We start from the raw sequence: 72,089 nt of genomic DNA, 5'->3' as shown, positions 1-72,089 counted from the left end.
TATCAAACTTCACTTGTAAAACTGCATTTTCCTGGAATTAACAACTATACTGTATTAACAACTTTCCTTGAAATTCCCCTTTAAACCCAAATCGGTGCCAAAATCCCATTTCAGAGACACAGGGCCGAAGGAAACTGAGAGAGATCCAATACAGCCCCTTCCGACCTGGGGAAGTGTAATTCTAATATCCTTGTCCCTCAAGTAAATCAGGTAGGAGCAACTCCTCTCTGAAACATGCAACCAAAAATAGACCATGGTTTAAAAGTAGCATTGACAAGTTGCCGATGGGTGATGTCAGGGTTTATCATCTTGATCAATCTAAATAAAACCCAAAATCAAATGAGGTAACTGTGAGGTTGTACATGTGTATTTGAACAGGGGCCAGAATGTGAAATAAATTCCATAAAAAGTGTAGAATAATTGTAGCAAAGAATACCCTGCCAAGTTCCAACTATGACCAACATGCCATATTACACCATTTGCTATTTAAAAAACAAGAAATCAAACAGGCTGATGGCTTTATTTCCCCTCACCATAAAATAAACAAGGTGTTTGTACATGTACTCATTCTTTGCTTTGCAGAAATGAGGTGTTTATTTCCTTCCTCAGGGGATACCCCTTTTCAAGCCATATTTCATCATTTCATAAACAGGGTTATTAAAGTCTTAATGGCATACTGACTATTGTATTGAGATATGTGAACCATGCCTGGAATACTCTTCAAGGAGCTAATGTAAACTGATAATAAAATCCCAGTATGCTATAAAACTATAAATTTACTAGGTCAACACGCAAGCAGAGCTGAATTACCCCCCCCCCCCATATCTGTGGTTGACTATGTAGATTTTCAAGTCGGGGGGGGGGATAATGAGATGTGTTATTCAAGAAAATGGTAATTATATGCAATTGTCATTTCTATAAAACAGATTAGATTTTACGAATGCATGAAGAAAAATTTTGTGTTCTATCATGATAAATAATATTCTAAAATGATTTTGGACAATCAACAGCATTTGTTTGTTTGTTTAAACTTTTTGTAAGTAACTGTTTAAAAGTTTTAAACAGTTGTTTAATAAGTTTAAATAGTTGTTAGATTCAGAGTGATGGGCTTAAATTACGTGCTCAAAATTTTAAACAGCATTTTTACAGTGTAAATTCCCTGCTATAACTATTAAGAACAATAACAGTCAAAGATATTTCTTCTACGTACAGTATAGACAGTAGACACCAATTATAAACATGTCTATGCCACTTTTGAAGATCATGCATACCTCTTTTTTATTCAGAATACTAGTATGAATTCAATCCCTGTAATATTGGAAAGAATTATGGCAAATCATGACATCGCATCATGCAGGGAAATACTGTATCTTTCCATTATTAGTCTCCCCCACAGATACATGTACCTCTGTGATCTCCCTTGACCTACATCGTTCATTAATTACCATCAGATCCTATATACATCCAAGCCAACAATACATTTCCCTATCACAGTTCCCTAAATGTAATTAAATGTTCTTTCGATTCAAGCAAACATGAGCCAGATTTCAATCATCAAAACTTCCTGTGCACTTCAATCCAAGAGCAAGCCTTGGACAAAACTAAGGGCACGCATTGATGATCTCTCGATTGTAAATGTCCGAATTATAATTGAATTGGGGGTTGGGTTAATTAGCACCATGAGGTTTCAGCGTACTATTAACAGCGAACTGTCAGATTCACAATCAACAGATTTCCTTGTATCATTCTCTTTCCTTTAAACCAATTATTGGCAATGGGAAGTTGGTGGCTACTGTCACAGTATATATTTATGCATGAAGTCATGGACCTTACTACAAACATAGACGTACCATGCTACAAATAAAGGGGCTTTCACAATTGCTTGTGCGATCGTTTGCGATAAATTGGTCACGATATATGTTGCACAGAATCGCAACGGTTGTAAGCAGTCGCACCACCAATTGTGAAAGGGGCTTAAAGTGAAAGCAGGTTTGTGTGAGTCTTACTAGTTGGTGCATACAGTTATTCGCTCATGCCAGTTTCAATGGGGTGAATAAATGGGGTTTAATACTTTAATCGATAATTGCCAAATTTTGTCACATATTGCATGGAAGTGCATGATGTCGCAGAATACTTGTCTAGGTTCTTGTAGTACAGCTATAAAACAAATAATAAAAAGGACTGGAACAAGTGTATCTCCAAACCTAATCTAGATTCATAAAAGTCAAATTTTCAGAAAAGTGAAAGAATACTTATAGTGCTTAATTAATATTGTCTGCATTTAAATTATTTCTCAAGCATTGAGCAGGTTGAAAATTTCAGGTCATCTTCATTTTTGGAGCCTTCTAATTCTATACAATCGAAACATACTTATAAGCCGAGTATTCAAAGGGCCTAATACTAAACAGAGATTAAAAACAATACAGAGAGAGAGGAACAGTGCTTCAAAAGAAAGTTTAAAATTTTGATCATCAAAAAATAATCAACAGATGAAAAAGGATTTCACTGTCCGTACAATCTATGTCACATTTGACAAATGTAATAGAGGCCAATATTATTTACATTATTAAACTTTCAAAAAGCTTTTAAGGGATCATTTGAAAGCAACATATTTTAATGCAAATAAAATTCTCCAACTTTAAGTAACTTTAAAGTTTGAACTGATTTGAACTTTACAACACTCCTTTCTCCTCCTAATTTCTAATTTTAAACTTTGGGTGTTACATGATATCTGGGTCTTGAGATGAGAGCCAATGCTTATCTACTAGTGCAGAAAAGTAGTCTGGGAATGGCAGCATAAAAACATGGAGGTCAAAAGTAACCTGAGACAAAATTATTATTTTTAGCAACCAAATTTTGGAGGTGAAATGGATAAAAAACCATGCAAGTAGCAAATGGTTTCTTTAAAAAGGAACATTCCTTAAAAAAAACATAACTTACTTTTTAAGTTTTGGTAAATCCTAAAATTTTCCTAAGATTATAGATTATAAAGTTACAAGTTATTCAGATTCATTGTCAGATAACATGAAAGACTTGTTACAAGAAGAAGCTATCTAAAATTTTATATGGGTTAATTTACAGTTAAAATCTACTCTCAACTTCCTGTTTAGATATGATAAACAGTTGGGTGATTGCAGATTTTTCCCCCTTTTTTGGAAATGGTATAAAACTATTTAAACTAAATTTAAAAAAAAAATATTTCCCAAAGATGCAAAATGAGAATAATTCATCAAGTAACAGACAAATTTTAATAATGATTCAATATTGCAAAAATTGCAATATCTATAAAAGTCCCCATGCCTTTGTAGAGTTGGATGGGAAAAGTCATAAAGGGTAAAAATGCATTGAAATTCACATTATTGAAAATTCAACCAAAATTTTAGACAGGCAATATGCTAGCACACCAACACACATCAGAAAGTTCTTCATAATCAATTGCCACAAGGATGGGCTTATTTTTCTCTAAAATTTCTTTTCTGATAGAAATTAAGAAGAAACTTCAGAACCAAACACTGTCTGAAATCCAGACTACATGCCTTGATCATATATTACAATGAAAGCTCACTTTCTAAATTAAAATAAAGATCACTATACGCATTTATAAATTTGATAAAACGAGTCATTAGCTCCTTGCTGCAATGCCTGCAATTTTTTTTCTTCAAATCAATTGTATTTTTGTAATATATTTGCAAGTAAGGAATAAATGTGGGGAGAATTTTGCACTATTCTTAAGTGATCTTAAACTTTGCTAAAAGCATGTATTCTGAAGTCCATTTTAACTATGACCATTTTATCTACCCCAGTCAATACTAAATTATGAGAAGTTGAAAACTTTGTTTATAATAATAATACATTTCTGAAGTTTACTCTGTGCTTTATGAGGTTTTGTGATTAATAATATGGTGAAAAAAACTATTCAATAGGTGGTTTCAAACCGCCTCGATCACAAGAATCCCCGTTAAATTACGAGAACTTTTTTAGGCTGAAAAATACCCATTAATTATTCCTGCATTCACACCGCCCTGAAACATACCCTTCGGGATAAGTTCCTGAAGTTACGAGCATGCGCAGTATGGTCTGATAAGCAGCAAGGCGCGAAATTCAAAATCACTAGCCCAGCAGCAACCCATGCACGGCGCCGCACCCAACGACACGCTGGGCTAAAAGTTCCCGTAATTTGCTTTCAGACCGCCAAAATACCCACGACCTTGGAAAAATCCCCGCGAAAGTTCTCGTAATTTCGCCAAGTACCTACTATTTATCGGGTATTTTCTTTCGGGGATATTACGCGTAGTTTGCTTTCAGACCGCCAAAATACCTGGTATTTTCTGATCGGGGTAAATTTCCCGATCAGAGAATACCTGGAACTGGCGAACTTCGAGGCGGTCTGAAACCACCTAATTTGTCATTACCTGAAAGTTATAAATGAATAGAGCACTAAATGAGCTGACAAGTTGAAGGCAAGCATTAGGAATGTGGGCCTGAGGATGTGGTGTCAACATTTTCAGTTTAACATGTGCATGCATGACTTCGAAGTGGATTGTATATATATGTAGCTTGATCAACTAGCAGAATTCCAGGACCTACTACTCTGACAGAGTAGTAGGTCCATGCTTAGAATAAATATTCATAAACCCTAGATGATTTTCACATTATTAATGCTATAAAACAATCTATAATTGTGGGGTCTTCTATTGTTTACTTTTAAAAATACAAGGCGTGATGATAGAGTTGGCTAGCTAGTGGCTGAATGAAAGAGCATTTCATGGGAAAACTGGAAAATAAAACTTACTTGGAAAACCACATTACACATAAAACAGCCACTATGGATACAAAGCATTTCAATTACTGCAGCTATGAAGTTAAATTGTACATTGTAGGGTAATTTTAACATTATTGAAATGTTTTGAAATACTAAACGGTTAAAAGCAGGGGGAATTTACATAGTAGGAGCTGGGGTGAGTCACTTCAAACCCCAGCCCCCCCCCCTCCCCCTTCGATACAAATAGCGTCTTCAACGACAACAAACCAATTCAAACTGAAAGAAGATGAAAAAGGGGTGTCACATTTCCCTTTGTTTGCTACAGAGAATACCGTTTTCCCCTCTGGTTAATAGAGTCTTAACTGTACATTAAACATAAAATATCAAAATGCATGATCAACACCATTGCCACAATACATCTCTGGGGCCCTGTTCCAATTAGAGTTTAATTTTATCATTATGGCAACTACCATGGTATCAGGGCTCAGCAGCCAATCACAATCAAGATTTTCATGGAACTCATGGCAAAGCTTACAATAGTTGTTAATCTTTATAAATTAAAATGGTCATAGGACTTGCTTGGGAGGGGAACAAAAAAAAGATACTGGTATCATAAGAGTAGGGGCAAACTGGTATAGGGAACTAATGGATGGAGGGTTATAGTTGGCTCTGGCATTGCTATTACGGTGAGAAGTAAACCGATAAGGACCGGTGTGATGGGATAGAGGGTTTAGAGACCACATACATGTAGGAGAGGGGCACATATGTGTAGGAGTCACTCACATCATAGGAGGGGCACATACAATATTATTGAAGGCGGAGTTGGTATTATGGGATGAAGGCAATTAAAGCTGACAATACCTGGTATCATGTGAGGGGGGTTACTTCTAGAAGGCAATAGAGGACATATAGAGGAAGAATATCATCATTATAAATAATAACAACAATAATAATTATATTCCTCTTTATATAGCACTTGAGGACGTCTCTAATTGGGCTATACCTGGTTGTCAGATCCTGGCATGCCCGCACACAATGTATACACTTTCCCCACTCCCTGTGGATCATTCCAACAAGAGTTCTTTGACTCAATCGCTCAGTACATAGGCTTCTGCATACTACCGGGTACCCATGTAACACCTGGGTGGAGAGTGACAAATTGTCGATTGAATGGGGACCACATTTAGAACTATTATTGATCTGATGATTTTTATCACTTCATCACCATGATCATTTGTCAATGGTTACATATGAAAATCCTTTTTTCACCCAAACCAGCTTCTGTTGTACAAAAAGTCTCGATGCATTCTTTTAAAGTTTTGTTTTGACTCTAACTCTAACTTGTAATTTAGATCTACTTCTAGGAGTTTTGTGTTTTGTTTTATACCTTGAACCAAACAGCAGACTCCAGACCAGTAATGGCAGCTTCAACAACATCTTTAACCTTCCTCCCATTCCTGACAGTTGTACGTTCCATTTCGATTTGAGGCACGCTTCCCTCTCTGAGAACAATCTTTCCAAAAACCTTCCATCTTTCGCATCCACCTTGCCCGTCACTTATGCCCGACGAGCTGCGGGAACATGGCAGTTGCAGACCCAGAGCGCAGCCGGAGCCTCGGCCACGTATATACATATACATCGCTGGGTGTCAGCACTGCTGATCTCAATGACTTTTCGAACAAAATGTCAGACCTCTAGAAGAGATATTATATCCAGAATACATAGTCACCTCCTGATGAAGCACATTTGAAGCTCCCATCTTTCAAAGTAAAGTTCACTGCCTGTTTAAAGGTAATTCGCTGGGAACTTCGTAGTAGATTCATCTTGCAAAGTCATCGGGCCGGGTGAATAAATATGATCGAACCATATACACGTCTTGCATTATGTGCACGTCGCATATAGTGCATTTCTCTATCTACTTCCTCTTCCGCAAACTTTTTCCCATGCATTTTATTGGTCCTACAGAATGTATTGGCATGCATGGATTTGAACTTTTGGAAGAACCTTCAGGCCTTTAGCACATTCCTAAGTTCAGGATGAGCACTAAAAAAACAGGGGCGGCAGGGAGCGACCGCCCCTCCTTATGTTTTTTTATGGAGAGAAAGGGGGAGAGTAAGAAAAAAAATGAAGAGATGAGAAAAAATAAGTGCATAAAAAAATGGATACGGTATCCCCTCCCCTCTGGCAGCGTCCGTGTATAAACCATGGAGCTATATTCAGATGTAATGCATAACAAGGCCTTCATCCAAAATCCACCACAAGATTGATGGTTTCACAGGCATGCCCCCCCCCCCCAACAAAATATATATATATATATATTGTTGTTGTTGACAGTCATTTTTTTAAGAAAAGGGAATCTCATTGGCAGTTGATGTGTGCACACTAAGAAAAAGGGGTCAAAATTTGAACCCTATGGTCAGTACTAGCAGCACCCCAAGTGGTGCTAATGAGTGCAATTATGATCATTAATTTGTGCACCTTTAAGGGAAGTAGGCCTATACTTACATATTAAGCATCATAGGTCCATGGTTAGAGGGTGCAGAGTTGAATGACCTTTTGTATGTTAAGTATTATGCACCTTAAAAGGTGAAAAGTTGCATCTTTTATGGTGCAAACGAGTGGCATTTCTGGATGCAAATAATAATAACAAAAAGGTGCAATTTTGCACCTTTTCCCACTTAGGGTACAAGATTACACCCCAAAAGGTTGGTACAAGTGTTTCATTTATGGTCCGAATTTTTTCAATGTCTAAGTTTTTATCAGGTTTTACAAGTTATTCAATTAAAGCTTATGTGCTTTTTTTTAGTTCAAAATAAATCTCAATTTTTTGGGGGGCGATTTAATTATTATTGGTTTTAGGGTGGCAGGTGACAGGTGGCATAATGTTCAATATATATTGCAATACGTGCAATGAGACCATTTTATAAGAATTCGTAATTTTATAATTTTCTTTAATAATTATCATGAACATCTTAAATTCATCGTCTGCTATATATGTAAACAGTAAAACACTCATTACACTACATTTTCCTTTATCTGTTTTGGTGGGAATCTGTTTTTGCTGGTCGATAAAATCATGGCAAAATAGATTCATATAAGCCTAGAGTAGACTAATGTACTTTCAAAAGTTGATATGATCATGGACCTATTAGGTCCATGATATGATGAAGAAGAGTGACAGAATCATCAGTCTCTTTCGCTACATTTTCCTTTATCTGTTTTTGCTGGTCGATAAAATCATGGCAAAATAGATTCATATAAGCCTAGAGTAGACTAATGTACTTTCAAAAGTTGATATGATGAAGAAGAGTGAAGCAAAATCTATATTCAAAACCGAAACAACTGAATGCTCTTTAATTTGACAATCGTATAGAGACGTATGAACGAGTCTTGTAAGTATACAGTGTTTCTAATTCTGGAATGACCTTCCAAGATAATATGCGACTTTCTCCTTCTTTGGAAGTATTTAAGAAACATCTCAAAACTCTGCTCTTTAATCAATAATCTTTACATGTATTAATAATTATAATTTTCTATTCCATCATTGTGTAAAGCGCTGTGGAAACGATGATATATTGTAAAAACGCTTTATAAATTAATTATTATTATTATTCCAATTTCTTTGTTTATTCTCTGAATGACCAGAATACATACGCACTGGCCTAAATCTAATCGGCGGGGGGGGGGGGGGGGGTTCTTGGAAGCATCAAGGTCTAAAGCCGTTATAAAGGCTTGCTCTATAGGCATAAATATTATGCAGTATAGGTCGATATCTCTACATCATGGGCAGCGATCGGGGTGGGGGTGAGGGGAGTCCCTCCGTCGAATTTTGATTTTTTTTTTTCAACAGTCTATGGGTGAGAGGGTCGTCGTTTTCCCCTCCCCTTTCCCTTGCCATTCCCGCCCCCCCCCCCAAATAAAAATAATAATAATTGATGCTAACATTCAGTATTTTCAACATGTTTTTAGAAGGGTTATCAATTTTTCTGAAGGATTTAACTTTTCAAACGCAATGTCCATATAGCGAAATTATTCAGCATTTTGTAAATTATAGATTTTACACCTTCCTCGATTCGTTCTCTCCCCAAATAATCCAAAGTATTGCATCGCGTGCAGCACTCAAACATTATGCCTTCTTATACGCCACTCAGTGTTTATGGAGGAATAATGGGTCATTAACTTACAAAACAAGGAGGGCATAAATTAAATTGATAACATTTGCCCATTGAGAGTGAAAGAATATCGATACTTTCAAGAGCACACTCAGTCACTATAAACTGTAAATTTGGTGTATATATAATTGAAGTTGAGAAGAGCCAGACTTGGTTGAATACTTTTGCAATTATTATTGCACACTTTCAAATAGGTATATAGGCACAATTACATTTCCACAATATTATGATTTACAGCACTATACCTGCACTCTAAGAAAAGGTTGACTGCGATACTTGTTCAATTTCGTTATCATTTTGAAATGATTCATAGAGGCAAATTTATTATTAGGCTTACTATTATCATTGCTAATATGAAAACCACTGGCCGGTACTGAAGGGGGCTGGGGGCTCCCCCACCCAATTTTTCACGACCAAAAAAAAAGGCAAGAGAGAAGGGTGAATATTATGTCAAAATCTATAATGAAATTGGAGTTATGTAATAAATATGTCGACATTTTTTCTCGCTCGCTTCTTTCACTCGCAACTTTTTATACATTTTACGCGATACGTTATATCTAGCCCATGCACTCAATTTTTTGGCTCATTACGCCACTGATGACAACTATGATTGTATGGATATTTGGAGAAACCTTTTTCAGTTACGGTCCCATTTGCAAGCAAAATATGGACAGGCGTACTATGTCATGTATATACCAGGCAATGGCAATGGCAATGGTATACTCTAAACAAAGGGGCACTTTAGGACTATCTCATTGTTAAAAACCGGCGGTTGTTTTAAGTGCATTTCAGGCGCATAATATAGGATCACTTATCACGTTTCAATGATATAGAGCTTAAATGGCACTAATAAAAAGTAGAAATGGTATCATAAGAAAGTAATCACAATGTAAAATAATCCACTTATGGAATTAACTTATCATGGTTGAAATGGCTGCTTACCGGAAAGAACATTATTTTTGGTCTAGTCAAGATGAGCATAATAATAGGTGAAGGAGCCTTAAATATGTCAGATTTAAACAAAATAATATCAGAGCAACATGAAGGGATTTATAAGAAAGGGCAAGTGGTATATATATGACGATACTGAACATTTGTCAATAACAGTCAATGTTAAAAGGGACACTTATCAAAAGAGAAAAAAAATAAACAATTAAATTGAGAAATACAAACCAGGGACTTTTCAATTTTCAAAATGATAAAGATGCATTTCATTTTATCCCACATTATGGGAACACTCATTTCAAACATTTGAAAGATGAACAAAATCATACCAATAAATCCAGTAAATGAGGGGCACTTTTCACAAATGAAAAACGAGGCTTTTTAAAAGTAAAATCATGATGAAAACGTGATGCGATAACTCTACCACCCCCCCCCCTACCTCTTCCGTGTCCGTAAAGTGTTGTGTGATTGATTATTGTCTTTGTTTGGTTGTTGTGGAGGAGGGGTCATCACTTTTAATTCCCTATATCTCCATCCGTATTGTCTTATTATAATCTCTCTTCTCTGATAACAACGAAATCCTTCACACTCCCGACACAACGGACAGCTGTTTCGGTTAGCATCCTTCAAGTGGCAATAAAGCATTTAATAAACCGATCACGTGATTACTAGTCCATGATTTATAATCTCCCACATCCTGTCATATTTTATTCCTGAACCGTATCTTACATAATCGTTCCCTATAATTATCATTAAAAAATGTACTACACTATAAGCATATGAAACGGTAGTCTACATAAGCATAATTACATTAATGGAACTCTAACTATCAAATTCCCAGTTAAAAGTTCAATTAAATTCTGTATTTCATTTCCATTCAAACATAATGCAAAGTAATAAAAGGAAAAAGAAAAACTCCATATATCTTTGAAATTGAATCGATCTGAGTTCCATAGGAAAAAGTGTATTATTATTACTACTATGAAAGTATAAAGTGTAATGATCCGAGTTTTTGCTTGATATTTATCTCTAACGTGACATGTCACCTCAACCTATCGTGGTGTTTGCGGGGTTTCTTTTTATATAAAAAATGTATAAAATAGACATGCATTTCTTCTTGAGATTATCTTTTGTTAAAATGTGAATTGCACATAACACTCATTAAGGGTAGCAAAAAATAAAATGGGGAAGAAAATGTATGAAAAAAAGAAAGAAAGCAATGTCAGACAGAAAGGCCTAGTTTGCCTCGTATAACTCTTTATACCCCTATTATTAAAAAAAAAAATACCTTCTCTTCACGTCGTTTCATATGCCCTATATAAAATACCTTTTTTCAAACTCGGCTTGCCCTTGGCGAGTCTACGACCACGATGACGTAACTAGTTCCTAGGCCTGCTGCAAATATGAAATACTGCACAGAACATCATATAAATATATTTTTTGTGTTAATTCCATGTTGAATATGTTCTCCCGGTTATGAGTTCTCTTATCTTGTTGGGTCTAGAATGAATATACTGTACAATCACAAGATTAGCGTGTTTTCGCAATTGCAACGGGGACCGATTCTATACAGCGTTAGCAATATATCGAGAATGCCCGTCAAATCACAATGGACAGCTTAGAGGGCTTTGTCGAAATTTTGTGAACCAATACAGCAGATCGTCCTAAGATTTGGAGCTGACCAAAAAATGCAACTAAATTGATGTTGTTTGTCCAGAGTCCAGGGCGACATTCAGTGGTGTACCTAGGATTTTTCTCAGGGGGGGCAAAACCAATCGCCAAAAAATTTGACAAGCAAAAAAAAAAAAGAAAAAAAGAGCTTCAAGCTCGTCAGGGGGGCAATAAAGGTCTTCAAGCTCGTCCGGGGATGCAAAAAAGGTCTTTCAAGCTCGTCAGGGGGGGGGGGGGGCAGGGATACGTCCTTTGCATGGGTTGTGGCTCGTGAGGGGGGGCAGACTGCCCCCTCTGCCCCCCCCCGTAGGTACGCTAGTGGCGACATTGCTGTTTTGATTCACCGATTTGCGACAATAGATTCTCGACGATCCAGAAAGCGTCTGGGTAGAATATTGTTGCGAAAACTATCTATTATTATGTACAACACAATGAGAACAATTTCTGTTAACATTTTCATTGGAAGAAGCATTAAGGGCTTCCCTTTGGGTCTGATGCAGTCAAATCGACAGACATCATTTAATACATCATCCAAGGATATCACTCCACTAGACTTTGAGCAGGGATGTGGACCGGAAATGTAATTAATCGTCACTTTACGATAATCTCATTTCACACTCTTCCACTTTTTGCTAATAAATATTATTAAAAGTGATATTGTCGGAATAAATGTTGTTTGTTTGAAGAGAAATAAAAATCTCACTAACCAAACATTTCGAAAGGTGTTTCGTTAATATTCATTTGACCAAATAATCCAAATGTGCATATGCAGCTAAACGGGAAATAAATGCAGGAACTTTAGCAGAATCATGGAAATGATAACTCTGAGTAGAAGTATTGACCCTACTCCTAACTTCAGTACACATTATCCATGATTTAGGAAAAACATATAAAAAAAAAAAATTTTATATTTGCCCTTCAATTTGATTATATTTTTCTGAATCGAATTTCTGTGAATTAACTCTAATTGTTTGTAATCTTGAATGACATCGCAGTCACCATGTTCTCCCAAATTAACAGCTACAGGTATTTTATTAGACTTCGTCCCCTTTTGCAGTAACACATGTGACAGTACAACGTTCCGAAATCCTCCATGCTAACGTTATACAGAAAAAAATCAATAATAAAAAAAACAAGTGGAATTACTATACTTGATAAGAATTATGGAGAACAAAATGTCATGTTTAGTTATTTTTGTTTATCAATTATGGTTCATTTTATGCATCTATTCAAATCTATTATTGTTATTTTTCATTTTTATTTTTTGATTGAATGATTTACCTATTTAATAATTCAAAAATAATTTGTGAGGGCTGGGGGCTTCATATTGTGTTCATTTGTTTCCTATATACTCAAGATTAAATACATTAATATTCCCCTGGATACCACACCAACCTCATATAGTCAGGACTCAATTAGGGTTGGCAAAATTTTGGCGTGACCACATCTGCATTCCAAAAGAGAAGTATCTGCATATCCTTATGTCAGATCATAGTTAACCACTTGTCTGTACCACGGTTTGACTATTTTTGGAGAGTTGAAAACCACTGTGGGTTTGAAGCTTGCCAACTTGTACTACCATGCGGCCCCCAATGACGGGATGAGCTGAGCATGTGATTTATTTTTTTTCTCAGCGACAAGAAGAAGAGATAAAGAGCTAACTTAGTTTGATTACAGAATATTGGGTAAAAGTGCTCCATGAGGGTAATTATGTGTCCAAACAACAACGGGCATTTCTTTTGAGCTTTTTTATTTATCCAATGTGATGAAAATTTTGCCCATTCTTAAGTAATTGCTGCTTATTTTTTAACCTTACTGGACAATATGCTTTCCGCATTGGGTAAAATACTGCCCCAAATTGTGGTAAAAATTTTACCCAATATTTTTACAGTGTATTTTGATTATTGCATTTATTGAATTTCCAAAAGTTTAAAATTAGAGTTTTTTTGACAAGGATTAACTACATCCATGAGATAAACCGTTACAGGCAAATTCTGTACCCTTTTGGCCCGAAAGGTGCAAAGTTGCACCTATGAAGGTACTCCAGGACTTTCATCTTTTCATCTTTCAGCAAGTTTGAAATAGGGTTGTACTTTTTAAAGGTACAAAGTTTAAAGGAGAATGAAACCCTTGAAACCAGCTGGATCCATATCAAAGAGAAAATCAAAGAAACATATTGTTGAAAGTTTGAGGAAGATTGAATGAATAATAAGAAAGCTATGAGCATTTGAATATTGAGATCACTAATGCCATGTAGATCCTCCAATTGGCAATGCGACCAAGATCTGTGATGTCCACTGAACTAGAAATACGTGGAAGTCGTGTTCACCCAAGCAAAACATCGCCGGCGAACTCGATAAGTCACGTGACCGCCGCCATTTTGCTAGGTCAATTGTTCGAGAACGCGCCGTAGAAGGCAATTGAAAGTATGTGCAAGATGCAATATGTTTTCTCTATAAATATAAAATTAATACTGATGTACTTAGTGTGGCAAAGTGTATTTTAATGTCATTAAGCCAATCATGTACAAACATATCTCTATATGCACAATGTGCTGGGACCTGGTTATTCATGCAGTTAAAAACAAGGGTTTAAATCAGGGTGACCAGATTTCACAAAATGAAATACGGGACAATCGATAAAAAAAATATCATCAAAGAAGGCTACACAGTGTTATACTTGTGAAAAAAATATAAAGGAGGGTGAACGAAAGAATGAAGGAGAAAAAGAAAAGACAAAAGAAAAGAAATGAAATGAGAAAGAAGAAAGAAGAAATGAAGGGGAAAAAATGAAAGAAAGTTTGAATAATTAAAAGGACGATGAAAGAAAGAATGAAAGAGAAAAAAAGGTTTCCGTCATTCTTTGAATTCATCGAATATAGAAAGAAAGAAAGGGATGATGTGTGAAAGACAAAATAAAGGTGAGAAAGAAAAAGTAAGAAAAAGGAGGAGGAAACAAAGAATGAAATCTCTGCTTAAAACACATTTATTTGCTCATTGATTTTTTTTCCTCATATGATTTTTTTGGTTTAAATATTTACGTTAGTTCTCTTTCGTAAGTTAGTTTTTTGTTAGGGTTTAGCTTAGGCCTGGTGTTTTTAGAGCCCTTGTGAACCTGCCGGATTGCCTTCTGGGCAAGTTCCTTAAACTGTGGGTGAACATAGCATTAAGATCAGGCACCAGTCCCCGTAGATAGATAGTGCTGTTTAATGTAATTTCATTATTAGTATTATTAGTTATTCATTGTAAAGCGCTTTGATCATTATTTTTGGTAAAGCGCTATATAAGTACCTGTTATGTATGTAAGGAAAGAACAATGTTTTCATTCTTTGAAATAAAGAAACAAAGGGAGAAGAAAACAGGAAGGGGGAAGGAAGGAAGGAAGGGAGGGAGGGAAAGAAAGAAAGAAAGAATAAGGGGAAAGAATTAGAAGGAAAAACAAAATAAAGAATGAAAGAAAGAATGAAAGAGAGGGAGGAAAGATTGGAGGGAGAGAATGAAAAAATAATAATGGAAGGAGAGAAAAAACGAAAAGAAAAAGGTGAGGAAGGGAGAAGGAAGTAAATAAAAGTATAAAAAAAGAAAGAATGAAGGAAATAAAAAGGGCAGATAAGAGAAAGAAGGAAAGAAAGAAAATTAACACACAGAAAGGATCAGGAAAGAAAGGTAGGAAATTTTAAAAGATAGATGGAACAAAAAGCAGGAAGGGATAGAAGGATGAAGGATAAAAATGAAAAATAGAGGAAAAAGTTCAAACTTCAAGCAAACAAAAGCAATCCAATCATCTAACAGAAATGATAATGATATTTGGTGTTTTTTAGATCTTTAAAATTTGGAAAAACTAAGTGGTTTAGAAATGAATAAAATTTCAAAGTGAAACATTGTCAACTTACAAATTAGAGGAAACAGCGCCAGCATCCTACACAACAAGACTCAAAACGAAAGCTAAAACAACTACATGTAGATCCAGTTATGAAAACTAAAAAAAACTTGTTCTTCATATTAAATCAGTGATTTGAGAATCTAAAAATATGATCATAAGAATTTCCCGCCGATTTTGTGATTATTTTGGTGGAAAAACTGTTTATCATTTGAGATTGTTTGCACCATTGAGAATCTGCTCCGATCCTACATGCATAGAGCCTGCCACACACAGGCAGGAATCAGCTCGTTTGCAATGTATTGGGTTAGGATAAAAATCACCCGCAGAACTTGCAAAAGTTTAGTTATCGATTAATTGTTGCTCTGCTTCGTCATCTGTTTGGTTATTTGATGAAAATTCGTCACTTTAAAATGTATCAACTACTTGTTAGAGTTGACTTGGTTTTGTTTATCCATCACCCATTCCTTTATGTAAAGGTGTATTGATGTATAAGCACATGTCGTGCAACATCCATTCTCTTCCTAAATTCTTCTTAAATTTCATAAGAATTCAAATTCTATTGTGCCCATTTTTATATACACTGTACTTAGTAGATATTTCATGGCTGAGCACACGAAGGTCCAACTTTGAAGGCTCATTAAAAGTAACAACCTTCTTGTCCTCAAACTTCTATTCAATTTTTCACCCTGAATGTGTGATTGAACAGTATGAGAGGGAGGGAAGGGAATATTTACTCAAAATTTATATAGAGAAAGTTGAAATGAGAAAGGCAAAATGGTAAAGATGGAGAGAGAAAAAAAGAAACAGATGATCAACGAGAAGAAGATGGAAAGAAGAGGAAGATCAAAGAGAAAGAGGGAGAGAGGGGGAGAAAGGGGGAAATGACAAGGAATGAGAAAGAGGTGAGGAGAGAAAGACGAGACGAGAGGGAGATAAAAGAGGGCTCGATATAAGGGAGATGGGGAAATAAGAGAGATATAAGGGAAATAGATAGAAAGGGAAGGTAAGAGAGAGAGATGAGAAAGAAGAGGAAAATCAGAGAGAAAGAAGCCAAAGAGAAAGGAAAAATAATAAAGAGGGAGATCGAGATGATATAAAGGGGAGAAATAAGAGAGAGAGAGGGGCATGAGAGTAGAAATGGAAGAAATAGAAGGGGATGGAGAAAAGGGAGGATACGAGAGATGGACAGAAGAGGACAATCAGAGAAAATGAGATGAGATGAATAATTGAATGAGAAGGGAGGTTTAAAAAAAAGCTAGAGAAAAGGGACATCATTTCTAATCGTTAAAATATATTTTTTAATGCAACCAGCTAGTAGGCCTTTATTGTTCAGACAAATTGTAGGCCTAGGCCCTACTCAGAAAGCATATTTGTTGTGGGGCCTTTCTTTGTCACAGTGTGCGCGGGAAAAAGGTCGAGTTTTTTATGATTTCATGTCTGTATGTTTACTCCCCTTTAATACAAAAATGTGACTAAATCAACATTTTCAGTTATGAAAGTATTCAATAACATAAAGTTCATGATGTAACAAAGCAAACTAAAACTTTAAAGGACAAGTCCACCCCAACAAAAAGTTGATTTGAATTAAAAAAAAGAGAAAAATCCAACAAGCATAATACTGATGTAAAATAAGAAAGTTATGACATTTGAAAGTTTCGCTTAATTTCACAAAACAGTTCTATGCACATCCTGGCTGGTATGCAAATGAGGAGACTATGACGTCATTCACTCACTATTTCTTTTGTATTTTATTATATGAAATATGAAATTTTCAAATTTTCTCCTCATTGTCAAGTGATTAACGATTAATTCCTCCCTGAACAAGTGGAATTAGCACTGTTTAATACTATATGGTTCAGTCAAGTTGTTCCTTATTGTCAAATCAATAAAAAAAAATGAAATATTGTATAATTCAAACAATAAAAAACAAAAGAAATAGTGAGTGATGAACATCATCGACTGTCTCATTTGCATGTCACTGAGTTGTGCATATCACTAGCTGTTTTGTGAAAAATAAGTGAAACTTTAAAATGTCATAACTTTCTTATTTTACATCCGATTTTGATGAAATTTTCAGCACTATGCTAGTTTGATTTTTCTCTATTTATTCACATCATCATTTTCCTGGGGTGGACTTGACCTTTAAACAGCACAAGGAACACTTTATTTGCGTTCCTTTCTCCCATCTGCCTACACGCAGCATTTGTCGACCAGCCAGTATTGACCTAGCAAAATGGCGGCGCGCTCAGTCGAGCGTGAAGCCCGATGCTCTTCGTTGCCGCACGGCTTTGTGTACGTTGGGAATAGGGACACGTATTCCACGTATTTCTAGTTCAGTGGTGATGTCACACACGTACAACTCCCTCATTACTTTAGTACTAATTTTACTTATATTCTCACTTTTATAGAGTCTATCACAAGGTGAGGTGTTCTCTTTATGAGAGGACAAGTACAAAGGTTTCACAACATTATATCATTGATGAATCGTTTGTCATATGATTAGAATGAGCAAAAAGAGATGTTTTGGGGTATATTTTCAGCGTCCAAAAGGGGAGAGTTGTTCATCGGTGACATCATAGTTCTTGGTCGCATTGCCAATGGGCGGATCTCCATAGCATTAGTGATCTCGACATTCAAATGCTCATAACTCTTCTATTGCTAGTCCTATTTTACTCAAACTTTTGTTGATCTTATTCTTTGATTTTTCTGCTTTCACAAAAGCTAACTTGCTCCAAGAGTTTCATTCTCCTTTAACCTTTTTTCTTAGAGTCCGGATGTGTCATGTGTGTACGAAGGTGTTATATCTCCCGCTTGAAATGAATGTATCAAAGAAAGTGAAATATCAGAATATGGGTATACTGATGCTAAAAAGTTGAATAAAGATAACACTACAAATGTCCGGTGAGCCCAGAGAAACAAGCTTTGTTGAATGTAATATTTTGTCACCTGACTTCACAGTTACATATCTAAAACATGGCAGAACTTGAACGCTTTTAAATATTATGTTCATTTCAGTTCGGTGGGGTTCACTAACTTTTTTTAGCACCACTGTATCTTTAAGCAGGAGTAGATGTCCACAGCTGCTTTCGTGACTGTTTTTATGTTCTCATTGAAAAGAAAACATCGTTTGCTTATTAGAGTCGTCAGTATTTGACGTAAAGTTTTGACGAGAGTTGGAGGATTCGAAGAGGGCAAAACGCATCAGATGTTTTAACCACAACAGCGAGAAGGGGGCTGGGCGGGTATACTGCAATGTCAGATAAGAATCGAACTTGACTTATTCCGATCATGCAAGATAACAAGTGCTTGGATACATCTCTAAGGAGACCTTGTTAGTGCATGGAAACTGATGTTTGCGAAGAGGCACGTGGTTATTATTTGTTTCATGTGGATTTCTAAAGATGGAGTTTGGGTGCTGTCGGTCGGTGAGTGTAACCTGAAGGAGGGTTGCTCCTCGGGTTAACGGATGGTGAGTCAGTATGGGAAGCAGACAGAGGAAGAACAATACACCAAACACCCCGCCAAACACCCTCCCATTTACTCTTTTAAAGCTCTCCTTCTAGCTCAATCTCTATCTCCTCTCCTTCTTTTAATCTATCCATTCTCCTTCTTTTAAACTCTCTCCCTCCCCCGAGTCTTCTTTTAAATTCTCTCTCCCCCTCTCTCCCCCTCTGTCCAGCAACCCCCAAACACATACTTTCTCTCCTTTTTTCTCTCCCCCTCCCCCATTATCCGTCCCCTCTTTTTCCTCTCTCTCTTTCTCTCCCCTTTTCTCCCCCTCCCCCATGCCTCTCTCATCTGTCTCTCCCCCTTTTTTTAGATTTCATTATTACCAACAATAAAATAGATATTCATTTCACCATTGTGTATTGTATTATGGTGAGAACACTAAATATATACATATATACATGTATATATATATATATATATAACAATTCATGTGGATTTTCATAGAACAGTTCATTATTTAGGTCCCCATGGGCACCATGGGATTTAAATAATTGTAAAGAGGGTGTAAAATTATAGTACACCTAGCTCAACCACTTCGAAATTTTCTTGAGAAAAATCGACCCGTGCCTCGAGCCTCCTCCTAAATATTATACGAAAATGTATCTGAACTCATTTTACTTGAGATAATTACAAACCGTCTGCACAGGTGTCTGTTGATAACACAGTCTGGTGTACAAAACTCACGTACGAAGGGGTGCACCCTGACAGATGACATATCAAAAACCAACTAGAAAGCCCCATATTGGCTTCAGATAATACCTATTTATAGTATCAGTGAAATATCGAAGGTTATTGATGATTTCCTCTTCGCAACCATGGACCCTTTTTCTACCAAATAACCTGTATCTCTCTAAACATTTAGATTCACTTATTTTATAGGCTATCTCTCCTTGTGTTTATATCTGGAAAAGGGGTATAGGAACCATGACTGGGCTTGAGTGGTTTATACTGTAGCTGGAGTGTAGGGCTTTATGATAATTTGTCGGAATTAAATCAATGTTTATATTCAGTACATTCTTTCATTCTTTGAATTGTATATTCATTCAAGTATTCATATTTTGTTAATCTATCCATCCATTCATAACAATGAACTGCATGCTTCAATTAAATGCTGAATATTATTATTTATCTTATACCTGTACTTGTATTCAAGGATATTTTCTTACCGGATTGGATACCCATAAACTTCACCTGGGTGTAGAGTGGCAAACGTATAGAAGCGCCTTCCCAAAGAACGTGAGTGCCACTTTGGGCTTTGAATATCGCACTTCGTGGTTCAAATTCCATAGACTTATCCCTTTATTCGCGAACCCTCTATTTTATTTTTTTAATTTATAAATTCATATATTTCATTCATTAATCAATCATTTTTTAAATTAGCTATCAATGTCATTGATTCATTCATTTATTCGTTCATTGACTATTCACTTTTTGTTCATTAATGTGTTCCTTCATTAAAAATTTGTTCATTTCTTTATTCATTATTATCAGTCAGCTATTCAATATTATTAGTGTTTATTATTATCTATTTATTGTGTATACATTAACTTCTTTCTTTATGTATTCGTTTATCAATTCATCCATTGAATTGGAAAAGAGGGGGGGGGGGAGAGAAGAACGAACAGCCGCTGAACAGCATGTCAAAAGAGGTATAGGTTATGTGACTCTGTTACCCCTGTAATTCAATTGAGAAAATAGTCGTCTACCCCCTCTCCCCATCATATGACACTGGCGCTGCCAATGGCCATGATAACGAAAACAAAAATTCCCGGATACAGTCTTCAACCGAGATGGCAACGGGCTGTTTATAAGGCACACTATTAAATCAGACTCCCATTCACTCACGTGTTAAATCAGTACAACTCAAATCAAACCCCATAGATTTCAATTCAATTTGCTGAGAGGAATCACAATTTACAGGGTGGTACCTTAACCCGGTACTTGTCCAGCTAAAATAAATGCCAGACCTGAAAAAAATTGTCAGTTTGCAGCGAGAAAATTGAAATACATGGCAGACAACAATAATTATTAAAAATACTAATAAAAAAATACCCGCTTCTCCAAAAGGCCTAATCACGAAAGAGCATAAACAGACATTACAGATTATCATTTATATTTTTTATACGTACTTATTGCCTGATTTTTATGATATATTATTTTCAATAAAGTCATGTGATTAAAATGACCAATTTTATTCTGAGTATAGGCTTCGGAAAAAAAAAAAATTTGAGTCAGTTCGAGAGAAAAAAGACCCTACTCTACATTACAGTGACATCGACATTGGGCAGGCACGGATCGGCGGAGGGAATGGGGGTAGTGCGGAAGGTGCCCGTAAAAGAACAAAAACGCGTTCATTTTTTTTTTGGGGGGGGGGGGGTGGTTGTCAAGCTTCGTGGAAGAGAAAAAATATCCTTATGTAAAGGTGGTAAGAGTGAGCATCCCTTCAATTAATTTCATTTTTTTCAATCACATATCATTTAGTTTTATTCAAAGCTTTAATTCAACAATCATAAACATGAAAATTACGAGAATAAAAAATCGATTGTCATGATGCAATCTGATAAAATCATTACTATCATTATTACCATGATCATGATCTTCTACTCCCCTTATAATCATTAGCCCTTAGTGGTGTACAGACGGGGGCTGCCCCCCAAAAATTTTTAAAGACCAAGAAAAACAAAGAGGAGAAAAGGGAAGAAAAGGATAGATGGAAGGGTGAAATGTGATATTTTTTCTGAAATTTTGATTTTTTAATAAATAAAAAATGTCGAAATTTTATAACATTTACGCATTACGAATAATAGCCCCATCAAAACTTTTGGCTCGTTACGCCACTGTTAGCCCCCAGTTATCCGACCACGCCCATATCCAATTCGATAAGTTAAACGCGCGCTGAGCGAATCCACGGAAAGGGGATTTCCCTATTTTCCAAGATTGCCGTGTTTTTCAAAATATATATAGTGATGATGTATAAATTCAACTATGTTACTGATTAAAATAACTTAAAAATATAATTAAAATATTTTAAAATTTATAATGTATTACTTATTCATAATTATTGATTTGATGAAAACAAAATTGCTGTAAATATTTTTTAAAGAATTGAACAAGTCAATTGGTTAACTGCACGTACCGTAGTGGTAGTGTGGTACCGCAAAATCTCTAACGTGAATGTTCGGTAGCAATGTTGTTTAGGAAGTATTGGCAAAGATGGGTTTGTCAGAAACCATACAAGCTCTTAGAAAAGGAGAAGGATTTGGTGACATTGCATTTGTCAACGAGATTTTGAGCTACAATGAGTTTTTCCAGTCATTTTTGTTGCCGAACAGACCTTGTTTGCTTGACAAACACGCCACAGAAAATTGGCGAAGTGTCCGAGAATGGGTGCGAGAAGACGGTACACCAAACTTTGAATATATTGAGGCAACATTTGGTAAGCAAAAAAGTCATTCCTGTTTAGTGTTTGTGTGAATGTGGTAGAATGTTATCATGGCTATTATGGGGGTGGGTTGTCCGTCATGTGAGACCACCACATATCGACCACCTCTTTTGAAACCGACCACCTTGTGCGCATTAAAATTATTGCGTATTACAAACGATACGCGCGAGAGAGTAGGCACAGTGTCCATAGGAACGGCAAGAATCGATTTTACGAGAGAAATAGAAGGGGAAAAGGTAAAAATTTAGTAAAATTTATCAAAATTACTTTGACTAGACCTGAACCCCGCCGAAAAACAGTTGTTCATACCAAGAAATCTTTAGAACAAATATCCGTCGTCAATCGTCGAATCATGTGCCAGAGCTCGCAGTGGAAGTAGTGAGACGATCATTTAGCATGTTGACATCATAGCACTGATTTGGAAGAATCAAAATATTTCACCACTGCGGCAATAATCGGCCGTAAAATAGTGTATGGTGGGTGGTCGTTTTCAAAAGAAGGGTGCAAATGTAAAATCGTCGTATTCGTTGTTCGCCGATATATACACAAATTGAATCGGAGTCGCCGATCGAAACATGGGATTCTGATCTGCTCAATTTTCTGTACAAATGAGACGAAAACTAGGTAAAACTGATAAATAATTTAGCAGATCTATACAATGCTTAGAAAATTAGGTGGTCGATAAGGGGTAGTTCCAACCATACAGACTTACAGTAACTTAGTAAATGTGCCAAAATCTTACAAAAATTTGAAAGAAATATATGATTTTCCTGGAAAAAGCTCGGCCAGTCATGTTCTCAGATTGAACAAAAAATGATTGCTACCCATTCACTTTACACATGATTGTGGGATTTTGATGAGAAAGGCTGAATTTTGAGGCCGTCACATGAAATGCCGAAATTAATTTTTCTACCATTCATATGACTATGAGTCAGATTTTTTAATGAATATCTTTCTATAATTCTATATATTCCTTGTGAAAAATTTGTGGTCGTTATATGCATCTTTTTACTAGAATCATGCATGCAGATATGCATGTGTACAGACAAGGGGGACTGTGCAGACTTGGGGGACCTTACCATACTAAAAATTGATGAAACTTTGCTTGTTAACTTTTCCAAAATGTCTATCCGGGACACACAGTAACTGAGTAGCCTATACGTTGTATATGCCCGGTAATCCATAAATTGGCACAAATCCCATCTAGCATGGTTAGGCCTGGCCTTGGCTAGGGTTTATATCAAGCAGAGGTAAGCCTCGCCCTAGGCTTAGACAAAAACTCAAAAAGCTTCAGTCTGTGTACATTGGCTGTTATGCAGACGTTGGCTATAGTTGTTGTAGGTCCATGGCTATATACAGTCACCAATACACCAATCTGGGGATGATAGTGAAATGTCAGAAATTGTTAAATATATCCCCAGAAAAGACACCGCCTGTCCAGCCTAGGCTTTGCCTTTAATAGTTTTCATTTTAGAACAACTCGGCTATCAAAGGCAAATTGTTTGTTGACAGGTGACGGTGTGGTAAAAGCATTATAAATCCATCCTCTTCCTCCTCCTCAATTCATCACCAATTCACCCCCATCATCATCACAACCAATTTCTACATTTGTCACTCTCCCTTTTCTTTGCTAGGCAATGACACTGTTCCTGTTGCTAATTGTGGTAAAGAGAAATACTATGCCCAACCTAAGGAAGACTATAAGATGTCAGACTACATCAACTACTGGAGGAAGCATATTGAGATGGACTATAGGTCTTCAGAAGGATGCCTCTATCTCAAAGACTGGCATTTTACTAAGTATGTCTATTTTTTATTTAATTTATGCATTACTCACAAGATTCACAAAATCCATTAGAGACAAATACAGAGAGAATTAAAGAATTAAGATTGGCCCGAAGTGAAAGTAACAATGGATAACAATGACCTATCAAAGCTATTTGAAAAAAAGAAAAAGAAAAGTTTAAAGTTCTAAGTTAAAAGTGTAAAAATGCTTTCACTACACACACATTAGGACAAGGTAAAAGTATAATCCTGTACATTGGATGAGGTCATAACAATTATAACTTTGGGATACAAACAACACTACACACTTCGATATCTTATTAGAAGTATGTCATGTTATTTCACTTGACAATAAGCAGGTTCATAAAACAAACAGAAAAAAACCCTTAGAAAAATAATTGGTTTGGTTGTGATCTATCCACCTCATATTAGTGTCATGTCTTAATGAGGCCTTAAGTAAAGAGTAAACCATATGTTTTGACTCTATTCCTTCAGAGCATTTCCAGATTATGGTGCCTATTTCACACCCATTTACTTCAAATCTGACTGGCTGAACGAATTCTGGGATTACAGAGACGACCAACAAGGGGATGACTATCGTTTTGTCTACATGGGACCTAAAGGTTCATGGTAAGAAAACTATACTAATATTTATAGTAAGCACTGCAGAAGCTATTTACATAAAATGCTTTAACCTACTGGAGAGTGGAGACTGAATGATTTCACTACAGTGCGTCCCAGAAAAAAAGGAAACCGGGATTCCCATGTCTTTTTTCTTCAAAGGCAAATAATTTATGATATTTTATTTACATAATCATACAATTCAATTATTTCTCTTTATTTTGATACCTAACATGAGACAAATTCTTTACGCATTCATTAGCAAGACGAGTTTGAAAGTTTGATGTCAAAACCAGGTTGCGCAGAAAAATTGGACATTATTGGTTCGAGATGCGACAAGTTTCTCTCACTGATACCTAAAATGGGAGTGGATTCGGATTCACATGTGAGTTTCTGCGCAAATCTTTTCTGATATGCTTCAAAATTTATTGTTACTTGTAATCTGTCATGCGTGTTTGATTTGCTTAGCTGTTGGTTTCAAATTCGAGATGAGATTCCACTCTTGCCATGAGTATCAAATTCATAGTAAAAAAACATTTGATAATTGTGAAATCTATCTCTGAAAACGGGTGTCCTTTTTTGTGGGACGCACAGTATAACACATATTTTTCATGGACTCCTTCCCTTCACATATGCGGGCTCAGTCTGTCAGTCAACAGGTTGGGGGGGGGGGATTGTGGATGAACTTGATCTTGTATGCTGCTGCGCTGCATACAAATATCAGGGGGTGTTTCACAAAGATTTAAGTATGACTTAAGGTCGCACTTAAATGCCGATGCGTACATTGATTAATACGCCGTAGTACGCATCCTCGTGCCATGATCTGACTGATGCGGTCATGCCTTTTATACTGCACGCTACTAGGCATTTAACTGCAACTCTAAGTCATACTTAAATCTTGGTGAAAATCCCTGTTGATTAGGTTTATTTCCACAGATTCTTGATTTAGGTGAGTCTGACAGTGGCCTAAATTATTATTTTTTCTATTGATTTAAAAGATAGGGTCTTGGTATAGCTTATTTTGGATTGAATTTTATATTTTTACTTGTTCGGTAACATGATAGAAGTAGTATACATGTAATATACTTGGCCCTCTTTTTTTCAATAGGCCTACACTTATTTTTCCTTCCATTTACTCCTCTTTACTCCTCTTTTTCCCCTTCCTTCATCATTTGAAAATTCATAGCCTGCCCCCGCCATCATGTGATGCTACCCCTGATTTAATTAATGTATTTCAATTTTTTTTGTCTACTGGTATTTGAAAAATCAGAAGAGGAGGGCAGGGAGGGTTATGTGCCCCCCCCCCAGTGGTGCCTCCCCTGGTTTAAATGATGTTATCTCTCCTACACAGGACGCCATTCCACGCAGACGTGTTCCGCTCTTACAGCTGGTCAGCCAACATCTGTGGCAAGAAAAGATGGCTCTTCTATCCTCCTGGTGCTGAAGACAATCTCAGGGATACCTTGGGCAACCTTGCTTATGACCTCACCTCCCCAGAAATGGACGATCCCAAGAAATACCCCCACCGTCACAAGGTGGGGGAGCCCTTAGAGGTCATCCAGGAGGCGGGGCAGGTCATCTTTGTTCCTAGTGGCTGGCATCACCAAGTTTTTAATCTTGTGAGTACTTACCCATGCCTGAGACACTGCCGAAGAGAACTGACCAAAAGCCAGACCAAGTGTTTCCCAAGGGAATCCGACAAGCTTGTTGCTAATCTTCATTTGTCATTATAGGCAAAACAATGGGGCTGCAGGAAAGACATGGCAAAGGCCTTTTTAAGGAGTCCCACAATATAAAACAACATTTTGCGGATTTCTCAAAGCCCTGTTAGTCTCAACTATGATAGAAAAGAGGCTTGTAGGATTCCTGCAGGAAATACCTGTTTTGACTTTAGGTATTGATTGTGTTAACTGGAATTTTATTGGACCATAGGCTTAGGATTGGGGTTGAAAAAGAGTTCATCATGTGAGGATATGTTTCAGGGGTGATAATTGTAAGTTTTAGATGAAAATCCCTTTTCCTTTAATCAGATAGTCAATCCATCAATGTATACATCCATCCATCAATCATTCAGCCATATTTCCTTCTCTCATTCACTTCTTTTCCCAGGAGGATACTATTTCTATCAATCACAATTGGCTGAATGGTTGCAACCTTGACATCACATGGAGGTTCTTGCAGTCTGAACTCCAGGCTGTCAAGAAATCAATCGAAGACTGCAAAGACATGGAGGGATGGGCAGAACAATGTCAGGTATATTCAATGATTGACACAAGGGGATGCCTAATTAATGTTTTTTTTTGAAATTGTATACCTCCATGTGGATATACCAAGTGAGTTAGAAAATAACCTTTAAACCTAAAAAATCACCAATTTGATTGAAAAAAGTGTTCTGAAAAAAAAAAACTCTCATGTATTATCTCAAAGAGTATTTTCTCCAGAATAATTAGTTGCAATCTGTATGTAGATACCGTATATGTTTACGCTCAGATAACGAAGAAGTTTTCTTTGTTGCGATGTAAATTTTGATATGTGCCAAAGTAAGGCTTGAATGCAGTGAATGTGTAATTTATTGCAAAATGTTTTTGTTAAAAATTAACATGCTAGTTGTTTAATAAAGACCTTTAAGAATCTATTCCAATGTCAATTTAATTGAAAAAGGTATTTTGCAGTGACATTTAATGCAACTCATGCACATGTAGGATTATGACTTCATGTACAGCTTAATTCATCAAGTGCATTTATGCCTTACTTTGGCATAAATCAAATTTCATATTGAAATGAATACCTCTTAATTATCCAAGCCTATTATAAAACATTTACCACATAAAAATGGGAACAAATTAATATTCTGGAGAAGAAACTCAGGATATTGATGAGAGTTTGTGTTTTGGACATATTTTTCATTAAACTGCTGATATTTTATGTGTAAACTTTTTTTTTGGCTCACACAGTATACACTGGATGAACTATAAGACTGCCCCCAATAGATATTTCAATACACGAATGCACCTTGCAGCTAGAGCTGCATAGTCCATGGTTGAAAACATGACAACAACCATTACCATACACATGCATTTTTATCATTGGATCATTACAAGTGTAATTTTAAAATGAAGCGTACCTTTGCCACATAAAAAAAACTCTAAGGTTTATGGAAGTTCACCTAGGCATGCAGTTGGTTTTAATGAATACTGAAACAAACACATTGTTGAAGATTTAGATTTTAAGGATTAACAGAGTTATCGATTTCAAAATTTGTTATTTTTGTGACATCACATGCGAGCAACTGGTAAAGAGTTCATGTGATAAAATAATTTAAACAGACCATTTTCTCAGAAAAGTAAGAATTTTTTTCCATTCATTATATCATCAGACGATTCATTTTATACCCAATTCTATAAGAAATATATTTTCAGTCATCATGAACCTTTAAAAAATAGCAATTTATAGAATTCATACTCCATGGTGGGACAGCTGCCTTTATGTGATGTCATAAATTCAAATCTAAGAAAAAAACACTTTCTTATTAATGGGTTCTCGTCAAACCTTCAACGTTATAGTTTGTTTTATTGTCAGGATCAACATTTCATTTAATAATTTAAACCAGTTTTGTGAATTTAACCCCATATCTCACAGAATTTTAGTGTTAACATAACAGATTCAATAAACAAAGCCCTACTTTAACCACTTGCATGCGTTTAGGGTTTAATCTTCCCTTTATATTCCTGTTTCTTTGTATATTTATTGTTTACTCTAGCTCATCATGAAAGCCAGTACTGGAATGGACTATGCAGAGTTCTTCAACTATCTTCATATCATATCATCAAGGAGGTTACAATCATGCAGTCAAAGTAAAATCAAGTCTACCAACACTACATCAAACACAGATGGATGTGATAATCCAATTGGAGATTCCCTAAGGACACAGTATCACAATGTTGGTTCATGTGCTCATGAATCAAGTGAAAACACTCCAGTGCTAACAAATATTGGTGATGACGCTTCGAGCGTGAACCATTTTGTATTTGATCTGTCAAGGATACAGGAGGTATTAGAGGACATGGTGGAAAATGAGGACTTTAAAGAGATAGACTTCACCAAGCTTCCACAAAAACCAGATGATCTGTTGCAAGCGATAAGAACTGAATTGCACACTGCGTGAAAAACTCATATTTGTTTTTGATGAGGAAATTGATATGCTCTTTGTTTAATATAAGTGAAACTGCAATATTCAGAGTTTTGATAAATATAATTACAGTATATGAATCATAATTTATTCCAGTCCTTCATTCTGTGTATTGTCTTACAGGTTGTGTTGTCACAATGAAAGAAAATTGAGGGGACAGGCAAGGTGTATGGCAAAAATTATCATTGAATTATAGAGGATGCATAGATTTGAAAAATATGGTAGACAATTAGGACTTCATTATCTACATGTATTTTCCAAGAACAGAAGAGGGGCGTTTTTCAAAAAATCATTTATTTAATGGCATTCAAGATTTACCTATGATACCACATTAATTCCATGGAAATATGGTTCGCTTTTAAAATGATTTGGAAAATGTCTGGAAACACAAATTTTCTGCATCGGATACCATTGGGAAAAACCCTCTTCATGAAATCTAAAAATGTTGAGTGAAGACATGGTTAAAATGTTTAGTCTTGTACCTATCAAGAGCTATCGCAAAAATGAGCAGAAGAGAAATCAATTTATTAAAAGTACAATTCTTGAAACGTCCCAATAGATGTTTGATATAACAGGGTCACATTCAGGTCTCCTTTTCTTTTGGTTCCTTACTTAAATAAACCCTTAAATTAATATTTAAAATGAAAAGCTTGAATTAATTCAAAATTATTGCTGTTCAATTGTATTTTGTCAAGGACCTCATTTGAGTTTCTACTGCAGGTTTGGATCAATGGGGGGGGGGGGGGGTGGGGATAATGTGCCCCATTTTTATTACTTTTTGCTTCTAAGAGAATTTCTTGAAAGGAAAGTACTGAAAGTGGTGATCTTTGACTTTGTTTTGCTTAATAAGTAAAATATGATTGAATTTAAAGGGGTACTCCAGGCTGAAAATAATTCACTGAGCAAATCACTGAAAATTTCATTAAAATCTGATGACTAATAAAGAAGTTATTGAATTTTTAGCTCATCCGGCCCGAAGGGCAAAAGGAGCTTATGCCGTGGCGTCCGTCCACAATTTCAAAATGCTTCTTTTTTGCCATTTCAAGTCGATTTCAATTCTGTTTGCTTTATATGATAGCACTAGGTGGGGGATTCAAAACTTCTACACAGAATTTTGAAACTCATTAAATATGCTAATTTATGCGCATTTTTCAAAATTCACAAAAATGCTTCTTAGTCATTTGTTGACCGATTTTGAACTTTTTGCTTCCATCTGGTAGAGCTTCATCAAACTTCTACACAGAATTTTGAGTAGAACAATTTTTATGCTAATTTGTGCGAAATTAATGCATATTTTTAAAAATTCACATAAAATGCTTCTTCTTCTGAATTTGTTGACCGATCTTGATTTTTTTTCTTCCAACTGGTAGAGCTTCATGAGGTTCACCAAACTTCTACACAGAATTTTGAAATTTTGAGTAGAAAATTATTTATGCTAATTTATGCGAAATTCATAAATCACAGAAAATGCCTCTTTATTTGTTGACTGAATTTCAAAATGCTTCTTCGTCATTTCAAGTCTGATTTCAATTCTGTTTGCTTTTTATGATAGCATTGGTGGGGGATTCAAAACTTCTACACAGAATTTTGAAACTCATTAAATATGCTAATTTATGCGCAATTTTCAAAATTCACAAAAAAATGCTTCTTAATTTGTTGACCGATTTTGAATTTTTTGCTTCCATCTGGTAGAGCTTCACCAAAATTCTACACAGAATTTCGAAATTTTGAGTAGAACAATTTGTATGCTAATTTATGCAAAATTAATTTATGCATATTTTTAAAAATTCACATAAGATGCTTCTTCTGAATTTGTTGACCAATTTTTTTTCTTCCATCTGGTAGAGCTGCATGGGGAACACCAAACTTGTACACAAAATTTTGTCTAGAAAATTATTAATGCTAATTTATGCAAAATTTATTCATAAATCACAAGAAATGAATTTTCTCCTTCATTTGTTGATCAGTTTCAATTTTGTTTGCTTTATATGATAGCTCTAGGTGGTGATACAAAATTTCAACACAGAATTTTGAAACTCATTAATATGCTAATTTATTCATATATTTTCAAAACTCACAAAAAATACTTATTTGTTGATTGATTTTGGTTATTTTTGTACCATCTGAGAGCTACACAAGAGTTCAGAAATTTTGACTAGAAAATTATTTATGCTGATTTGTATGAAATATATTCATAGATCACAAAAAATGCTTCTATGTCATTTCTTCATCAATTTCAATTCTATATCCTCAATTTATGTCACCAATATCATTCACTACAGTGTCAACTGGGCTGAAATTAAAATTGTGTTAAATTTTGTTGCGAGATGCCGGATGAGCTCCACATCATTGATGTGCTAGTTAATGTTTAGCAACATTTTGTGAAAACAGTTACTGTACATGCATGTCATCATAAACATCAATAAGTGGGCAGATGATGTTTTGTGTATATCCCCACTTTCCTTTTTCTTATGTCATTACATGAAATCATAATTGTTTAATATTTTTAAATGTGTATATATATGACTTCTTTGTAACAAATAAATTGCAGCAACGATTGTCTTACACATTAAATCAGTAGTCAATCCAATTTTTTTTCACAATACGTGGGGATATCAGCTTGCTAACTGTTCCATCAAAATAATACATTCAACTTTAGAATGTTAAATCTTATCAAATCATATTTTCAGCCTGGATTACTCATTTCATTCTTAAAGGTGTGGGGTCCACAAATCTAGATGTGGTTTATTTAAGACTCGCAAACTATCTGGCCCTCATACAGTAAACATATCCAACCAAGATACTGCAAACTAATACAAAATACAAGTACATGTTTATGAACATGATCTTTTTTATTAAAGAGTGTTGCCATCAAGAGTACAAATACAGTATGTACAAAAAATACAGAACCTTTACCACTTTTCAACAAATACTTTTTTTTTTAAAGTATGGTACATTAATACACTAGTCCTTGGGGGTGTTTCACAAAGATTTAAGTCGCACTTAAATGCCGACGCGTACATGATATGCAACGCGCGATCTTAATGATAGATTCGCATTAGTGCGCGTCCTCATGACACGATCTGACCAATGTGGTCAAGCCTTTTATACCGTACGCAACTCGGTATTTAAGTGCGACTCTAAGTCATACTTAAATCTTTGTGAAACACCCCCCTGGTTCCTCAGATGTCTATAATGTTGCAGTCACACTAATGATACCGACTCTAAACCCGACCAATAGCATGCTTTTGAAAATGTTAGTTTGATCGGTCTAGAGTCTGTTTCATTGGTGTGACTGTGCAAGCCACAGAATTACAGTGTAATTATTACAGTGCAATGCTTAGGGATTAAACTAAAGTATAGGACTTTCAACCATAATGTGTGAATGGGCTCCTGCTTCCTGATAATTTTGGAAAAGGTCCTAGCCCTGTAGTGTGCTAGGAAAGGAATGTCTACAATTCATGACCGTTTTAAAAACTATCCCTAGAAGATTTCAGCAGTCAGAAACAATTTTGTGATGAACAAAATTAAACATGTACATGAAGGCTATTTGGGAGGGTTAAATTTTGAAATAATCAAAAATTTAAATTTCTAATACTATGATAGTACGACCTCTAATTTATGAAGAAAGGTAGAGAGAAGAGAGAGAATTACGTCAATTTTGTGATAAACAAAGTTAGACATGTATAAAGGCTATTTGGGAGGGTTAAATTTTGAAATTATCAAAAATTTAAATTTCTAATACTATGATAGTACGACCTCTAAGTTATGAAGAAAGGTAGAGAGAAGAGAGAGAATTACGTCAATTTTGTGATAAACAAAATTAAACATGTATAAAGGCTATTTGGGAGGGTTAAATTTTGAAATTATCAAAAATTTAAATTTCTAATACTATGATAGTACGACCTCTAAGTTGTGAAGAAAGGTACAGAAAACAGAGAATTACGTCTTGTGAGATTACAGGTGTTTGACAATTGAGTACTTTGTAAAGATAAGGAATTGTCACAACTACCCATAGCATTTGCAATGTAGTGTTTGGACTTGAATAGCAATTAAAGGATTAAAATTACAAAGACGTTTTAAAATTTACTTGTTAACCTGGTTAAATGTCAAATTCTTTGACTGTATTTTTTTTAATTACTTTTTTTCATTAGCTGGTCTGCAGGAAATTGCCCCGGTGACTGGCAGCATTGGTTGGGCACTGGTCAGTTGGACCCGGGCCTGAAAACTACTAACATGACTAAAACAAAATAAAAGCTTGGAGCTATGTAGACACTTTGATTTATAAAAAGTATATTTACAGGGTAAGGTTTCAAAATCAAATAATAGATAGCATTATTGATGGTGTTGACAGTCCTGAAATATGGATGATTCATCAGTTTGCTACCCTCGGTATTTCCAACAGAGAGGTCACAATGCACAGAAAACGTCCTTCTTGAAAAACTTTTTAATCATACAAGTGATCAGCTGTACAATGTTCTCCAAATGATTGTCGATTCACTCATGTAGAGCCTACAATCAAACTTCTGAACCTTCTGGTCCTTCGCTTCCAGGGATAAGCTGTCAATGAACAAAGAAAATAAAACCAATTTGACGATTCTCATGAATGAAATGTAGGCATTTGATATATGATGAATTGGATGGGCAATTACAAAACAGAAACAATTCACTTACATCACACTAATATTATTGTGTAAATGAAAAGTAGATTATAGGTGTTGATCTCTAGGCCAAGCATATATTTTTGTTATTTTTTTAGTCATGACCTTCTTTAAAACAGACAATGCCCTAATTTTCTAACAGATATAACCATTTAGACCAGTTGAGAAACCTAAAGGATAACTAAGGTTTGGGAGAGGATGTGATAAATTAGATGGATTCTGATTTTCTAAAAAAAGGTCTGAGGAATCAGGTAGCTAAGATTCAAGAAATGGTAAGGAAGGTACATTTCATTCATGTCCTCTCCAATATAGTAACTTTTTGTATAGGACTTTATTTTCTTAAAAAAAAATCTATGCTCATCAATTTGAACCATTTCAGATTTTACTTGAACAAAAATACAATAACATATGCATTTTGGGGTCAACTATGTAAGTTTTGAAATGCTGAAGCTTAGAAAGGTGTTTGAGAAAGTTTGCATACCATCATCTTGAGTTATTCTTGACCCATTTTATGAAGACTTGAATTATATTCAAATCAAACTGAAATTTAGACATATTTGCATTTTTAGGGGGGCCGGGGGGGGGGGGGGGGGGTGGTGATGTGAATAACAACTTACCATTGTAATATTATTCCCATTCAAAAGAATCTGATCCAGTTTGGTGACTCTCCTACCTTCTGATGTTGTTTCACTTTATAAAGAAAAGAACATAAATTTCTTAGTTTATAACTAGATTTGTCAAAATTTGTCTTGTCAAAAATTCTCTAATCTAAATCTGAACTCACATTATCCACTATGGTTTCAAACTTTCAATACAGCAACATTTTTACAAATGTAAAGTATGGGTTATTGGGTATTTTGAAAACCTTGGTTCCCCCCCTGGAAGAGTTATTGGATATTAAATGACCTGTGACTTGTAAGACTAAACTTGTCAAAAGATACCATCATACCCCTTGTATCCATCTCTGGTACCCATTGAACCTGGTAAGAATGGTTTATTCTACAAAACCACTGTTGGTTAATGTCCTTGTTCTCCTTTAGAGATGTGAGGAATGAATGAAATGCGACATCACAATAATCATTTACAATACAGGCAGTTTCTTCAAATTGAATGCACAAAAGAAAGATATACCCAGTACTTACAATTCTACAACATCTTCAAGTACCATGTCTGTTGAGGAAGCATGGTGTCAAGGCTTAAACCAAATCATGGGAATCTACATTCTACACAACTTTAAAATATCACAATTCAGTGAATAGTAATCGAACAAAACAATGGTAGAAAATCAGCAGTACCAATAATAATATGATGATAATTATACGGTAATGAAAATGATGATACTACTACTACCACCACTTTTATGCAATAATAATACTTAGTAGTATTAGCAACAACAAACAAATTTAATAAGTAGAATAAATCGATAGTGACCGCATGGGCCAGTATCAAAGTAAAGACCTAAACTAAAGCTAACTGGCTGGAGTGTGAAGGCATTTTGAATCATGATATTGAAAATTACATTAACTACAGAAGGTTAATATTGATTCTTTAACTCACAAATTTACATGAAAATGTAATCAAAAGAGATCATTACTGTAGACTAGTTTATTATTACAACAAACATTTATTTTCCTCATTAGACTTTTTTTTTTCACTCCAACACAAGAATTCTATTCCCTTTTTTAAATGACATTTTAACCAATGATTTCTGTCACAAGTTGATTTATTAATATTCAACAAGGATACTGACAAAGTCATCAAAGCCAAGCAGAGTTCCAACAATCTCCTTGTCTGTCTTCATAACAATGTGAATCCGGGAGCCAATACATTTGTCAACAAGTTCTGAAAGATAAAATCAAAGAGCAAGAATATGATTTAGACCACAGAATCAGTCTCTTTATTGGCAGAGTTGTGTTCAAAATTTCAATCAGGCTGCCTCCAAAAAGAGGAGAAATCTTAATAGTAAATGTTTTAATACTCAACTCAATAGGTCTCTGGATTTGATCATTAAAGAAGAATGACAAGCTAGAACAGTCTAACCCATGATCCTTTCAATTTACTTCGTCAGAACAAAACACAATGTTTTATGACTGACATGTAGTTTTAGTTACAATATATTCAAATGCAACATGCAGAATCTTTTTCTTTTGGCATCAAATAGTTATAGGTTATTTAAACTAGTGCAACACATTTCTAAACTAAAGAAACTTATCAATAAGATTAAAATGTAACAACCAGTTAACGATAAACAAAACTATCAAGAAACATATCAATGAAACTCGAGAAGCAAATTAATAGAACTCTAAATAAGTTACAAGATTGTGACACACATAATGAAAAACTTCCCCATTTATAATTTTCATTTTTTGGGAGGACAATATTTCGGCAATGAAAAGTATAAGCTCAATCAAATCACTTTTCCTACTCGACCCCTAGGTCTGATATCTGACAAATTCAGTAGCGGCTGGGTTACCCACTTGCTATTTTCCAGTCAGTCCACTAAAAATAAACTCACGCACCCCACCCCTCTCAGCTTCAGGCTTGTCTTGACTACATCGGGGAGAGGAATTTTTTCTTTTTAGTCACTTTCTCATTCATCCTCCACTCTCGGCTCTAACAAGTTAGGCAGTATATTATAGACATGGTAGAGCTAGCATGGGCGTAAACTCCAGGGGGGACAGGGGGATGCATCCCCCCTACCAAAAATAGTAGGGGGACACAATATCAAATGTCCCCCCTACTATTTTTGGTCTTTCATGGAGAAAAATACATCATTCCCAATCGAAATAATACATATATTTTGGACTAAATGACCTCATACATTTTGGGTGAAAACCTCTTTTTTGCTTGTAATTTTTTTTTTAATGACCTTATATTTTGGGTGATTATTATTTTTTTGCTTGTCAAAGTTTCCAGCCCCTGTTCCCCCTACCTTTGGGGACAGATTTCTGCCCAAAGTGCCCATGAGAGATAGTAACTTTAGATACCGTCTGGCAGAAGGGATAGCTCGGTCTCAGAGTCAGAACAACTATCTTTGTGGCGGTAGCACTTTAATAGTAGGTTGGGAGTCACGTGTCCGGACACTTTATATTTTTGAAGACTTCTTTTTTGTCTTTGAGTTTGAGTCTGACTTTGGATTTAATACATTAAAATTATGAATTCAATAGTTTTAATCATCCTCTATTTTGTTCTCTATAATATTTCCTAACCAGAAGCGGATCTAGAGGGGGGGTTGGGGGGTTGCAACCCCCCCCCAAAAAAAAAAAAAAATCCGGGGACCATTTTTTAAAATCTTATCTTTTTTTTAAAACTTGTAATGCAAGAAAACGCCATTTTCACACACAGATTTTCAAAATTTTTCCCTACTGTGGGAGGGGGACACCCCCCTCCCACACCCTCGCTCGCTTGGACTCGGTCGCTACGCTCCCTCGCATACCACCCCAACCCCCCCCTTTATAAAAAGCTGGATCCGCCCCTGCTAACATCTTGTACTAAAATTTGATGAAACTTCGCTCGTGAATTTTTCCAAATGACTTTCTAAAATTGATCGTCCGGACGCACAACTTGTCCGGACATACAACAATGGTAGTGGTAGAGCCAAAAGTTCAAAACGGTATGCCGCGCGTGGCCTCCGTACTGCCAAGCCGTGCCGGCAGGCAACCGGGTCAGAGCGGGGAGTCAGCCGATGAGCTGAGCTGAGCAAAGCATGACCACGGGCATCTGAAGTTGCTCTTATTACGTTACTTAGTCTTAGATAACACCACGTTCATAGAAAACAAGGGTCTTACCAAGAGGTAAAAGGTGAGATGGGTTGGAAGTACCGGTAGTCATACTGTCGTGATTTTAATTTTATTTTGATCCACAACCCCGTCAAATCGTTGTCGTTCACCGATATGCGATAGCAACTTCCAGTCAACTCAATTTCCAGATTAATTTGTCTCTTAGAAGTCGTTGATGATGTTTTTCATTTTTTTCCCTTAAAGTTGTGTCGAAATGTCTTATAATTTAAAAAAATATGAAAAACATACCCTTTAATATTTTTTTATCCCTAAATAAAAATAATATTAAATCAATTTATGTTACTATACTTCCAATATTTTTTCTTATTGCTTCTGGCCCGTTTGGAATTCGATTTGCTTGGCCTATAGAGCGCCCTTGAATAAGTCTACGTTAGAAAAAACAAGACCACATTGCGAATTCGACCTTAATCAAAACTCAAGAAACTCCTGAGAAACGTTACCGTACTCCGCGCGGGATTCGATTGAAAGAAATCGTCGAGGAGAGATACATTTTGTCGACCAACTTTATTTTGATCTAACGTTAGGCCTACCGTTAGATGTCCCAGTTTTTAACAATAACTTTTTACAAGGGTCTTTTATTTTTTAGCTTAGCCCGCCTTGGCTTAGTTAGGCTTTATAGCTAAACCAAAGACAAGTTATCATCAGCTCACCAGCCCAGGTCGCAGTGCACTCAGGCTCAAGGTCTGGAGAGCTCTGCATGCCATTCGTCTTCTCCGCGTGTGATTGTCCCTTGTGAGTATGATCATTTTATGAAAATGCCCCAGGGGTCAGCTGATGGAAGGATTCTAATGATTCAATAGTGTATTTTAGCATCGAAGCTGAAGCTTTGCAGACACTTTCTACCAATCAATGGACATTAGTTGATTATTAGACTTTAGACTTAGTTAGACTAGAGGTCATTGTCAAAAGTTGGTGCACAAGTGCTGGATCTGGATTAAACTCTGGATAGCACACGATCAAATTTTGTAAAAATTGTAAATGTGTCGTTTGTCCAGACTTCTGTTTTGATTCACCGATTTTTGACAAAGGCTCCTTTGTTGAAAGGCTTTTGACAAATTATCAGCGATTTAGGACTAACGTTAGGCCAATAGAGAATTTAAAAAGTGTCTGTGAAGTGAATGCTAAAACGGTGCAAGACTTGAATTCTTAAAGAGTTTTAGCTTTGGAAACAGGAACTAACTTTAGTAAAAAGTAGCTTGAAAATGAACTTAGCCCAAGCATAGGAAATCTGTTGATGTCTGCCGTGACTGAAATAGGACTAGTATTGACCGGTGGACCCCCTTTAACTTTTACGTAAGATAAAATAATTGGACTTTTTTTTAACATGAATTTTAGACAAAGTTTGAGTTGATATTATTTGTCTCCGGTTGATTGTTCCCAAGTGTGCTAAAATCTCCAACCTATTCATTGTTTTACTGCTGTAGTATTTTTCATTACCAACCACCCTGGACTTGTCAGGCAGGTAAGGCTCAGCTAATATGGGTAATCTCATTCAGGAAGATCTCATTCAAGCAAAAAAAATAACATTTTATTTTTTAGGCTACTTTTCACTTGTAACCTACTGCCTATTAAAAATCTGCAATATTGGATGAGCTTTAAACAATTTTATGGAAATATGGGGATTTTGAGGGACTCCTTTCTTTTTAATTTTCCAGGGCTCCTTTGAGCGTTTCAAAGAATTTATATCTGCTTTCCAAAGCACTGTATTATCTGCTGAAACTGAGGATGATGAGTTGCCAAATAAGAAGTCGGCAGTTCTGCTCAATCAGAGTGTTGATGGGGATCAGGCCTGTGAGCAGGAACAGTGTTTTAGTGCACTTTATGGGATACCTGAGATTCTATTAGATTACTCAGAGCAGTGTTAACTGCATCATTAATGACAATCCACGATCACTGTTGGAGAATTGGATGAGGTAGTCTAATGCATAATCTTCCATGGAATAATCTCATGGACATGGGGGGCGGGGGGAGGGGTCAGGGGTTACTGCCCCACCTAAGATTTTTCAAGTAGTGAAATTAAAAACAAAAATTGTGTTTTACCTGATATGCATTTTTTTTTCATGAACCATGTTTCTGGGCTTGGATTCTTGGATCAAGTGTGGATGTGCAGGTTGCCTTTATTTCTGCCTAATCCAATGTCAAGATAGAGTCCACCACCAGGTAGATGTGTATATCAGTTTATCATGAAGTTTTACCTTCTGAAGGTTTCCATGGTGAAGAAAATACAAGAACACACTTGTTGAAACATTGAGTTTGGGTGGTTTTTTTTCAGGACCAACACATACCCGCAAAAGAATACTACGTGGTGTACTGTGAAGGTGTGAAACCATTACATTCTTATCATGATGTTGTTTTTTGTTTGTTTCAGTGCAATTAATTACCCAGGATGTCGACTGTGTTTCTTCATGTTGGCCAGTGTGGCAACCAACTTGGCCAACAGTTCTGGCAGCTTGTCCAACAGGATGATGAAGCAAAGTAAGACAATGCAATGGGTGATCCCAAGTTCGGTGTTGACCTTTGGGTGTTGGTGTTGGGTATTTTACATCTAGGCAGAGGTGGCAGAGCACCTGAATAAAAATGAAACTCGCCTTCGGATAATTCTCCCTATGTGTCGGGCTGTATGGTGGTTGTTTCATAGAGCTGTTCGTAACTTGCGAGCGGCTTTAGAATGACTTGGGACTCTTTTTAGGAACTAAGACAATGTTGGGTATCACTTACCACAATAAGAGGTCACCAGTCATTCGTAAAGTCACTTACAACTTACGAACCGCTTTATCAAGCACATACCAGTAATGTAATTGGATAAATGTTGGAGCTAGTGAAGGCAATCTGGCGCCTGTTCCATAAAGATTATCAACTATGGTAACTTTACAATTATGGCAACTACCCTCATAGAAACCTTGATAGTGATTGGCTTCTAAGCCTTGTTACCATGGTAGTTAGCTAGTTGCCATGATGACAAAGTACAACAGCTGTAAGTCATTTTAATAGGGAAAAGGGCCCCTGAATTGTGGTTCCAACATTAGCACTAAAACCAGCACAAACACTGATCTCGAAATCACCTAATGAAAACTTATTACCATCTTTAGTATTTAAGTCTACTTGAGGCTGATGTTTGCTGTGTATGTTGATCTTTTTTTTGGAAAAAATGTATTTCAGGATGAAGCCTAGTGTAAAACAAAACAAAACATTAACAATTAGGTTATCTTTAGTTGTATTTGATTGTAGTACTCTAAAAAAAGTAATTCCCAAATTGATTAGATCAAGGAAATAAAGCACAACATGTTACACAATTTGGCAGTAAATATTGTTTTTTTTTGCAAGTTTGACTACATTTAAACATCGATGGAAGCTTGAATGCAGACTGAATTGCCATTGATGTATTACAATCCCCATTGGTATAATTTTTTTTTTCGATCGTCATACTCACATTTAAGAAAACTATGTACATCACCAGTCTGTATTTTTTTTTGGTTGTCATTATCATTCATTTGCAGATGTACTTTTTACCGGAGAGATCAGAAGCTTCCCTCTCTTCATGTCGATACAGAAAAGAAAGTGATCGCTAAACTTTTGAGAAACAGTAAACAGTAAGTTTCATTTGTAAAAACATCCCAGTGTTAATGCTTTCACCTACTGAAGATAATCACCAGGAGGCACTCTGCCCGTATGTATGTCTATCCCAGCCTCATCTTCGCTTTTTTCATTCATTTTAAAGGACAAGGTTTTGAGGACAAATACCGTAAGTAACCGTCTATTAACCGCACCTTTTTCTCGGCGGGATAGAAGCAAAAGTCGGGGGTGCGGTTTATCCACGGTGACGGGTCTGAGCCAGCCCGTCGTAACCCCTCCCAAACAAAAGACATCTGCCAGTTCATAACACATCGAGTGGCCGGGCGTAGCCGCCCAGGGCAATGTCGTTTAGAGGGGTATGAGCCGCGGGTAATGAGAAGCGATTATAACAAACGCACCCACCTTCATGACACTAATTTTGACTTTATTCTCGGTTCAAAGCAGCGAAGTTCCCTGGCTAAGTTCAAAGAGAAGCCAAGCATACTCGGTAATATTTTGTCACAGCTGAGCTGAGCGAGCGCGCGAGAGTTGAGTTAGCTGAGCTCGAGCTAGCTTGCGTTGTATTGTGGTTACAGTGCGACTTAAGCTGGCGCTATTCATTTTAACCCTCGATCCCCTCCAAAGTCCCGTTTCGCGCCAGCTTATTTTTTCTTTCCTGTTTGCTTTTCATAAGATACCATGTACACCACGCAACGAGAGAGACGGCACAATGCAAATTTCTTTGTTTCTTGAACCTTCCTGTAATCCCGTATCCAAAGACATCGAATGCTAGACAAATTCTGAAAGTGATTGTGAGTTTGTGATGCAAGAAATGTGAATGTTTCTTCCTCCTACGGCGGGAAAGACACAGATCATTATTTGATAAGATGTACTGGTACCGTATCGTAGTTTGCAATGTACAAGAACGGCAGTGCTGTGTGTGTGTACACTGTGACTGTGAGGTGAGTGAGTGTGTAAGTGGCCAATATTGTCGGGACCTTGCAAACATTTGTAGATGAATTGATCAAGAAGAACAGCAGATTTCCGCATACCGGTAATCTCTTTGGATACTTTGAAATCTTTAACTTAGTTTTTGTTTCTCCGTACCTCAAATATAATGTGAGGATTTTTTTTATTTTTTTTATTTTTTAGTCCAAAGTTAGGGGTGCGGTTAATCCACGGGTGCGGTTTATAGTCCGTTGCTTACGGTACTGGCACTCATACGCACGTTTCAACTCAGTTTGAGAATTTTTTAAATCAGCTCCTCACAAAGCTAAACGATCCCTTTAATTTCACAAAACAGTTATATGCACATCATGGCTGGTATGCCAATGAGGAGACTATGACGTCATCCACTCTTTATTTCTTTTGTATTTTATTATATGCAATATGAAATATTCGTATTTTCTCCTCTTTGTCAAGTGATACAACGATTAATTCCTCCCTGAACATGTGGAATTAGCATTGTCTAATACTATATGGTTGAGTCATGTTGGTTCTTATTGTCAAATCTATAAAAAATGAAATATTGTATAATTCAAACAATAAAAAACAAAAGACATAGTGAGTGATGGACATCATAGACTGACTCATCTAGTTGTGCATATCACTGTTTTGTGAAAAATAAGCGAAATTTTAAAATGCCATAACTTTCTTATTTTACATCCGATTTTGATCAAATTTTCAGCATTATGCTAGTTTGATTTTTCTCTATTTATTCAAGTCAGCATTTTCCTGTGGTGGACTTCACTTGACCTTGAACTTTTCATTTTTTCTTTTTTATATTCTATGAGTTCTATTTCAATTTCCCATTATCTACTCTTCTTGCAAGGAGGTGGGGATGTATTCATAATAACAAGACAACGGTCAATGGCGACAACGGTCAAACAGATTTAGACGACATACCAACAACAATGATGCATCCCCCCATTTGGTTTTTAATCTCTCATCCTCCCCTCTCTCCCAAGCAGAAACCTCTCTTCTCTCTAAAGGGCTCAAGTTTTGCCCCACGCCACCAGAAGTTGAACAGATAGCTCTCAGCCAAGACCTCTCTACATTCTATCACAGGATACGTCTCAAAGAGTTTTTTTTAGATGAACCCCCTTCTGATCCTGAGCCCTTCTACCGGAAAAGCACATGGAGTCCACCCAAGAAGCCTGCAGACAAAGGATCAGCCGTCGTCGTTATGGACCGCCAGCAGTACATCGATGAAGCCATGAAACATCTCAATAATCGATCTCACTATGCACTCCTTGATTCTGACCCTTCTTGTAATTTCTCCCTACAGATCCAATCGACACTGAATGACATGAAAGAACACAAGCATCTCTCCGAGAAGGCCCACAAATTTCTCTCTCCTACTAATGCTAAACCTGCCCGCTTCTATCTCCTCCCCAAGATTCACAAACCTGGCAACCCCGGTCGACCCATCCTCTCAGGAAATTGTTCCCCAACAGAGAACATCTCCCTTTTTGTTGATTACCACATTAAACCCCTTGTCTCACGTGCACCCTCTTACATCCATGACACTCCAGACTTTCTCAGGAAACTAAATGACATCAAGGACCAGATACCCGAGACTGCGATCATCAGCACTTTCAATGTTTCTTCACTGTACACCAGCATTCCCCACGACGAAGGTATCCAAGCATCACGTGAAGCCTTAGCCGCCAGTGGCCATTCCAGTCCCCCCATATCCGATATCAAATCTCTGATATGTCTCATGTACTAACAAAAAACAACTTCACATTCATGGGCAAGCACTACCTACAGATATTCGGTACAGCAATGGCCACCCGGATTGCTCCTTCATTCGCCTGTCTCTTCATGACCAAGCTGGAACAGCAGATGTTAGATTCAGCCCCTGTCGCCCATGGATTTGGTGGCGTTACATAGACAACATTTTCTTCATCTGGACCAGGGAGGAAGATAGCCTCCATACATTCATTGACCACATCAATTCCTTCCACAGGACCATCAAATTCACTTCTGATTTCTCCCAACAGGAAACCCACTTCCTTGATGTCACAGTCCAGAAAAAGCCTAACGGTATCACCACTACCCTATACACCAAACCCACAGATACCCACCAGTACCTCCACTCATCCAGCTGCCACCCCCGTCACTGCAAAACCGGCATTGCTTACAGTCAAGCCCTCAGACTTCGCCGTATCTGCTCCGAGGACCCTGATTTTTCTTCCATGCCAGGAATTTGCAGAAACATCTCTGTGCCAGGGGCCACGGGGCCAGGGCAGTCCAACTGGCAATTAACAAAGTTTGTTTTCTCCCCAGATCTGAAGTTCTCAAACCAAAAAGTGACAAGGAGACTACCAACAGAATACCGCTTGTGACCACCTTCCATCCCAATCTACCCCCTCTCCGCAAAATCCTGTGTGATAACCACCATATTTTAAACACTTCTGATCGTCTCCAACAGGCCGTTCCCGATACTCCCCTTCTAGCATACCGACGCCCACCGAATCTCAGGGACCTCATTGTTCGTGCTGAAGTGCCCTCCCTCACTAACCATTCTTCTCCTATACAGCATGGCACCTTCAAATGCACCAGCAACAGGTGCATCATATGTGAAATACACATTCACGAGGGCGACACTTTCACCAGCAACTCTACCAGCCTGTCTCACCAAATCAAGGGCAACATCACATGCACTACCACTAATGTTGTATATCTCATCACTTGCAGAGTTTGTAGGGTTCAATACATAGGGGAAACCTAGACCACACTCAAGAAACGATTCTACGGGCACATATCCACCATCAACACAGCAAAGCTGGATACTCCAGTTGGCCGCCATTTTAACCTCCCCAACCACTCCATCACTGACATGATGCTACAGGGCATCGAATCTTTAGGTACCCGCTCTGACTCAGTCCGTACTAGCAGAGAGAAGTTCTGGATGAGACGACTTCGCACCACCCAACCTCATGGCCTGAATATCCAAGAGGGGAACGACTGATTATTCTTTCCTATCCACTTTCAATTTATATATACATATAATTTTTCCCCTCAGCTCTTTTGAATAGTTACATTATAGTTTCTTCCTCTACTTTCCTCCCATATCTCATACAAGCACAGCTCCAATTTTTCCTTCCTTATTCAGGCGATATAATAATTATTATATATTTTTTTCTCCACTCACCTCTTTTAGATTTACCACATATTTATTTTGCTTATTTATATGTATACTATGGTTTCTTCATAATACACCCCCTCTCTCATACAACCTCAGCTTCTATATTTGCTTTTACCTTAGGCAATTTGCTTCCTCTTTTTCACATATACAGGTTTTTTTTTTCTACTATATAGTCTTATGTTTTTTTCCCGTCACACCTAGCGGATTACAATATCAGTTACACCATATGTGTATTTATATTTTTCTTTTTTGGATATTTATATTCATATCACTTATAGATACATATTTACACTTTCCTTCTTCTCTTAGTTTGTTTAATGCTTTATCATATATACTTATATGTCTTTTGCACATTATCAGTTGTTCCCCATTCTTTTCCTTTTTCCCCCACTCTTATGCACCAGTTTATTATGCCTTTGTAACCTGTTTGACCCACCTCTCAATAATTCTCTTGTTATTCATCTCTTCCTCAAACCCTCTATCACTGTTTTGTTCCAGATCCTGTTTGATGTTGCCTGCCTCATTATCTTAATCCCTCTTGGCTTGAGGTCTTTTACTGGCCTTACTTACACTAACTTCCCTTTGTGTCTGCCTACTCCTTTTCTTTCATCCCCTTCACTAACCTGATTGGTCTTCTCTACTCACTAATGCCCCTTTTGTCTCCTTGTTTCTAGTGTTGCTGTAGCTTGTCTGTGGTCTATATTATGGTTGTTCCACTTTATATGTTTGTCATTTTGCCTCCGACGAAGATTCTGCTAGGATCGAAAACTTAGGCCCCTTTTGACTTCATAATAACAAGATTCACAATTTTGCAGGAAAAAATGCAATTTCTTCCATGTCCCTCTTGCTTCTCCAGCCCATTTCTCTTCTTCTTTCTCTCATTTCATTCTTTCTCTAATTATCATCTTTTCCTTCATTTCCTTCTCTCTGCACCTTATTTTCTTCTACTTTTGATTATGCTCTTTCTGTTTCTCTCTATTCTCTCCTATATGATAGGAGGAATGAGTCTGCTAAAAAAAAAGCTACAGGGATTTCCAACTTTCTCTTAAAACTTGTGGTGTTTTTATTTTCAAAAGAAATGAGATTCAAAGAATATTTCTTTTGAAAAACATCACAACAATTATTCATGAATAGATATGTGTATTAGGATAAATTTTTCATTCACAAAGTCATAAACCATATAGTAATTACCAACGAACGTAGAGGGCAGCAACACACGGCAGTGTTGCTTTTAGGAAGGTCCACTCGATACGCGCATACAAATGAAGTGCGCGCACAATTTGGTAGGCATGCCAACGAAACCATGAACCGACGCAATACATTCAGAGATTAATAACAAAATAGAGGTAAAATAACAGATTATGACAAGACTAAATCCCAATAATAGAAATAGAAAAATATAAAAACAATTGACATAAAATGTACCACATTTCAAAATTAAAAATATTACCAGATTATTGTCTTTTGTTTTTTTAATTCTTCAGTAAACAGGATTGATTTTGCCATCAAATAAACCAATCTGCTAATTTCACCCCGATTTAGTCAAGCTCATTTTGTGACCGCTATTAAGCTCCGCCCCTCACTCAGCGCACTTTTTTAGTAAATTGTAGCGTTGATTTTCTTTTATTTCCTCATTTTTAACATTTTTACTTGATAGACTTTTACAACAAATATCACGCATAAAAATATTCAATATTTATTTCTGTATTTTTCCTAAAATATTACGTGGTGGTGAAAACAATTTCATGACTTTCGCATATCAACATGATAACAAATATACGTGAGGTTGAACATTCTTCATTCTTCAGCAATACATTCAGAGATTAATAACAAAATAGAGGTAAAATAACAGATTATGACAAGACTAAATCCCAATAATAGAAATAGAAAAATATAAAAACAATTGACATAAAATGTACCACATTTCAAAATTAAAAATATTACCAGATTATTGTCTTTTGTTTTTTTAATTCTTCAGTAAACAGGATTGATTTTGCCATCAAATAAACCAATCTGCTAATTTCACCCCGATTTAGTCAAGCTCATTTTGTGACCGCTATTAAGCTCCGCCCCTCACTCAGCGCACTTTTTTAGTAAATTGTAGCGTTGATTTTCTTTTATTTCCTCATTTTTAACATTTTTACTTGATAGACTTTTACAACAAATATCACGCATAAAAATATTCAATATTTATTTCTGTATTTTTCCTAAAATATTACGTGGTGGTGAAAACAATTTCATGACTTTCGCATATCAACATGATAACAAATATACGTGAGGTTGAACATTCTTCATCTATGTTTCGCTGCACCACATTAATGCGCCTACACAATCCAGCAACAGTGCCATCGCTTGAGTGCAAGCGCCATGGCTGACCGCGCCAGCGCCCCGGCCGGCCGGTCGATGCGGAGGTAGGATACGGTTGGCTGGTATTTGTGCATGCTAATTTGCACAAATTAGGATGAAATTATGGAATGAAAAAAGTAGCTGTGACATTGACATATACCTTCGTCTCTTGATAGTTCACAAGTCAAGGCCCGTCAAAACATATATGGCTCGATACCAGATAATTTTGGTCTGTTAATTAGGTCTAACTTTAGACTAGGACTTACCTGGGCTTGAGCTTGACTGGTGGCCGTATTCGAGCTCTGCCTGATGTCTTGCAAAAAAGTTGGGTCGGAATCGTGGATATCGATTAATTCTTTTATACTTTCAGACTCCGATCTACACTGTAGGGGAAAATTCGGATCCTAACCTTGATCATTTATCGTTGCAACTGGCAGTTAGTGCCACATCAATGACAGATTTATCGTTCAAGTCCATATCTGGCTAAGTCAAGTAGCGTCTAGATATCCTGCCAGTCCTGCTAGTGCGGCCAGCATTGCATTTGCGCAGTACGCGCACCGATGTGTCCCGGAAGTTTCGGCGCGGCTATGCCAGAAGATCAAGGTATTGGCTCTCGTGTTGGCTGGTGTAGCTTTGTAGGGGCAGCGAAATTAAGCAGAAAAGAGGTAATTCAATGTCATCAGACTATGTATGTTTATTGATGGGCAAACAACAAGAATCATGATTACGTTTTGTCTTAATTTTTTCAAAAAATAAATGAACAGTTATTAAAGAATATTTACATTATTTCGTGGAGTTTTCAGTATCCATAAAAAATAGTAAAATTGAACAAACGAAAAAAAATCAACTCTACAATCTACCAAAAAAGTGCGCTGAGTGAGGGGCGGGGCTTAAGTGGTCACAAAATCTGAGCGGAGTGGACCTTCCTAAAAGCAACACTTTAGTGTGTTGCTGCCCTCTACGTTCATTGGTAATTACCTTGAAACTTGAATAAGTTTTACATTACCTGACAAGAAAACACAATTTCATCACAGAACAATAGGCTATGGGATGCATTTACATGATTTCCACAGAATATTATGTCAACAGGTGTTTTCCTTTTCCTTATGTGTACACAACTTGGTAGCACTTAGTTTGAAAGAAAATAATTTCTTCACTCTTTAATCCCGATGCCTGATTACTGTACAACATAAACTCAAATGAAAACAAAGATGAGTGAAAAGCTTCATTTTACTTCCATCAAAATATTATTCTGTCTCATACACTGTTGAGTATCACTGTATTCAAAGGAAGAGGTTCTGTCTTCTGTAGCTAATTGCTCCTCAGCATCCTGTAACTTCTTAACTGCTCGTTGGCCATGCCTTGCATGACCACAGGTTCTCTTTGTCCATAGATTGAATCCAGCTTCATCAATGGATATATGAGCTCCAAGTTGACCCCGGTGTTCATCATCCCAACTGAAAACTCCTTCCTGATTCTAGTGATCCTGTCGCTTTTCCGCTTGGCCAGTGAGTCTTCCAGTTTCATCATTGAGAAGAAATTGCATTCAGGATGGTTGACAGTGTCGAATATGAAAAATAAATGTCTGAGCTCTACGTTGATCTGTAGCAGTGTGAACTCTGGATGTTCCCATCCGATTGGCCTATCTGTAGCTCTATCCCTTGTTTCATTAAACACAAGTCTGTAATGATGACCACCGCATGCCACCGAAATGACATTGTTCCTTGCCTCTTCTCGGCTGATGATATGGTAGTCTGTATTATTTTTCTGAGAAGCATACGACTTCCACATGGTCTTCCCCCCTGCCTAATTAAAGGTATCAAATAAGTGCTCCTTATCTTCATCTGATATCTTTATAGTGTAAGGCATCTTTTCCATTTGCTTTCAACTGGCGAGTCTAATCTGAATTACCTAAATGACAATTGATTTACCTATTCAAGACTTTATGCTCTAATGCAGGATTACATATATGTAACAATTTCTATTTTGCGGACAATTGAGTTCTTTATCGAGAGAATTTCTCTATTTATTAGGACATTTGTTTTGCAAAATTAAACAATAGAAAAAAATCTAATGCGTGGATATTTGAATTTCCTGTGTACATTTTATTCACATGTTAAGATATATTACTGGATAAAAGAACATTTGATGTCCGTTTGATATTTGAATTACCTAGTACTAGGACACTTTCTCTGACTCAGCAGATATTTAACCTGGTTATGATGAAATCGTTTATGTTTTTATTTATTTTATTTTATATGTCTTCTTTACCCAGGGTAGCCTGTTCAGTGGTTTAGACACTTGTCAACCAGGGCCCTACACAATATATACATAAAACAATCAAAAGAAAAAATTATTTATTTGATTTTGTTTTGCATTCAAGTCCTGAAGTATCCATTTAAAATACATTTTTGCTTATGTTTGCTTGTGAGACAGTGGGAGTGATAATGATCTGGATAATTTTTTTTTTTTTTTTTTGGGGGGGGGTGGGGGGTCATGTTGTTGCATACCTGCCTAGTGCTTTTAATAAGTAGGAATATTCCTATTTGGGGATTAGAAAATTGCTATTTTAATCTGTTTGTTCGTACTTCCATGATAAATAAATTGCTGAGTATTTGAAGGAAAATTTAAGAATAGGAAATTTCTTAGTAATTTGTTACGATTTCTTGGCTGTCAGTTTTTACATGTACACAAAATAGCTTGTTCTCACAAAAACTGATGAACTGTCTTTCTGATAAAATGAAACAAAGCTCATGTTTTCATATGGGAATGATAATGACTTGAATGGATGTGGGGGTAACTTAAAAGGTCAAATGTTGTAAAGGTCACTCTTTTTGAACTACTTTACTCATTGACTACTTGAAAAGTAGACCAAGTGCTTGTAGATCAAGTGAATATAAACTATAACACGATAAGGCAAATGTCTCTTTCTCTGTTTTTTTCAGACTTCCTGTAAGAGAGAAAAATGTCATCTTGAGCAAACAAGGCAGAGGAACAAACTGGGCCATGGGTAAGTGCCTTATAAAGGTTACCGTGTGATTGAGATATAGGGCACGATTTTGTAATCAAAGCGGCCTATTTCATTTTTCCGTATAAACGAGTGGAATGATCATATTTCTAAATGAGAGTGATGATTAGAATTTAAATATTGAGGTGTCAAATAATTTAAGGTGTTAATAATTATTAAGATGTTAAATAAACTAGGATTAGACAACGTGGGACAAGACTAAATTAAGGTGTTAAATAAATTTTCTAAAAATCATAGTTTATCGTATCAAAATTTAGGGCTGAGTCAAAACATTCAAAGGCTGTTCAAATGACCATTAGTGCATAAACATTTACCTATTTTGATAACCATTTAACCGTATATTAGATTTATAGACTCTATCTACGGAAAAAAACCCACAGTTTGTATCTTTATATCCATGAAATGGCCATCTGTTTTCCATATTTCCTTGAAATTGTTTTGATGTAGTTGGAAAGTATCTAGCAAATGAAGTATATTCACCTTTTTCTCTCTGAAAGATCGTTGTTTGATGTTACACTCTGCCAACACCTTGAAAGTCTACTTATGGCCAGGTCTACGATATGTAGTGGTTTCGGTGTGATATTAATAGTGCACCTCAGAATAGAATATTTCTAGATAGATGGCGCTTTTCAATGCCAGTTGTAGTTATTATTGTTATTATTGTTATTATTATGTTCTGTTATTTGTACAATGTTTATACTTATGTTTCGTTCATGTATCTGTTACGATGTTATGTTCACACCTATGTCATATATGCTATTGTTACCCTGTATCTCGTTCGACAAGAACTGATATCCTGGGTTTATATGTTTATTACCTTTGTTATATGATTTATATGATTTATCAATAAAGAGGTGATTTATAAAACAAAATGATTTTAATTCTGATGTGGTTCCAGGTTACCACGGGACATCCACCAATCCTAGTGAGAGTATGATTGAGGTTACCCTTGAAGTGTTGAGGAAAGAGGTGGAACGATGTGATTCATTCTGTGGAACAGTTATGATGCATAGTCTCAGTGGTGGAACAGGATCAGGTTTGCAAAGTGATTTATCTATATCTATGGGACATAAAGCTGTTATCATATTTAGATTTTTAGAGGATTTACTGATAAGCTTTCAGAAGTTGACCTTCCTGAAGTTGGATATTTGCCTGGGGGCCGTTTCTTAAAGTTGTTTGTTAGTCAAGAGTGAAACTGGTGATCCTTTCTTGTGGTAAATGATATTCACCATTAAATGTTCATTGATGATTATTTAGCAGGTAAGAAAGGTTCACCAGTCGTTCTTAAAGTCATTCTTAAATTTGCGAACAGCTTTTTGAAACACCCACTCGGTCGCAATAAATTTGACTTTGGCAGAGTTACCTGTATTAAATTTTCATACTTGGCAATGATACATAAATAGCTTAAAGTTATAGCAAAACAACTGGTAATCTATTGTAATCTTCATGGGAAATATTTCAGAATAGTCAAAATCTTTACAGCAAAATATTAAGTGTGCATGTATTATGAAATGTATGAATTGTTTGTATTCTTTTAATATTTGATTGAAGGCCTTGGTTCTCATCTGTGTGAGGCTGTGCGAGACACCTACCCAATGGCATACATCCTAGACGTAGCTGTAGCACCCCACACCCAAGGAGAGAGCCCTCTTCAACATTATAATAATCTGTTCTGCCTTGCTTGGCTTCAAAAGTAAGTTAAGAGTAAAACCCTGGATAATATAAGGATACTAATGAAATCCACTACAGATGGTTAACTTGATCTTCATAAGTGTCTCCAGCTACCTTTAAAACATATCCCTTATGAAAATTAGATAAGCAATCTTATCAGGGAATATTACTTATATAAATGCTTTATAATTATTTTCTTTTAATTTTGCAAATGCAGATCAGATTTTGATATTATTCTGTGTTTTTAAAAGTTTAGTGTGTCTGTTATTGAAAGAACAAAAATTATTTTAGAAATATATAGGAAAGTGCTTTCATATTGTGATTTGGGAACTCTTAAGACTACTTTATTTAATGAGAATTTAGCTATGATCTGCTTTATCTTCGCTGTTTATATCATCATCGTCATCATCATCATTAATAATCATTATCATCATCATTGTCTTAATTTCTTCAAGAAGTACAGACATATAATTCTGTATTTCTTTGTAGAACAGATAAGTGGCAATGATAATGAGAGTAATGATGATGATAATGATGATGATGATAATAATAATTTCATTCTCATTACCTACTTCGATTGTTATCCTTTAATCTAGATTTGCAGATTGTGTTATCCTGTATCATAATGATGAAGTTTTGCATCATCTCCAAGGCTTGAATATCACCAAGGGCAACCGTGATGCTGCGAATGTTGATATCAAAATGATGAATAAGTACATCACAGACTCCCTGGCAGGTTTGCTGTGCCCCATTTCAAGCAATACAACAAGAAGGTAGAGTAATTTGTGCATTTAATATAAAATGTGTGCAAGTAGCGGCTGTATTGTGATATCACTTGTATGTGTTAATGCTGAGAGAGTTATTGACCATAGTGTACTCAACATCATGCATCAATTAATAACAGTTTTCTCTTTCAAAGTGATTAAAAACTTCATTTAACCTTGTCTAGGCTGGGGTATTTTGGGAGATCATATGGCCGGGAAATTCGATGAATTTTGTCGGGAACTCTTTTTAGATCATAAACGGTGTAAAAGAAATCCATTTAGACCAGCAAAACCTAAAATAATCATACATTTATGATTTTTGGTTGAAAACACAATTTGCATTGACTTTGTACACGAAATCACGTTTTTTAGCAAATTTTGGTCTGACATGGACTTTCAAAATGTTGCCTAATTTTGGAACTGCGTACCTGGGCGTCTCAAAGTTGGTCTCTGAAGTTGCGCAAGACTTAAAAGTAAAAAGTCAGCGAGTGCCACGGTAAAAAAATTCCACGCGGCGAAGATATTGCGCGGATCGTGATTTATAGTTTTACTGACTTTCCTTTGCTTTTGAAATTCTTACTCGAGGCCTGTGCTGTCGTGTAGAGATCTCTATTTGAAAAGGGAAAAATAGTTGACATACAAGCATCTCATGATAAAGAACGTTGGGGGGGCATATATATTATAAAATGCATGGATTGTAAATAATGATGATGATTATAATGATGATAATGATGATATGATGAAAGTGATGGTGACAATGATGATAATGATAATAGGCATTTTCATAGCACCAGATATCAAGAAAATTCTGAAGTGAAAAGCTATTTTAACCCTGGCTTTAGCTCACTTCCATCGTTGAATGCATTAATTTGCACCTGACACAGTATAAATAAATTCATATTTAAAAAGAATTTTTTTTTAGTCTCTGAAGTAACGAAGATGAATGTAGTCCTTTTTGGCATTTAGGTCTTCCTATTGATATTCCTTTATCATTCTGATGCAGTTGTCTTTTAATTCCCTGCAGTGGTATATCTAGTGGAAATGAACCATGGGAGTTGTTGAGATCTGTGTCTCCGATGCCTGCACATAAGTTTCTGCATGTCTCCCATGTAATGAAAAGGTGAATAAATCTTGTCTTATGTGCAGTTTGGAAGATGGATACAGATTCACTTAGAAAGATTCAAATATGCATGCTGGTATTTTATTAGTGTATTGTATTAGTTTAGTTTAGTTTACTCCAACGATGTTGTAGGACTAAGCCTGTTCATCGATCAAAGTATAATTTCTATTGCTGCTCTCCTTCAGACAAAATTAGATGCGCTACTTATGTTGGCAGGGAGGGGTGGCAGGGGTATCGTAGACAGCAAAAAATTCCATGAAAACACATGAGAATCGAAAATCACTCAAAATCATAGGCAATCTTCTCCCAATGCTTATCCAGTCTATTCTTAAATGCAATCACTGAACAAGCAGTAACTACGTCTTCTGGGAGACTGTTCTACACATCTATCACTCGGTTAGCAAAGAAAAACTTACGTACATCAAGATACAAATATCTTTTCTCTAGCTTTAAGGAATGACCACATGTTTTACCACCATTTCTCAGACAGAAAAGCTCAGAACTTGTATCATAGTAACCATACAGATATTTGTACATGTCAGTCATGTCACCTCTTTTACGTCTGTGACTGAGTGATGGCAATTTTTTTGTATTAATTCTGTTTAATGCTATTACACTGTAGGAGTGATGATTACATAAAAGCTTATATCAGGGGCAGGCGCAACAGGTGGGGGGGGGGGAGGGTCCAAAGTCTGTTTTTGCTTCACGTCCACGTTTTCCATGGGAGCAATTGTCTTTAGAGCAAATGTCATGGATTCCTATAAGAGCAGATTAAAAAAATATTTCATAAATAAATTTATTTGTTGAATTGTTTATCTCACCTGCATCGTCTCATCCCACATGGTCTAATCGTAGTTTGTATACAACCAGTTTGTCTACTTACTATTTGGTTGAATAATTGTAATTTTATAGCCCATTTACAATTTTGTCTAATTGCCAGTAAAGTTTTACCCATTTCTTCTGATATTCACTTGGTCTAACACCACTTATGGGGTGTTACAAGAAACTTGCAATTGATCGCAAGTCAATTTTAGGTCCAATAATCAATTGAAATTTATGCATTTCATTGCACAGTTGCAATTGATTGATGGTCTGCTTCTTGCATCAAGAAGTATAAATTGATGCTTTAGTTAAACTTGATCCATCACCTGGAAATTTGCAGCTGAAATTTGCAATTGATTTCAAATATTTTCTTACAACACCCCCTTAGTCTATATTGTTAGATGAACTAATGAACTAAATTTTCATTTTACAAGGTAGAACAATGATAATAGGTGGTGGTGGTGATTTTTTTACCTGATTGCTTAGAAAGCATGAATGCTTGTAAGCAAGCAATCAGTGGACCGACGGCTTAAGGTCCTCTCCGAAGGACCTGGTACTGAGGATTAATGCCTTACCAAAGGGCACTAGCGCACCAAGTGGGAATCGAACCCGGGTCACCGGAATACGAATCCCCCGCTCTACCGACTGAGCTACCGTGCCTCCAAGTAAAAATTAGACCAACCATGGAATTAGACTAATTGGGTATTAGGATAAGTTTAGTTCAAACCAAATTAACAATAAACCAAATGCATTTAGCCCCTGTGGCAGTGTATCTGAGAAGTATACCAATTGCTTGTAGACCAATGGATATAAAGCACTAATATCACTTATTAGTTATATTCAATTATTGTTGAGTGATGACTGTCCTATTTTATATTTTTAAATAGTAAATCCACATGGGAGGCAATGACTACCAATCTAATCCAGAGTGCTGTCAGATACGACACAGATGGACAACATGTATCCTTTTATCTAGTACCTAACTGACAGTCAGAGCCCCTCATGGCATGTTACTACAGCATGAATTGCCTGCTCCCTTTGATCCATCCATGGGGCTCTTTTGTAAAGCTGCTTGTAACATAACTTCATGCATGACATTTGAAGCTTTCTTGTGTTCAACAAGATATCTTTGAGTTTTCCGTTTCGTAATATAATAGAAGTGCTAGTTAAATAATAATGATAATCATAAAACCCAACAAACATTAGATTTTCTACACAGATGCTTGGAATCAGGATTTTAGTCTACAAAAATCAGATTTCAACATCAGCTGATGGGAATCAAAATGATTGAGAATCTGATTTAAGCACCCTAGAAAGGGTCACAAGTTGTGCGAAAAGTTATAAAGTTATGCATTTAGTTGTGCGTAACGTACAAATAGCTTTGTGAAACGTCGCCGTTTAGTTCTAATGGCTTGAATTCTATGATGATTATTTTTCTCAGCGAATCATATGGCCCATGTTCAGAGGCTTGTAACAGAACTAAACTGACATTCAAAACCCAAATTTGTGTTTTCTGTCATGTGTATACAGTATTCGAGTGGCAATGTTATTATGAATCAATGTCCGATTCCCTATACAGTGTGTGGGACCTTTCTGAAAATATTTGTCAGGATATGAAAGGTTTTGGCACACTTATGGCCTTAGCAGTTCATGAAGTGAAATAAAAATGAAGAAAAATGGGGGTTGTACCAAAGGATTAGACTATTTTCTGGAATTGCTCCAATATTAATTTCCTTGACTGCAAGGCTGTGTTTGATTCAGTATTCTTCGCTTGCATCACTGGTAGCAGTAAGAGGAGACCCAACATCTACCTTTATGACCAGTCTTTCAGTCATTGAGAGAAAACTCAAAGCAGCTCTTGGCTTTGTGGAGTGGAATCCGTTCCCCATTGACTTTTGGATAGGTAATTCTTGTATTCATGTGGAATCTATGGCTTTCTTGTTTCATTCATTTTATGTTTATTTTTAATGCTGCATGTTGTTGGAAAAGATAGGCTCTGAGTTCAGATTTGAAGGTGTCAGGGCTGTTACAATTAGGAAGTTTGGTCATTTGAGGGATTTAAGGACATACAGCAACTTGAGATATTGTACATGTTTACAATTTAGTTTGTGGTATAATTCTGTTTCAATTTTATTATAAACGCTCGTTTAATTTTTTTTTTTTTTAATCCTAAGTATTTGCAATCATTGTATATTGAATAACCTGTAACATTTTATATCTTACATCACTAACAGTAAGTTAGAGTTTATCATCAACAAATGCCTTTGCACATCTTTTGTTGTAATTCTTATTCAGCTTTTGATTTTTTGTGTGAAAATTTTTCCAAACAGCAAGAATATACTTAAAATAGTTTTCGTAGAATCATTAGTTTTATCAGTTGATTATCCAAATCCTTACACTAATTAAGATGTAATCTTGTTATCATTTGAAGTATTTTCTGTCTCATTCCATAGACATCTCAGAAGATTAATTTTGAATGTCTTGATTTGTTTCCTGCATGTTGTAGGAAAGCAGCAAGGAGTTTTACCAAAGGACACGTCTTCCATGACCATGTGTGTGAATACTAGTAGGATTGTGAGCATGATGCAGAGGGTACAGTCGAGAGCACGTTCCATGTATGATGCCAGAGCTTTTCTACACTGGTACCAAAGATACAGCTGTGATGAGGCAAGTATACAAGGCCCTTGAATTAAAAGAAAAAAGTCCCCATCTTAAAAAAAGAGTTGCGATTGATCCAATCGAGTACACCTATATCAAGCTATGATAATGCATTACGATAACATGGTAGGGGTGGACTGTACCAGAATGGAAGAAGAATCAAGCGAATAGATTGCATACATCATTTCTGAAAGTTTTTAGACATCATGTACTGTATACTTCTGTATGCATCATTGTTTTGACCAAATAAATTGCTCCTCTCTATAAATATAATGAAAAGAGATATTCCCTATATCAAGATTCATGACATTGATGGATTTTCATAGATGAGATTGATAGTATCTTTAAATACCTGTAATATTTGTATCATACAATCTTTTCCTTGAAAAATCTTTTAGACGGAATTTGAAGAGGCATTTGCAACAGTGAATCAAGTCATCAGGGACTATGAGAGTGCTGCTGAAGGTTGAGGAGTGATGATCAGAGACAGAGATGGTCCAAAGCCAGTCTGGTGGTTTGTTAGTGATTGGAGAGTCATCAGAGACTATGACAGGGCTGCAGAAGGTTGAGGATCAATGAGCTTAGCACTGGATGACAGAAATGGTCCAAAGTAAGTCTGATCATATCTTGTTAATAAGAGAGAGATCAGATACGAGACAGCTGCTGAAGGTTGAGGATTGATGATCAAAGACATAGATGGTCCAAAACAAATCTGGTGGTTTGTTAGTGATTGGAGAGTCATCAGAGACTATGACAGGGCTGCAGAAGGTTGAGGATTAATGAGCACAGCACTGGATGACAGAGATGGTCCAAAGTAAGTCTGATCATATCTTGTTATATGAGAGAGATCAGATACGAGACAGCTGCTGAAGGTTGAGGATTGATGATCAAAGACATAGATGGTCCAAAACAAGTCTGATGGTGTGTTGGTGATTACAGAGTCATCAGAGACTACGAGAGGGCTGCAAAAGGGTGATGATTGATGAGCACAGCACTGGATGACAGAGACTGTCAAGAGCAAGTCTGATTGTGTGTTGTGAGATCAAAGAATACGAAAGTGCTGCTGAAGGCTGTACGTTGAAGGATTTATCAACACAACACATCACAGCAGAGTGCAGAAATGGTCCGTACAGGCTCAAGTAAGAAGTGTATGAGTGGTAGGATATACAAGTTCAGAAAGAAATCAGAATAATTATTATTTGGAGAGTGTGTAATTGACCTTGCTTACGAGTGAAAGGGGGAAAAAGGAGGAAAATTATCTAGTAGTTTGTGATAAAGTTTGTTTCAACTTTATCAGACTGGGCTGATGGTATAACAGGTTTTTCATGGATCAGGAATTCCTGAAAATCAGAGTCTATGTCACATTCTTCTTGAAAGTCTTCAGAAGGATTTATTCAAGATGTGTTTTGAAAATGTCAGTCACCACTCTATGTTTTTTGCATTAGCCCTACAATGCATTCATGGTACTTACTTAGGTCAACTTTATAACTCTCTCAAGCAGTCTCCTTTTTAATGATTTTTTTTTTACAAGCATGGCTAAGAATAAGCATAGCATTTATGACATGAGATCAGTGAATCTTAGAGATTTGTATTGTTTGATGTCATAGCAAAAGTCATGCAACTTTGAAATGATGTTATGACTTGTAAATTTGTAGCAACGTAGTACCCATCTGAACCATCTAAAATTGTACTTGCAAGGTTAACAATTGCCAGTGTGATTCTCTCTAGTGAATTAGAACTCTACTCTGAAACTCTTAATACTTGATACAGATTTTACCTCCCATCCAAACAATTCCAATCAGGTATTATATTTAAATCTTTGAAAAAAATTTAGGCCAAATCTATCGCAACAGAAGTGCTCTCAGTTGGCATTCAAGAGACAAGTTTCATAATGTTTTGAATTCATGCATTTTTATTCTCTACAAGTAAAGTACTTTTTACCTTGTAGTTCCCCAAATGGGACAGTATTCACAATGTCAAATTTGGGAGATATGCCACTTGCATGAACATGTCAGCTGTTGCAATGCTTGATAATCACCAACAAGCTTTTTAGTACATAGGGAAAAATCATTAGGAGATCTTGCATTAAGTATGAATACATTAAAACACTTTGAAAATTTGATAACAAATTCACATTAAACACAATCATCTTGGTATAAAAAGCGAAATCACTGAGATTTTTTTTTCTTTTTTTTTTTGCGTTAGGCATACAGTTTCCTGATATACTTTTCTTTATTATTATACTTATGTTATGTTATGTTATCTATGTAAATTCAAATTTTCAGATGCGTTTTTCTCAAATTGGACTTGCTGCACATAAAGTGGTATAAAAAGTTAGTGCTGCATTGGATCATCCTAGTTTTTTAATTCTTGTAACATCAATGCTGAAATCAATCACAAAAAAGAAATGATTATCTATTATTCTAAGCATATTAATTACCTCTAATTTTAACAATGTTTAATTTCATAATTTTTTCAAAAAAATGCCGGAGCGTCGCACAAGAATAAACTGAATAGTGCAATTTCACATACACGCGATACACACACCAGAGCGCGCTTGCGTGCACTTCACACAAAATGAGGTCCGCGTTCGGCGTGCACGTATACAGAGTTTGTGGCCGGATCAACATTTGGACCATTCCGGTTTGGACAAAGGGCTAGGGGTCGAAAAAATAAAGTAGTCACTAGGCTTGATTTTTATGTGTTTTAGAGGGGCAAACACATAGGTTAACTGGTTCAGATTAACATTAAAATTAACATTTTTCTTTTTTTTCAACTCTTGCATATTAGTTTATTGTTGGGTAAAAGAAAATGAAAATATAAAAACAACTTCAACGTCTAATTTGTTGTTTTTATATCTTTCAGTTTTTTTAATCCAAAACGGAAAAATCAAAGTTGCTTGAAAGAGCACTATTTCATGAATTCATGTGAATGAAATAACCTCTTAAACCTAAGGAATCACCAGCAACAAATTATGGTGTAAAAAGTTGTGCGATGTTACGGATGACATTGTCTTTTAAAATCATAACGTCTAAAGTAAAGAGAGCAGTCATAGACATCACATGCGGTGTTCTCTCTTGAAACGTAAAACCTAATTGTGACTTAAAATTTTTTTTTTCTGAGAACGTTTACGAGGACGCTATTGTCATGTGAACATTTAATTCTACATAGTCATGAAAATCATAACGTCAAGTCTGTTTTTAATGCCTTTTACATCATTTATTTACATGTAAAATAGATAAAACCGTTTTTAAGTATCTCGGAAGGTATGGGCTGTCGTAACATTTATTATTGAAATACAACTACTTTCTATCCATAAAAGCGTAGATAATGTACGATATGCCGTTTTTACAATTTGGACATCATTGGAGAAAATATTGGACATATATTTGCGATTCAGAATAACGTCCTAGCAAATTTTAAGCATGGCAAAAAGGTAAAAAAAAATTCTTGATTTATTTTTCATTTGGAGGTTTTTTTTTCTTTCATTACTCTCAGTGACATACACTGTAGTTCTCACGTTTTTATGCATGTCTTCATCATGAACCAACTCCTTGATTTTACCTCCTCTTTCAATTAGAATCCAACTTTTGATGCATGATTCGAGCTTGTACCTTAGATCCAAATTTCTTTTCATGCCCCCTTATTTCCTCCCCCCATACTCCTTTTGGTGCTGAGGATGAGAGTAAAGTACACATACCCAACTTGCCCACACCACTTACAAATAAATTGAAAATAATGTCAAAAATGCATTCTTATATTTTCAGAAATATACATAGACTCCTGGAATAGGGGTGTGGGACTGTGTGAACCTGTGAACATATGGTTCAGGGGGGTTTAAAACTAGGATGGGTGAAAGGAAAGAAATAAGAGACAGAGAACGGGGTAGAGAATGAGGGTGGGGCAGAGAACATTGTGCAAAAATCTTTCATATTGTCTTTTTTTTTAAAGAAAATCTCCTCCTTCTTTATTTCTGATTTTTATTTTAGCCTTTTTTTTTTCAATGCTAGGGGGATATATCTGGCCTTTAAAATATTGACATGTAGAGTCATGCAAACTTTATACTACTTATGTTCTAACTTTTTGAGAGGGTGTAATCATGCTATATCAAATCAATTAAATGTCAAAAAAGGGTGAGAAGAGTAAAACTTAGGAAAAAGGGAAGTGGTGTCATACTTTTAGGACTCTATTGTTCAGGGCGGAGATAGATATACCAACTGAAAACGTGTACAATCTCACAGGCCTACTCTCTCAGTGTGATGCACTCAACTCATGCAGATCTACTTTCAATATCCCTCCATGAATCTCTAAATATTCAAATAGTCTCCTAATTAATGAATCAAACAGACAGAATCTTGAACGCATTGATTAATATTTATTGCACTGAAATATATGTGTTCACTCAATCACTACAAAATTATTGAAATATTTAAATTACAACACAATTATGGAAATTTATAATATAAAATAAAGAATATTTAACTACATGAATCAAATAAGTAGTTGAAAATTTCAATCTGCTTAAATGACAATATACATAAATACAACTGAAATATATGTGTTCACTCAATCACAACAAAATTATTGAAATATTTAAATCACAACACAATTATGGAAATTCATAATATAAAATAAAGAATATTTAACTACATGAATCAAATAAGTAGTTGAAAATTTCAATCTGCTTAAATGACAATATACATAAATACAACTGAAATATATGTGTTCACTCAATCACAACAAATTTTTTGAAATATTTAAATCACAACACAATTATGGAAATTCATAATATAAAATAAAGAATATTTAGCTACATGAATCAAATAAGTAGTTGAAAATTGCAACTACTTAAATGACAATATACAATACAACTGAAATATATGTGTTCACTCAATCACATCCAAATTATTGAAATATTTAAATCACAACACAATTATGGAAATTCATAATACGAAAAAAGAATAGCTACATGAATCAAATAAGTAGTTGAAAATCGCAATCTACTTAAATGACAATATACATAAATACAAGTGGTAAAATAACTGCACATCTACCAAGTACAATACTTAGAAGTGAACTTATACACTTATACCAAAGGTTTAGGCTCAGTGGTCCTTCATATGTCTCAAAACATAGTCTGCGCGCCTACATCTAGCATTAACAGCGATGCGGATGTCTTTCTGAAAGGCTTGAGTGGAAGTCCCACCAGGATAAACCAGCTGCTTGGGCTACGATCGCCTGGAATGAAACCTTTGTGCTCAGACTCTCCTTGGTGACCATTTCTTTGCCGTTGTATACCTGGCATCTGTAAAAATTGCACCTAGCCAGCTCTTCCCTTGTTAGGACCTTCCCCATGAGTTTTAGGATCAGCTCCTTTGCAGTGGAGGACTTGTCGTAGGCCTCGTTACAGTCGCTCTTTGCCATCCCCCAACTCGCCCTAGGTATGCCGATCATCACCTCTCGTCAATGGTAGTCGTGTTCGGTCGTTGGGTCCTTAGTCGAGTAGCCTCTACCTGAGCACGGAGGGTCACATTCTCGTCTGTTAGTCGTCGGTTTGTGTCTAGTAGGCATTGGTTGGCGTTCAGTATACATCGGTTCTCACTCTTTAGATGAGACATGAATTTCGCCAAAGGTGAGTCTGGTGAATGGTCAGTCAGTAGTTTCTCAAGTACGTCGTCGCGGGTCTCGTCTTATCAAGCAGTCATGTCAAGTTGGTGTCCCAGGGTCGAATGTCTGTGTAGCCTCCCTCACTCTCGAGCATTCACTCAAGCAATCTTTAAAAGAAAAGTAAAAGATGAGAGTTGGTCAGGCCACTTGTTTGTGGTTGTAGCTTGTACAGTAATAATGCCAAGCAAAGCCAAAAGGTTGCCCACTGCCCCTTTGGAAACAAAGGACCTTCTATTCTATAAATAGGGGTATCAGCACTTTACTGTAGAAGCTTATAACACCACAAACATGAGCATTCACTCAAGCAATCTTTAAAAGAAAAGGAAAAGATGAGAGTTGGTCAGGCCACTTGTTTGTAGTTGTAGCTTGTACAGTAAGAAATAGTTGCAAGCTTACCTTTAAAAGAAAAGTAAAAGATGAGAGTTGGTCAGGCCACTTGTTTGTAGTTGTAGCTTGTACAGTAAGAATGCCAAGCCAAGCCAAAAGGTTGCCCACTGCCCCTTTGGAAACAAAGGATTTTCTATTCTATAAATAGGGGTGTCCCACATCTGTCAGTGGTGTTGGGTTGGAAGTGGGAAGTCTTTGGTAGGTCAGTTGTGTCGGTGGAGATGTCACAAGTCTTTGGTCTGTGCGTCATGTCAAGATGGTTGTCGAAGATGTCCTCAAAAGGTCGAGAAGCAGGTGAGCCGGTGGGTGAGCAGTCACTGGGACCTGATGATGAAAAGGATAAAGAACAAAATATACATTAATTTTTACAAACAGTCATTGAATGTCTCCCTTCTATGTCAGTAGGTCTGTATAAACATTATTATCGGGCAAGAATGCTCTAACTTTACAACTTAAACAAAAATGGTGTCACTTTAATTTTAAACTGTTTTTGCCATTATGGAGAATTGTGCCCTTCCCCTATAAAACATATTGGCCCGTATTCTGAAGTCAGGTCTAACTTACATGTAGACCATGGTCTAACTCTGTGCTAAAATTATGGGAGCCAAAAATTCAAAAATTCTGTTTATATTGTATATTTCTTATGTTTACTATTTTGTTTCCTTTTGCTTTCATAATGAAGAATAATGCTATAGTTATCATTCCCAGACAATTACAAACAATTTGGGTGTCATATCCGTTAATTAATTGAATGTGAACTGTAAGGGATTTTCGCTCCAATTGGCCCTCCATAGTTAAACCACAACTTTAAAGCAGGGTTTACTTTAAACCCATAGAGTTGGATAAAGCGTAGCTAGAGCGCTGACTGCGGGCAAATCGTGTGCCGACCATGTAAACCGGCCGCCATTACCAAACAGGGCAATTCATCCCTGCCAGGCCGCATTATAGTACACAGCTCCTAGTTGGTTTTCAAAAAAATTCTTTCAAAATTTCTTAGAATCTGATTTTTGTTCCATTTCCCCTATTTAGAGGGTGCTGAACACGATTATGCTTGTCTTTGGTGGTTGCCATGGCAACGGATTATTTTCTCAAAAATAATCCCTTTCAATGGTAAATAAACATGGTATAAATTACCCAATCTTACAGTTTTAAGCTTCCAATTCAATAAATAGTAATACTTCTAGAAATTTAAAGTCATCCCAATAGTTGAAATTACACGGTTGCCATGGTAACGGCTTTTCCCCTAGAAAAATAAATATTTTGATTTAAAATGTAGAATCTGAATTTTCCCCCTTTTTCCCTTATCGCTTCTGATCAAGAAAGTGATTGTTGCTACCCATGTAAGAATAGTTAAATGCCATTTCATGCGTTACCATGGCAACCAAATAACCCATAACTTGATAAAAAAAAGATAATGGTGGAAAATGCAATAAAAATCACTAAATCTACATGACTAAGGTTTGATCTACAGCTAATTTCGTTATTAAACAAACTGATAAGAATCAGTGGTACCTTGGTAACGATTAGAATTAATGATAAATATCAATTTTACGAATGGTTGCCATCATAATGGCTCATGTCGTCCCAAAACGTCTGAGAGCTCTACGTTGCTACGAGCGTCGCCATGTTCCGAGTCCCTAATCTAGAATGTTTAGATTGAGCCAGCTCATGGTTTCTCCTCCTTGGAAGAATCTAATATGAATATCATCGAGCTTATCTGTTGTACAATTTTCAGATATCTGCTTTCCAGGTGGAAAATGGACCTCTACTTCTTCGTTAAATTCATTCTTGAAACGGAAACTAAGGGGAGTAGCATATGAACATGCGACAGAATTCATTTCTGACTTTACAGTATAAATTGTTTGCTTTTTTTGTTGTCTCTTATGTGCCTTGCTGGATACACATTTTCTTTTCGTTCTACCTCTCTGTTTCGATTGTACTTTATTTTTGTTATATACAAACGCTTTGTCCTCCAATTCAATTTATTTTTTTTCTTTCAACTCGCCAAGAACCTTCCTAGAATCAAGGAGCTCTTCCAGTGATTCATTTAGTTCATCCTTAACCTCTTTCAATTTTGTTTTGGCAGGAGATCCCGATCGATGGGCAAGTTTTAGTTCATAAGTTGTGCGCTTCCACTTCTCCAAAAGAGCTTCTGTTCTGAAACCGGATCTTTGAAAGGCTTGAGTGGAAGTCCCACCAGGATACACCAGCTCTGCTTGGGCTACGATCGCCTGGAATGAAACCTTTGTGCTCAGACTCTCCTTGGTGACCATTTCTTTGCCGTTGTATACCTGGCATCTGTAAAAATTGCACCTAGCCAGCTCTTCCCTTGTTAGGACCTTCCCCATGAGTTTTAGGATCAGCTCCTTTGCAGTGGAGGACTTGTCGTAGGCCTCGTTAAAGTCGCTCTTTGCCATCCCCCAACTCGCCCCGGGTATGCCGATCATCACCTCTCGTCAATGGTAGTCGTGTTCGGTCGTTGGGTCCTTAGTCGAGTAGCCTCTACCTGAGCACGGAGGGTCACATTCTCGTCTGTTAGTCGTCGGTTTGTGTCTAGTAGGCATTGGTTGGCGTTCAGTATACATCGGTTCTCACTCTTTAGATGAGACATGAATCTCGCCAAAGGTGAGTCTGGTGAATGGTCAGTCAGTAGTTTCTCAAGTACGTCGTCGTGGGTCTTTTTGAACAAGTTTAAGCGCACATTTCATGTATTTCAGTTTTCCAATAAGTAATCTATGAATGATATGTAAATGAATCTGATCCCTTCCAATTTGATGTTTAGAAAGAATTGCCTGAACTATTGGGTCAATATTATCTTCTTTGATAGGGTCATTTTTGGCGTTCATAGTGGTTGCTAGTTTACGTAAGAAAAAATTATTTAGTTGTATGTTTACAACATGAGGAAATTAATTGTGCTGTGGTTCTTTTGGCATTGCGCTACATGGCTGAACATATAGACATAATATAATAAGCAAAATACTAGTAAACCAATTATGAAGAGTTGCCATCTTGTCTTCCTTACAGAAACAGTGTAATATCCGAAACTTTGACTATGTAAGTGTCAATCTTTTTCCAATTAATTTATAAAAAAAAGTGTGCATGATCATGAAACACATTCAATTGTATATACCTTATCGTTTCATACAGTATAGCATATTGAACTTCAACGAATTAAAACTAAAAAGTGTGCATGGAATATAGTGATTTAGTTAAACATTAAGTCGTCAAAGTATAACTGAATAAATATTTTTAAGGCATATGCAGATAAAGGATAAAAAACCACACCATATGCCTGCTAGTAACACATTATTGTGCCTGAACTTAGGAGGTAGCTCATTTATCATCAAAACTACATGTATAGGCCACATAGAAAATCTTGTAGATGCAGACACGGGAAATCCATTGGTATTGAACGTATATGAAAAATTGTTTTCATTGCCTAATAATACTTCATCTGCCATCAAATTCTTATATATTTCATCATCATAAATATCCTCAATATTTTTAGGGAACAACTTATTCCGGGTTCTCCTATATGCAAGATGAGGGGAAATATCTGGTCTCTCAAAAAGTGATCGTATTTGGGTGGGAAGGTCTGCTGCAATGAAACAGTTTTGCTGACACAAATTATTTACAGTACATGGGTGATTGCAGTGTGGACACAAGAAATTTTCCCTTTTCAAGTATGTTGTATGATTTAACAAAGGCATAACAGGACACACAATAAAAAATGGAAGGTTAATTTCAATACCTTGTTTATAGAGAATCCAGTCTTGAAAACCTTATCAACTGATGTGAAAGTGACTTCTCCAAATAAAGTGTTGATAAGTTCACACAGTTGAATACCAGCAATGGATGAGAGACAGTATCTCATGATCTCATCATAAATGACAGTATCATCAATGCTGCCTCAGATTTTGTAGTTTGTGTCCAATTGAAAAGCGGTTCATTGAAGTTCTCCAAGAAAGGCACATCTCTTTCTTCATCAGAATCATAGTCACTGGACTCTCCTTCGCCATCTTGTAAACACATCTTCCTCATCTTCGGATATGGTCCCTACATCACTGCCAGCTGAAATACTGCTCTGCTCATCTATACATTAAAATTTGAGAAGAACATATACATTAGAAATCATCTTTATTCTTTCAGTATACAGTGTAAAATTTTTGTAAATATACAATTTTGCAGAGCTCTTAAATCCTGCTAAAAATGTAAAGTTTCACATTTATTAAATTCAAACCATATTATAACTCCATTTCTGGAGGCTGGTGGTCATAGAAATTATTGTACAACGCCTCCTTAGCTTGTTGTGTGTGAGCAAATGGGACTGACTGACTGATTCTGACTCTTTCTTCTTTGTTCATAAAACATAAATATAACATAAATACATCAATACCAATCTAATACATCATACTAGTACATCATTACAAATCATAAAAAATATTCTTACCTTGTCTTTGCCTTGATATAAATTAATTAAATAAGCTCACTGCCCATACCTACATGTTCATGTATGTACCTACATGTAAGTAAAAATAAACAAATAGGCAAATTAATAAATATATACATAATAGGATATTATCAACCATTTAACTTTTCTATTTTATTAATACATTAATATATATACAATAAGGGATGCATACAAAATTGATTGGGTAATAAATTATAGGTGAAATTATGTTGTAAATTATAGGCATCCATTTTACCTTTCTTGTATTGCATTAAAATACACATCATATAATATAATAGATTCACACATTGGCATGCAGAGACAGGTGCGAGGGAGTAGCATTGCCCCTTTATTTGAGGCAATAGAGCTCCCTTGCTTTAATCTGCCATAACCAGGATTGATAATGAAATCAAGATAAAAACCTTCCATGGGGGCACTCTCATGGAAATTTTTCGTAGGATGCCTCCCAGAACGGGTCGCTTTCTTGTTATACGAGTTGCATTCCTGGCTATGCAGATGTGTCTTCAGACATGCCTGGGTGCTATCGATCCCAGCATGCCCTGCTGAAGGAGGATCATGATGAAGCCAGATGATGTAATGTCTTAGTGATTCAGGAATCATCATGACATCACTCATCCTTCTCCTTCAAGATAACTCCTTCTAGGGTACTTTAAGACCTTCATTATTGTATGTTGATGCATGTTCGTCTTGGTCAGCTTTTCTAGGGCCGCTTCATTACAGCTGGCAGGGTAGCTATCATAACAAGGCAGCACCCCTTTTTCGCTTGAAGTTGAACTTAGTGCTATCATGCCCATGAGATACTGGGTATTCTGAGAAGCTGACTTTCTGAAGCCAAACTTCTCGCAAACTATTGCTTTCACAGTAGTAAAACCCATGACCCTCTATGCCTGAAATCTGAATACTGCGTGTGACTGTTCTGCCTTTAATCCAAGGGCTACTTGGCCCAGCTCATCTCCGAAGCTTCATATAAACATGAGGCAAGTAGTCTAATATGGAATGCTCTCATACCTCGGAACCTCCCAAGAGTGTCAGCCATCAGGTGTTTCCTTCTTATGTAAAGGTGATTAGGTGCCCCGTCACCCGTTACCTGTTGCTCCTTCCAAGCATCCAAATCTGCTTGTAGCAGGTTTTCATTTCTGATTAAAAGTAAAAAGAGTTAACCTGCGTCAGTATTCTCAAATATACTGAGAAATAGGGAAAATGCAGACCTTGCAATGAGAAAAATAAAACAACGAAATGTGATCCTGATTATAATAGTAATTGCTCGCTTTTAAACAGATGAAACTTGATAACCAATAATACCAAACATTCTGGAGCATGACTACTTGGGTTACGCAAGAACTTGCTTGAGCCTTGACTACACACTATGCAGTCAAATACTCTATAGAGAAATTAAGTTAAATACTTTTAAAATAATGACCTCTGTGCCTATTGGACCATAGATCGTATAATATCATTGTCATTTATTGTGTACCAGAGCAAAGTACAAAGTTGATTCCTCAAAGTTGTAGTGAAAAAAGATATATTTTCAAGTACATGTACATAAGGACCTTTTTATATACCTACATGTATGACCTGACCCTCCAAATCTATAATAGATCGAAATCATGTAAAAAAAAAACAAAGCTATTTCAATTTATTCATAAATGACCTATGCGACCATTAATTATGGAATGATCTTCATTTCCACAAATAACAGAGCTGTTAGTTAAAAGTGCAATGTGTCTGGTATATATTCCTCCAATAATTTTTGAAAATTTGCAGTTACATATACTTTATCATTATCAGCAATATCGACATCTACTAAAGTCTGCATGTGTTCTGAAATATGAAACAAACAAGAAATTAAAGTTCCATCTGAGGACAATTCATCAATAAGTTGTATTAAACAAAAAGAATGTCCCTAATGAGAAATTATCTAGAGATGAGTCTATAACAGTTTGGCCTTGGATGAGGGGCATGCAAACTGCTTGGATACCAAACATGTAGCTTCTACTGACATATGGTACGGGCCACCTCTCAGATTTAGTTCAGTTTCGTAGGAAGTTCAACATTTTGGTAGTTTATAGAAATTCGAACCCCTTAAAATTCCTATAGTTTGGTCTCATACTTACTTTCTTGGCGGAAAATACCATGACACAGAAAATCAGAAAAAATTGTAGCGAAAACAGCAAAAAACATGTCTGCTGCACATGTAGATTACTGCCTAATCTTAACCAAATTATACGGTCAACATGAATTTCTATGGTACATAGTATCTTCAAATTCTACCTTCTGAATTGAATGGTAGAAAAACATATGAAAAAATACATGTTAAACAAAACATCAACCACCCCAATCGGCACTCACTTACATATCAACATTGAAATTAAGTTTAACCCTCATAACATTCGACAGGATACAAGACCGCAATCTTTGTCACTAGTCTTGTTTGACTATTCCACCTTCCCCATCTGCAGCCCCTTTTCCATGGCGTGACCCCATGTAGTTGTGGTGTAAGGGTACCCCATGACCAGCGACTGCGTAGCTAATGTCGGAAATAGGACCACGTGATTTATACTGTTGTCCACAACCATCAGAAAAACGGTATATCTGCCGGAGATGTAGTTCTCTCGTTACAACAAGATGTTTGCATGCCACTGCTTGAAGTCGTGACATAAATCATCACTTATGAATATCATGCTGTCTGTCACAAGGCTTGAGCACAACTTACAATGGTAGTATGACACCATGGGAAGCAGGGTCGCAGAATTTGTGGTCCAATATGCTGACTGGACTTCGTTCTGATGGGTACATTTGTCATTTTGTGTCATCATATGCTTTTGCTGCTTCACTTTTTTGCTTTCTCCTTTTATCCTCATTAGCTTTTGGCTTCGAAACAGTTGGAAAATACCACCACATCTTGATTCCTCAGAGCCTAAGATTTCTCTAGATATCGGCGCATGAGGAGCTATTGTGTTCACTTGAATAGTGTGAATTGCGTATTAACATGAAATGTGAGGATAACTAACTACCTTGGTTTCCTGGTCATATATAACAGGAGATTCCTCAGGTACAAATGAAGCGCCATATCAATCAAAAGAGCCATAAACTTTCAAAAGATATGACAGTTCAACAAATATCCCTAACATGGCCAAAAATTTTGACCTTAGTCATATGACCTGAAACTAAGGCTGGATCTTAAATGATACACCATTTATCCCTAACATGGCCAAAGACTTGACCTTTGTCATATGACCTGAAACTAAGGCTGGATCTTAAATGATACACCATTATAATATGTCCAAGTTTCATTCACTAGGTCCATATACTTTCTACATTATGACACTTCAAAAACTTATGCATGAATGGGGTGAAAATATCAAGATAATCTTTTTGTAGCCAATTGAAGGACAAGTCCACCCCAACAAAACGTTAATTTGAATAAAAAGAAAAAATCTAACAAGCAGAACACTGAAAATTTCATCTAAATCGGATGTAAAATAAGACTTTTAAAGTTTTGCTTAATTTCACAGAAAAGTTATATGCACATCCTGGTCGGTATGCAAATGCAGAGACTGATGATGTCATCTACTCACTATTTCTTTTGCATTTTATTATATGAAATATGAAATATTCTTATTTTCTCCTCTTTATCAAGCGGAACATGCGGAATTAGCATTACTTAATACTATGTATAATTCAAACAATAAAAAACAAAAGAAATAGTGAGTGAGGGACATCGTCGACTGTCTTCTTTGCATGTCACTGAGTTGTGCATACCACCGTCTTATGAAAAATAAGCGAAACTTAAACATTTCATTTACTTATTTTACATCCGATTTTGATGAAATTTGATTGTAGTTGCTAGTTTGATTTTTCTCTGTTTATTCAAATGAACATATTTTCGGTGGTGGACTTGACCTTTAACGGTGGCAATTAAAGTGCAATGATTAGTGTTTTTGCAATTGCAATTATGAAAAATTAAAAAATAATTGGGGTTTCTTATAATTAGAGATGTCAGCTCCAAG

At 36.2% G+C, this 72,089-nt stretch overlaps 3 protein-coding genes across 5 annotated transcripts; 2 read left to right on the top strand and 1 right to left on the bottom strand.

Annotated features, from left to right (window-relative positions):
* The first annotated feature begins 22,072 nt into the window (after positions 1-22,072).
* On the top strand, positions 22,073-31,553 carry LOC129274389 (2-oxoglutarate and iron-dependent oxygenase JMJD4-like). The gene is made up of 6 exons (XM_054911237.2): positions 22,073-22,378; positions 24,019-24,184; positions 24,665-24,799; positions 26,142-26,409; positions 26,900-27,043; positions 28,551-31,553. Exons 1-6 carry the CDS (start codon positions 22,156-22,158, stop codon positions 28,953-28,955), a joined length of 1,341 nt encoding a protein of 446 aa, XP_054767212.2. The 5' UTR covers positions 22,073-22,155; the 3' UTR covers positions 28,956-31,553.
* Positions 31,554-31,806: 253 nt separating this feature from the next.
* On the bottom strand, positions 31,807-37,748 carry LOC129260167 (U6 snRNA-associated Sm-like protein LSm5). Of its 2 annotated transcripts, XR_010293535.1 has the most exons (6): positions 37,429-37,748; positions 35,387-35,482; positions 34,783-34,810; positions 34,258-34,330; positions 32,168-33,539; positions 31,807-31,958 (listed from the first exon to the last, which is right to left on the bottom strand). XR_010293535.1 is itself a non-coding variant. In XM_054898204.2 (5 exons), the coding sequence occupies exons 1-5, from the start codon at positions 37,469-37,471 to the stop codon at positions 33,498-33,500; spliced, it is 282 nt and encodes a 93-aa protein (XP_054754179.1). In that variant the 5' UTR covers positions 37,472-37,590; the 3' UTR covers positions 31,807-33,497. The 2 variants fall into 2 exon arrangements, 1 of the variants encoding a protein (XP_054754179.1); XM_054898204.2 differs by having other exon boundaries at positions 31,807-33,539; positions 37,429-37,590.
* A 64-nt stretch (positions 37,749-37,812) lies between these two features.
* On the top strand, positions 37,813-59,952 carry LOC129260156 (tubulin delta chain-like). Of its 2 annotated transcripts, none has more exons than XM_064099365.1 (12): positions 37,813-38,172; positions 39,809-39,915; positions 40,938-41,030; positions 50,437-50,501; positions 51,418-51,555; positions 52,071-52,212; positions 52,787-52,963; positions 53,979-54,074; positions 55,784-55,856; positions 56,658-56,799; positions 57,403-57,563; positions 57,953-59,952. In XM_064099365.1, exons 2-12 carry the CDS (start codon positions 39,827-39,829, stop codon positions 58,022-58,024), a joined length of 1,248 nt encoding a protein of 415 aa, XP_063955435.1. In that variant the 5' UTR covers positions 37,813-38,172; positions 39,809-39,826; the 3' UTR covers positions 58,025-59,952. The 2 variants fall into 2 exon arrangements, with proteins under 2 accessions (XP_063955435.1, XP_063955431.1); XM_064099361.1 differs by having other exon boundaries at positions 37,830-38,172; positions 51,418-51,564; positions 57,953-59,805.
* Positions 59,953-72,089: the final 12,137 nt, after the last annotated feature.

The sequence above is a fragment of the Lytechinus pictus genome, chromosome 1 (genome assembly GCF_037042905.1).
Source record: "Lytechinus pictus isolate F3 Inbred chromosome 1, Lp3.0, whole genome shotgun sequence".
In the NCBI taxonomy this organism is placed as follows: Eukaryota; Metazoa; Echinodermata; class Echinoidea; order Temnopleuroida; family Toxopneustidae; genus Lytechinus; species Lytechinus pictus.
The sequence above is the reverse complement of the archived record's forward strand: the minus strand, read 5'-3'. Positions and strand labels throughout refer to the sequence as shown.

What these genes read in the sequence shown, in the direction of transcription:
- LOC129274389 (XM_054911237.2), top strand. Translation starts at nt 22,156, where the DNA reads ATGGGTTTGTCAGAAACCATACAAGCTCTTAGAAAAGGAGAAGGATTT. An exon ending in AAAGACTGGCATTTTACTAA is followed by an intron (nt 24,185 to 24,664) that starts GTATGTCTATTT and finishes CTATTCCTTCAG; the next exon opens with AGCATTTCCAGATTATGGTG. An exon ending in GATGGGCAGAACAATGTCAG is followed by an intron (nt 27,044 to 28,550) that starts GTATATTCAATG and finishes TGTTTACTCTAG; the next exon opens with CTCATCATGAAAGCCAGTAC.
- LOC129260156 (XM_064099361.1), top strand. Translation starts at nt 39,827, where the DNA reads ATGTCGACTGTGTTTCTTCATGTTGGCCAGTGTGGCAACCAACTTGGC. An exon ending in CAACAGGATGATGAAGCAAA is followed by an intron (nt 39,916 to 40,937) that starts GTAAGACAATGC and finishes ATTCATTTGCAG; the next exon opens with ATGTACTTTTTACCGGAGAG. An exon ending in AAAGATACAGCTGTGATGAG is followed by an intron (nt 57,564 to 57,952) that starts GCAAGTATACAA and finishes AAAATCTTTTAG; the next exon opens with ACGGAATTTGAAGAGGCATT.
- LOC129260167 (XM_054898204.2), bottom strand. Translation starts at nt 37,471, where the DNA reads ATGACTACCGGTACTTCCAACCCATCTCACCTTTTACCTCTTG. An exon ending in TGGCTTTGATGACTTTGTCA is followed by an intron (nt 34,811 to 35,386) that starts GTATCCTTGTTG and finishes CTTCCTCAACAG; the next exon opens with ACATGGTACTTGAAGATGTT. An exon ending in ATGGGAATAATATTACAATG is followed by an intron (nt 33,540 to 34,257) that starts GTAAGTTGTTAT and finishes GTTCATTGACAG; the next exon opens with CTTATCCCTGGAAGCGAAGG.